The sequence below is a fragment of the Acinonyx jubatus genome, chromosome A3 (assembly GCF_027475565.1).
Source record: "Acinonyx jubatus isolate Ajub_Pintada_27869175 chromosome A3, VMU_Ajub_asm_v1.0, whole genome shotgun sequence".
Lineage (NCBI taxonomy): Eukaryota > Metazoa > Chordata > Mammalia > Carnivora > Felidae > Acinonyx > Acinonyx jubatus.
In genome coordinates this window covers 53,731,935-53,804,023 of record NC_069388.1, presented here as the reverse complement: position 1 = coordinate 53,804,023, position 72,089 = coordinate 53,731,935, and the positions used below count along the sequence as shown (strand labels likewise).

General features: G+C 46.0%; 1 long non-coding RNA gene across 3 annotated transcripts; it reads left to right on the top strand.

Moving 5' to 3' along the window:
* Positions 1-21,923: 21,923 nt before the first annotated feature.
* LOC113602437 (uncharacterized) lies at positions 21,924-32,136 on the top strand. Of its 3 annotated transcripts, none has more exons than XR_008289239.1 (4): positions 21,924-22,092; positions 22,172-22,257; positions 28,054-28,617; positions 29,809-32,136. It is a non-coding gene; the product is annotated as an uncharacterized LOC113602437 (long non-coding RNA). The 3 variants fall into 3 exon arrangements; XR_008289240.1 differs by having other exon boundaries at positions 21,926-22,257; positions 29,809-30,008; positions 30,719-32,136; XR_008289238.1 differs by having other exon boundaries at positions 21,926-22,257.
* Positions 32,137-72,089: the final 39,953 nt, after the last annotated feature.

Below are 72,089 nucleotides of genomic sequence, written 5' to 3'. Positions count from 1 at the left end.
TTGGAGGGTGGGACGAGGCCTGGACTTGAAAGGTGTGCAGCTTTGCACCTCAGTTGTGTCACCTGGAGTGTGTCCATTCGCTTTTCAGTTTCTTCCTCTGAGATTCAGGTTGACAACACAGTGGCCACAAGGCTATTATGATGTTGAGATGAGATAACACAGGAAGTGTTTGACCCAGTGGCCGTCACATCAGTCCTTAAAACCTTGTCGAATCAAGATTCTATTAGAATTGTGCTTGTATCCATGTTTTAATGCAGCTGAAACTTGGAAACTTCTTGGTCCACTTTGCTTGGAAATAAGAGACGTTTTCACAGCTTAAGGGATCCTTCGAGCTAACATGTGAAACGTCTCTCAGATGTCATCTCCATACTCTTACAGTTGAAGGGAATTAGGGGAGACTGAAGAATCTGGGGGCTCAGAATTTAAAAAAAAAAAGAAAGAAAGAAAAGACAAGAATGCGGACTGCCCATGAAACAAGCAAATGGAAATAAAACCACAGAACTACTACAGAAAACACAGAAGACAGTCACCACCACCTGGGCTCCCACGCTCACCAGATAATAAATCCCTAGAAAGTATGATTCTGACCTAGGATGCACCAAAAAATGTAATGTCTTTAATTTGCCTACGTGGAATCTGGATTTCTTCTACACTCCCACTTACAGTTAGTGAGACTCAGTTATTTCAACATCAAATTGGCTCAAAGGTTAGTCTGGTCCAGTTTTAATCAGTCCATTTAGGAAGCGTTCACTCTCTTTGTAAAATTCCACCTCCTGTCAGATAGCCTCTCCTTTCCTCTTCTGCTTCTCTTACAGGGGTGGGAGGTGGCTTATGTAGCAACCTCATGACACTAGGAGAAGCCAAGGTGTTGGAATTCTTGGGTGCTCTGCCCTGCGTGGGGGATGTTATCTTGCACCTGGTTGCTGCATGCCCTGTGGGTATTCATTGTTTTGTCCACAGTGGTATAACCTGTCATCTGTTTTTCAGGTAAGACTTGGTGATATCTCTAGACTACTCAGTATTTCCTCAGCTCCTACTAGAGACCGTAGGACCTGAAGAACAACACAGGTGAGGTCTTGAATATTCTTATGACCTATTATATCCCAAAGTAGGTGCTGGAGAAGCTGGTGATCTGGACGTACTGATGAGGGAGGACAAAAGCGCCCCAATTAGACTAACCCCTAATATCACTGAATTACAGAGCTGGTTGCAAATCCATTATGGCATCAGGAGGGCTGTTTTCTCCAGCCAAAGGGCCAGTAAAGGATCAACCTAGCAAAGGAAAAGGATTTTAAAAAATGTACAATGCGAGCATCGATTTAAAAAGACAGGGGAAGCTGTATTAATATTAAATAATATAGATTTCAGAGCAAAGAAAATTATAAGGAACAGGGGGATAAAAGGATTGTGACAAAAGGTCAGTCCACCAAGAACATAATAGTCTTAGGTGTGCATGTGCCAAACAGTGGAGCTGCAAAATATGCGAAGCAAAATAGATAGAGTTGAAAATAAGAAATGGATAAATCCGTAATCAGAGTAGGAGACCAACACCTCTCTTTCAACAATTGAAAGAACAACTAGAGAGAAAACCATCCAGAATACATAAGAACCAAACAACTCCATCAACCAAGAGTATCTACTTGACATTTATAGGACACTCCACCCAATAACAGTAGAATACATTTTTAATTTTTTAATTTTTTTAATGTTTATTTATTTTCAAGAGAGACAGAGACAAGGAGCAAACAGGGGAGGGGCAGAGAGAGAGGGAGACACAGAATCTGAAGCAGGCTCCATGCTCTGAGCTGTCAGCACAGAGCCCGATGCAGACCTCGAACCCACGGACCACGAGATCATGACCTGAGCCAAAATTGGACACTTGGAATCAACTGAGCCACCCAGGCGCCCCTAGAATGCATTTTTTAAAACATCCACTGAAGGTATGCCAAGATAGATCATATCCTGGGCCATAAATAAATCTTAACAATTTAAGATAATTAAAATCATATAGAGTGTGGTCTCTGACCTCAGCGGAATCAAACTAGATCCCAATTACAAAAATAGAACAGAAAAATCTACCAAAATGTGGAAACTAAACATCATATTTCTTAATAACCCATGGGCCAAAGACTAAGTCTTGAGGGAAATAAAAATACATTGAACAGAATCAAAATGAAAATTCAACATGTCAACATAAGTGGGACACTGCTAACAGCGATGAGAGGGAAATTTATAGCACTGAATGTGCACATTAGAAAAGAGGAAAAGTCTCAAATGAATAAATAATAAGTTTCTACCTCAACAGACTAGAAAATGAAGAGCCAAACAAACCCAAAGCAAGGAGAAGGAAGGAAATAATACAATTAATGGCAGAAATCAACTAAACTGAAAACAGAAACAATAGAAAAAAATCAGTGAAACAAATAGCTGTTTTTTTTTTTTTTGAAAAGATCAATACACTGGAAAAACCTCTAACAACAATGACAAGGACAAAAAGAGAGAAGACATAAGTTACCAATATCAGGAATGAAATTGGGGATCACTACAGACCCTGCAGACATCAAAAGGATAATAAGGGAGCGTTACAACTCTACACACACACATTTATAACAACTTAGGTAGAATGGAAAGATTCCTCAAACACCCCAATTCACCCAATATGAGGCAATTTGAATAGCCCTGTAACTATGAAGGATATTGAGTTTGTAATTTAAACTCTTCCAAAATCTGTAGACCCAGATGGTCTCACTGGAGAATTCTACCAAATGTTAAACAAACAAACACAAATTCCGCACAATCTCTTCTAGGAAACACCAGAGGGAAAAAACACTTCCCAACTCATTTTATGAAACCAATCTTATTCTGATACCCAAACTGGAAAAAGACATTACAGAAGTGAGGGAGAGAAAGAGAGAGAGAGAGAAAAGAAGAAGGAGGAGGAGGAGGAGGAGGAGGGGGAGGAGGAAAAGAAGGCAACAGATAAAAACTTCAACAAAATACTAGTTTATAGAATTTATAATATATAAAAAGAATTATATATACCATGATCAAGTGGAATTTATTCCAAGGATGCAAGGCAGTGTTAACATTTGAAAATCAATTAATTTAATTCATCAAATTAACAGGCTGAAGAACAAAGGCTTTTGATACAAAAAAAGAATTCGACAAAATCCAACACCTATTCAGGATAAAAAATCCTTAGAAAACTAGAAATAAAGTGAAATTTCCTCAGCTTGATAAAGAATATCTAGCTGGTTGCCTGGGTGGCTCAGTCAGTTAAGTGTTCGACTTTGGTTCAGGTCATGATCTCTTGGTTTGTGGGTTTGAGCCCTGCATCCATCGAGCTCTGTGCTGAGAGCTCAGAGCCTGGAGCCTACTTTGGATGCTGTGTCTCCCTCTTTTTCTGGCTCCCCCCACCCTCCGCTCTGTCTCTCTCTCAAAAATAAATAAACATTAAAAAAGCTTTTTTTTAGGGGCACCTGGACGGCTCAGTCGGTTGGGTGTCCGAGTTTGGCTCAGGTCATGATCTCGAAGTCCGTGAGTTGGAGCCCTGCATCGGGCTCTGTGCTACCAGCTCAGAGCCTGGAATCTGCTTCGGATTCTGTCTCCTTTCTCTGCTCCTCCCTGCTCATACTCTGTCTCTGTCCCTCTCTCAAAAATAAATAAACATTAAAAAAAATTAAAAAAAATTTTTAAATAAAAAAAAGAATATCTATAAAAAACCTAGAGCTGATATTGTTAGTGGAGAAAGATTGTGTTTCCCCTAAGACCAAAAAGAAGGCAAGAATGCCCTCTCTCACCACTGCTATTTGAGATAATACCGGAACTTCTAAACAGTGCAACAAGACAAATAAAGGAAATAAAAAGCATACAGATCAAAAAGGAAGAAAAACATTATTCTTATTTGCAGATGACATGATTGTCTATATAGGAAATTCTAAGAAAACTTCAAGGAAACAAACAAATAAACAAAAAACTCCTAAAACTAGGAGTTTGGCAAGGTTTCAGTTTATATTAATATACAAATATCAGTTGTATTTCTTTATCCTAGCAATAAACCTGTGAAAACCAAAATAAAAAATAATGACAGTACCAAATGCCTGCGAGGATGTGGAAAAACTGGATCTTTCATACATTAAGAGTGTAATGTAAAATGGCAGAGCCACTCTAGAAGCTTCTTTAGGCCGAAAGTATTACATTTAATTTGAACTACACACATGACATTCTTTATGAATATTTTAAGCCTTTTAAAATTAGTTAAGCCAAAGTTTAGTGCTTAAATGCCTAGATATGGAAATAAAGTTTAGTAGTAGATAATTGCATAATTTATTTTCAGTGGGAATTTAACTCAAATCATCCAGATATTTGACAAATATTTATGGAACTTCTTCTGTGTTTAGGCAATTCTAGGTCCTGAAATTAAATGGTGAACAAATATATCCTAAGGCTTTTCACAAAGGCGACATTTGGGACAGCTGAGCCTAGCCTTGGAATAAGCATTAATCTATAACCACTCAAATATCTTGAATTTGTACATTTATATCTATTTATATTTAACATATTTATATCTATTTATATTTATATCTATTTATATTTAACATATTTGAAATTTAAACTGAGAGATGTTTTTAAAAAATTAATTCATTTAAGATGACCTGTTCCATGTTCATATTACATAAATATTTTTACAAAAACTAAATATATTTTTCAAAACAAAAGTATTTAGTTGGAAGAATGGCATTGTTCTCCACTTTTTGCAATGTCTGGCTTAACAGAAGACAGATTCTCATATCTGATTTTACATTTTGTCTGTTGTGATATGTTGTTTGGTTGAAGGGAATAAAGAAAATCTGGGCTCACCTGGGTATTTAGTTGGAAAAGACAGAAGTATTTTATCAGCCTTTCACATAATTGTGGATAATATGCTCTGATTCTACATGAAAACTTGACCAGTGTCAGTGTGTTAAGATTAGCTGCAGTCTGGAAGCGGGAACCATATTAATGAGCTTTTTGTTTATTACAGTAAAACCCATTGGTCTCTCTTGCACTTTGAATAGATCTTTTAGTCATGCATGATTTCTAACTTCAAGTATTGGCCATTTAGAAAACTACCAGTTCATGAGTCTAAAAATAATATCAAAAAATGATAATCACGCCATATAAATTTTATTTATTTATTTATTTATTTATTTATTTATTTATTTATTTTAGAGATAAAGAATGGGGGAGAATTCAGAGGGCAGAGAGGAGAGAGAGAGAGAGGGGGAGAGAGAATCCCAAGCAGGCTCCACACTCAGCATGGAGCCTGATGTAAGGCTCAATCCCACAACCCTGGAATCATGACCTGAGCTGAAATCAAGGGTAGGACTCTCAACCAACTGAGCCACCTAGGTGCCCTGATAATCACACCATATAAAAATCACATTTGCTAATATCGCCTCTGAGCTCATCAGAAAAGTTCTTAATTGCAGGCTGCCAAGCTCGTGGTCATGGGTACAAGCTTTGTAACAGTCCAGTTTTTGCTTGAAATTTAAATTTTTATTATTGGCAACAAATGCTGTCAATAGTATTCCTTGAATTGACATGTTCATTCCATGCATTTTCAAGAAAATGCGAAAGGCTCAGTGTGAACCATAGTTTGTTGGATATTCTTTCAGGTAAACTTGGTGTTTCTGAAAAAGTGGTTAGTTCAGCTTGTAACTCACACAATCTCACAAATGCTGTTTCCTTGGGACAACTGTCTTGCTTTGACAGGCAGCAGGAGTGACTGTTGTGCAATTCCCATTCAATCACAGAGTGTCAAAAAGAAGCATGTTCAGGGACATCTGCGTGATCAGTTGGTTAAGTGTCTGACTCTTGATCTCAGCTCTGGTCTTGATCCCAGGGTTTATTGTCTTTAAATTTTTAACATTTATTTATTTTTTATTTAGTTATCTTTTTCATTGTTTATGTTTTTTTAAAAAATAAAATTTATTGTCAAATTGGTTTCCATACAACACGCAGTGCTCATCCCAACATGTGACCTCCTCCGTGCCCATCAACATTTATTTATTTTCGAGCGAGACAGAGTGCAAGCAGGGGAGGGGCAAAGAAAGAGGGAAACAAAGAATCTGAAGCAGGCTCCAGGCTCTGAGCTGTCCGCACAGAGACTGACTCAGGGCTCAAACTCATGAACCGTGAAATCATGACCTGAACCAAAGTTGGATGCTTAATCGACTGAGCCACCAGGTGCCCAGGTGCCCCAGGGTTTATTTCTTTAAATACATAAATAAGTAAATAAATAAAATTTTAAAAAAGAAGCATGTTCAAGAACTCATATTCTATAGTTAATAATTTTTACTGAGTTAATGGGGACACTTTCAAGTGAACCTGTGCTTTCCTGCGAGTGCAAACGGAACAAGTGACTACAAGTGAAGAATAGAATAAGCTCTGGTATAGATGAACACAGCTGCTTTAATTTGTGCTAAGGCACCAGCAGTTTTAACTCCCTGCTTCTTTGCAATCCCATTTTAATATTATTACAAAAACTGCTTTGACCTCGAAGACTCCTCGAAAGAGTCATGGGGATCCTCACGGACCTGCAAACCACACTTTGATAACATGTTCTGGGGCAAAAGAGGAGCAGTGGATTGGGTAGATGTTAGGACATTTCCATCTTCATCTGGGCTATTCTTTCAAACCTGAATCAATTCACTGGAAAGCATAGAGTGAAGGCCTATGTGGCCAGTTGAGACACAGAAGAATGAGCGTCTGTACCTTCACAGAACTTACATGTTTAGGGAGGGAATCAAGGCCATATAAAGAATGAGCAAATTGCAAAGACCCCAAGTTCCTGCCCTCTCCTTCAAAGCGTATTGCTTATAGCCAGCATCACACAATGTACCGACTTACTTTCTTGCCTTATCGTCTTTGCTGATGCTACACGTGTCAAACATGGTCCTGTTAATGAGACCTTTTCTGATCCTGGCTCAGATTTCAAGGTCTGTTGGGGATCTCTGAAACTGCAGTGCCATGGTTTGAATCCTTTAGTACCGACTGACCTCAGCAACAGAGCCAACAAGCTCAAGTTCAGACAGTTACAAGCCTTGTCCGTGATCTGGAGGAAAACCTACCATGTTCCCATGAGCATTACCAGCCTGAAATAAGATACCAGAACTCTCAGACATCAGCTTTATTTTTATTAACATAAAATAACAGAGTGTGCTTTTTCCTATGACTCTGATTTATTTTTGTTTGAGGCTAGGGATTATACCAACCTGCGTGTTTTTACCACAGTATAAATCGGTACAGTGTAAGCTAGTGGGTAAAAACGCAAGCTTGTCATCAGACTAGTTTGAGATCTGATTTAAGCTTCGTCTCACACCAGTTGTGAGCATTTGGACAAATTACCTAATCTTCTTGAGTCTCAGTTTTATTCATTGGTAAATGGGGATAATGATACTTGACCCCTAAATTTGTTATGATATAATTTGTTAAGTGATATAATTCATGTAATATCGGGGAGCCTGGGTGGCTCCGTCGGTTGGGTGACCGACTTCGGCTCAGGTCATGATCTCACGGTTTGTGGGTTCGAGCCCCGCGTCAGGCTCTGTGCTGACAGCTCGGAGCCTGGAGCCTGCTTCTGATTCTGTGTCTCCCTCTCTCTCTGCCCTCCCCTACTCATGCTCTGTTTCTCTCTGTCTCAGAAATAAATAAACATTTAAAAAATTAAAAAAAAATAATTCATTTAATATCATCACACACACCACTTCATGAGAGAGATTTTTCTGGCCCAGGTAGGAATTACTTTTAATCAATTATTATGATGGATGTAGCTCTCTACTCACCTTCTTCAGGTTTTGGACTTACACATGGACTTCAGTAATTAATATGTTCTCAACTCACTATTTGATGAATACCTGCCATGTACTCAGCTCTGTGCCAGGCATTTTGGGAAATCAAACAAATTAAACAGAGCTGTGATCTTAAAGAACAAGTATCTACCACAGGAGATAGAATGTATAGAGATGCCATGAAACCATTTATAGACTATTAAAAGTTGAAGAAGAGCTTAGAGGGCACCTATTACAACCTTCTTGCCAATGAAGAAAGTAATTGATTATGGAAGACAAATGAATAATAGACTGACACCAAGCTGGATTGATATCACCAGCAGAGTGCCAATAATAGCTAATATAACACTGGTTGAATCCTTATTATAAGTTGGGCATTGTGCTTAGTTTCTTTGCATGAATTATTTACTTAATCCTTGTAGTAGTATCACTACTTTTCCAGAAGGAGAAACTGAAGCTCTGAGAAGTGAATACACATTGAGAACACGTATCGTAAAACAGAACAGCACTAGATAATATTGTCTGCTATTCAATGTTTTCTAAGATCATCTCATACTGGACATTAGTCTACCTACTCTTATGGGTTCATGCTCCTTTCCTACTCATCCTTGCTTCCTTCACTTATATTTTAAATACAATCCAATCAGAGATTTTGTTTTGCTGCCCCATTGGCTTTTTCACATGCCTCCATGTTTCTCTTAACTGACCTTTCTCATGATCTTAAGCTTTAATGTTGTGGTGGTGTCTTTGGTATTGTACCTGTTTCAAGTGCAAAAGTTACGTCCATTCATTGATCACATTGTGACTCTTGGTGCACATGTGCAACCCTGAGAATGATGCCCGTTCCTCTTCCCAACATTTTCTCCCGAGGATTGCCTCACCTTCGTGTAACAGAGCATTTGTCACCTCCTTTTCTCCACAGAATAACATCTTAGAGTTTCCTGTAGGCATTTCTTTTCCTGTTCAAATTCCAGTTTGAATTTCAGTTGACAGGTCCGTAGGTCTCTTGACCAAAGCACTGGTACTAGAGAGGAAGAGGTCAGCAATGAAAAGAAAAGCACAAATGCACGGATACTTCGTATGAAAAATGCATCAGCAAAATCCTAGATAATTTTCATTGCTTGGGGGTTGGATAAAACCATCCTAGAGCATAGAAACTGAACAAATTAAGAATTTCAGGTAATGAGAATGTGACGTATGTGCTAATAAAAGCCATGCCCACCAATCTCTTGCCAGTGTGTTGGAACAAGAGTCTTCTCTTCTCTGAGAGGCTGTTTTCTTGCTGAGTTCATTTTGCCATTTAGTCTCTAATAAGTATCTTTGAGACAATTCTGATATTTAAAAAAAAAAACCCGCTTTGTTTCTTATCATACAGAGGAAGTAGAACGTCTACGTTTTTGCTTTCTCATAAGATCGGCAAAGGAAGGGTCTTAAAGAACCAACAAAGAATGTTTTTCTTGTTTTGCAAGTTATGCAGGAACACTTCTATGATAGTCGAGGTACTTATGTTAGCATCTGAAATCGTGATGCCAGTTCAGCAATGACTGCAATCCAGTGGGAATAGCGTGGAGTGTTGACCTTGGAGAAGAGCCAGAGTGAGGCACGGGTGGAAGAAAAGTACACCCAAATCCTTTGTACCTTCCCATGTGAATGTGGCAATGACGTGGCTTTGGGAACATTAAAGTAATTTATTGATATTGATGCTGGCTGTAGATATTGAAGAACAAAGTGAGAAAAACCCCCAAAGTTTGATTTAGTTTAATAAAAGTAAGGTTAATTTTACCTATATACACTCTTTACTTCTTATGTATCTACTTCAGGCAGAAGAGTAACAATCAGCACTAGACACATGACCCGCTAATGCTTTTGTAATCTCATTTGACTACATTAGGAGGATGACCGCATGTTCTAGGTTTTCCAAGAGCGATTCAGTTCCAAATGTTTGGTCCGTTTGTCTCAAACAATAATTAAAACCTCTCATTGAAGAAGTTCTATAATTGGAGAAGTTCTCGAAGTAGTCCACAAAATCCAACACTAACCCCTAATATCACTGAATTACAGAGCTGGCTGCAAATCCATTATGGCGTCAGGAGGGCGAAGGCCGGTGTGAAGAAAGATAGTTTTCGTGCAAGACTGACCCTAAATGACATTGGAAACAGGGACCGTTTGGGTGTGTTCTCAGCATTTGAAGCCAGAGCTGTGGGTACCTTGCCCAGATCCCCTTTACTGGTCAGAGTACCCAACCCACACTGCTGTGAGCACTGGCTGCAGAAGGCTCACAGCTGCCCCCTTCTCCTGACAATTGCCCTTGGTCATTGGGAGCTGTCTGTCCCTGAAACACCTGGGAGATTTTGCCCTCCCTCAGGGTGGCCTTCCGCCAGTGACTGATTGATATGGAGTCCAAAGTCTGGGCTTCTTGCCACAGGGGCAACAACTCTGTGATGCCATTCATACTCCAGAGAGTTCCATGGGATCAGTCAGAGGGTAGATGTCAGCTGAACCTGCAACTTACTGATCCCTCTCCTGCTTATCTTTTTCTTTATCTTACATCTTTTTTTTTTTTCTTTTCATGCCTATTTCTGGGTATTTTTTCCCCTTGGCCTCTCTTCTAATTTATTATTCTCTCCTCAGCTGTATCCAATTTGGCTGTTAAATTCAGTCATTAAGTTCTAGCTATTGATTTTGGTTATTGTTGTGTTTTTTATTCTAGGATTTACCTTCATTCTCTTTTAATAGTTTCCATTTTTTCTGCTCAAATTCTCAATCCTGTTTTCATCCACAAGTACTAGGTTAGGTTATTTATTTACTTATTTATTTAGTAAAATTGTGTTAAAGTTCATGCCTGATAATGCTCAAATCTGGAGCCCCTATAGGCCTATTTCCATTATCTGCTGTTCCCCTTGGTTTCTGTTGTTTCTCATATACCTGGTAATTTTTTGCTTGTGTGCCAGATATTTGATTTGTAAAATTGTAAAAATAAGCCAAAGCCCAGGATGGTGCTACCTTTTTCCAGAGATTTTGTATTACCTTCTGTCAGGCATTTAAAAATCTGGGATGCTTGTCCAATTTGAGGGTCTGAGATGGGTTGGAGTTATCTGATACCCTACAAGGGCCCGTCTACATTTGTTTCACCTTTATTCATAGGTTATAACCTAGAGTGAGGAGAATTCACCAGCAGCAATAACCCTCTTGCTGTCCTGCCAAGCCCCAGACTCCAACGACTATCCTCTTAACTTTGATGAGAGGCTGTTAAAATACCCATTCAGTTTCTCAGCTATCCCGTTAGGGATGGGTCAACAATATTAGGAAAACAGCAACTCCCAGACCCACCCTCTTGAGTTTCTTTTATTCCTGTCTTTCTGGCCCACAATTCTTTATCGTCTCGTTAGCTTCCCAATGCCTACAAATAGATGGTTTTTAATATTTTGTCCCCCAAAACTCCCCGGTAGGGAGAACGAGGTTGTGGTTCTGTTGACATATTCCAGAATCTCATTGTTGTAATATCTTCTCCAGAGCCATGGCTGGTTTGACTCAGTCATCTTTGATTGAACCGCTGTGTCTGACTCTTTGCCCGTATGTGAGCGCGGCATGCAAAATTAGGTCTACACACAAGAGACTGTGAATCTGTGGGGATCGTGCCTGAACGAAATGAAAAGCTTTACAACTTACAACTTTCCCCCATTTCCTTAAGTTCTACATACATCTCATTTTATCACATGTGAATATGTAAAGTAACTTTTTATGCCAAGTAGTCTTTGTGGAGATTAGTCAGATAAAGATGAATGTCTTTATTTTAAATCAGTCACTATTAATTTATACAAATATTTTTGGGCCTTATAAAAAATAAGCCAATTTAGCATGGTAATTTTGCACACTTTGGACTCTGCTAAATATAAGAGCTTTAATTGTTAGCATACTTCCCGCTTTGTGGATGATGTAAGGGAAAGTTGGTTGTTGGCCTTCTTTAGGATTTATCTACCCACCTAATGAGTCCCATTAAACCACAAAAATATAAACACCAAAAACCCATTTTCCAACTGTTGTTCTCATAATCCCAGCACCCCATATCTTACATAAATAACTGGTGAAGGACATATCAGAACTTCTTCAAGACAGGTCTCCCTGAGATGATGGCTTGATCTTCCAAAGGCAGCCCTCTGCTCTTACCGCCCCTGTGGCTCAGGCAGACCTCGCCAACAGTGCCCAAAGCCTAGCAATGAAGTTCAGCTGACTTTTACTGGTTTTCCTTTACGAAGCTGGCTGCCAGCCTACATCTGGCTTCAGAATGAAGCCACTCCAGGTCCGCACACACTATTAAATCCAGAATCAAATCTCCCAGCGGCATCCATTGTGCCCGCTCCCGGGGCTCTGACTGTTGTCAGGTAGGAAATATACAAACAAATTGCCCTTCAGGGTGTCTTATTTCCAGGGATTATTTTTAGTTGAAATCAGCACCTCCCCCAATTTTTTACATCTCCAAGGCACTGATTTATCTTCTGTCGCTCTTTCCTGCCTCTCTTCGTTGCCACTTTTCAGGATTCACTGCCAAAGCAGCTGGTTTTCCATTCTCACTCATTTCTCAAGTGCAAGGAAGAGAGCAAATATTAGGTTTCAGCTGGTTCCAAAGGAGGCCTCCAGGGGTCAGTTCAAAGCCATGCTTCCTGTCTGTTGAAATGACCTACCAGTGGTAGAAGCTATATTTTCTAGTTTTATCACCATATCACTCCTTAGGCACCAGGTCAGTGCCTTTCTCTTGGTGCCATTTGTTCATGAAACATGTGCTCCATTAAGAAGACTGGCACTGCATTTGTCTCTTGATCTCCACTAGGCATCCGGGAAGGACATGTTTTCTCTCATTTTCCCCATGTCCCTGGGGTCCCGGGGCCACCCAGGAAACACAGTGCTTGGCTCATTGGCTGTGTAGCTATTCTCTTTGTAGCAGCTACTGGGAATATAGCAGTTGATGTTTATATGATGATTTTGTATATATTTGGTATATATTACTCTGTAGATATAGCTTTATTAGAGTCTGACAAGTTCTGTGAAGTATGGGAATAAAAGCTTTTATAGATATGGGATCAGAGCCTTGGGTTTAGTAATATATTAGTAATTAATGAATTAGTAACTGGGCTTGAGTCTAAGTATCTCAGGTCCTTTCTTCAATTTCTTTCTAACCATTTATTTTCCTAGCAAAAGCTTTAAGGTGTGTGCCCTTTGGTCACCAAATGCTTTCAGAGGCCTCGGTTGTACTTTGCAAGCTGTCATTCGGAGCGAAGCGTACGTGTTGACACATGCATACCCAGGGTGACATTGGCAATCAGCCCAGGCCTGCGCCCAAACGCTTCTGCTCTTTCCCTGGCAGCAAATGGCAGTTTCCATCCAGGCCCACATGCTCCTGTATGCCCCAGGGCAGGAACGGTGGCTGGGGCCAACAGAGTCCACAGCCCTGAATGTGCTAAAGGACAAAAGCCACGTTCCTTCGTAAGGGAGCCAAGACTTGCGTGAACCAACCCCAGCCTTATCTCCAAAGTCACCACCTGCCATCTCCAGTCCCCATTTCCCTGCTCTGAAACACGCCTGTAAACACCTGCCATGTTCCTTTGTACCCCTGTTGTTGCACGTGTCGCCCCGCGGCCCATCATATGATCTGCTCACAGTCCTTCCTTCCCTCCCTTGCCACCATCACCGGAGGAGTAGTGGACGCCCTCCCGACCAATGTTAGATCTGGCCATAAGCCTCGCTCCCTCCAAGGGAGTGGGGATAGATTTTGGTGTGCCCATTCTTCTTACCCCTCTTGTGCTTTTCCTACCCGTCATGAGAAGAACATGCTGAGTAATGCTGGTCACCACACCAGGAGATATGGGGAGCACAGCTGAATCTAGTCCACAGCCAGGACCAGGTCCAGCTGATCTGAGCAAAGCCGCAGCCGTCCTATAGACTGGGAAGTGAGAAATGAATGTTTGCTATCGTAAGCCACTGTGCTTGGGGTCATTTATGACTAGATTTATTGCATATTAAATATTAATTACTTATTTATTACTCTCCTCCCCACTTCCTATATGTGCATGTATGCGCGCGCACACACACACACACACACACACACACTCAGGAAATTGTTTTCCCACCTGCGAAAGCTCCTACTCATTCTCCAAGACTCAATTCAAGGGGAGACCTACCTCAGGCAGAGTCTGTGTCTACACCTCCTGGTGCCCTGAGCAGACCTCCATTTGAGCACTTCCCACCTCACGCTCCCTGTCTCTCTGAGAGGAACAGCCTGGGGCCAAAAGGAGAATTTGAACCAGAATTTTATGGGGATGAGGTGTGTGTGTGTCACCAGTAGCCAATCTTGTTGAGTTGAAGGAGCCGGGTCAGGCTGAGGAAGGGACAGAGCAGCTCCCCGGGAGGCTTGAAGTCAGTGGCCATCTGCTGAGGGAGAGGGGGTCAGGACACTTGTGCTGAGAAACATGGTCCTCCAGAAAAGTTTAACAGCCCCTTTGTTTCTATACGAAGGTGCCCCACAGCCAGACTCGCCCAGCTGGCCTCTCCTGGTTTAAGGCATTCAAGGTGACCATCATTGAAATTCGATAAGAGAAAGTAGGACAACTCCGACCATCTCAGGGAGATTTATTAATCCACATTGGTGAGTTGTCACCTTAGCCGGAATCAGACTATCCAGTGAACAAGGCCCTGGTGGATTGGCGATAGGAGGGTGCATCTGGAGGGGGCAAAATGGGACTGTGGGGGGCCCAACGGGGCCTTTCACAAATCCAGGGGAGGACGAGAGCCCTTGGATCAATTGCTCTGCAGATGAGGCACCTCGACAGAAACTGTGGACAAAGAATTCTGCGAAGAAACTTGGCTGCGAGAGAGAGGGCCGGTACAGCCAGACCTTGGTTCCGCGTGTCCTGTTGTGGCAATCGGACACAAACAAGTTTCAAGTTTGTGAAAGCCCCCTTGCTTTGTTAACTTGGATTTCTAGATAGTAACGCAGCAACGCAGTTTCGAACAGAGAAGTCTCCTGTTTGGGGACCTGAGATCTGACTTTGTGTCCATGTGTTTTCCTCTCTGAGCACTTTAGCTGTCCTTTGAAGGCGCAGGCCCTGGAGCCCTGGTCTCTCTACTACAAAGCTGGCAGCTGCCCACAGACTTGGCCGGCCGGGGACCGGGAGCGTGTGGGACGTGTGCCTGGGGCTCGCAGCCAGGTTTTGGGGCCCTGGCCATGCTGCCTTCTATAACTGATCCCTGCCCTCTGTGGAATGCCGTGTGGGCTTGAGACAGTCCCCGGGGAATCACTGCTGGCTGCTTGCAGCCAGTGTGGGCAGGCCCAGCGGGACGGCCACGCAGGCCCGGGCGCCCGACCGGACTGGCACCACTGGCTGCATGCTGGCTCCAGACAGGTCCCTCCCATCCTTCAGGGCCCCTCTCTCCCAAGCAGAGACTTTCTGCAATGGTGGGCTCTCAGGGGGCCTCCCCACCATAGGCTGTACCGACCTCCTGGCTGGTCTGTAGGCACCTTGCCTCCCCCCAGACCCCTCTTCCTCCTCCCAGCATGCCCCATTTACACGCAGCCTCTCTGGGGCAGCTCTGCCTCACCCCCCCTCCCCCCCCAGACAAGGCTGTTGCCCCTTCCAGGGGCTACAGTGGATCGTATCCAGTATCCAGGGTCTTATGCTTTGAGCCGTCAGAGGAAATTCAGCTCCACCGGTAATCATTGCTCCTTCCTTGTACAATGGGGCTAAAAGTACTTCGTTCATAACGATTTTATAAAAGTTAAATGAGTTAACACAGGTACCATACTTAGAATAATGCTTGGCTCACAGCAAGGCCTAATGAAGGTTGTCTGCTCTTAATACTCCACTCTCGGTCGATGTTAAACTAATATATGAAAATCGAAGGAAAAGGAGCCCACGTTGGCCTTGTGTCTCACGCAGATGTTTGGTTTCCTTCCTTCCATAGCTGCGCCGAGCGGCCGTTCAAAATTCACTGAATGCAGATAAAGCACTGGTTTAAACATCACAGAACAAAAATTAGCATGCTAAGTCACACAACATTACTTGTGGAAGATTCAGGCGCTCAAACCCCACACGTACCCGTTAAACTGTAGTTTGTCTTTAAATAAAAATCTTTACTGGGGCGCCTGGGTGACTCATTCGGTTGAGTGTCTGACTTCAGCTCAGGTCATGGTCTCTCAGTTTGTGGGTTCGAGCCCTGCATCAGGCCCTGTCCTGAACTGTTGCTTAGAGCCTGGAACCCGCTTCAGATTCCGTGTCTCCTCTCTCTGCCCCTCCCCGCTCGCACTCTGTCTCACTCTGTCTCTCAAAAATAAATAAATGTAATAAAAAAAATTTTTTTTTTAATCTTTACTTATTGACTGACAATAAAGAACCGGCATTGGAAAAAATAGCAAGTTTGATGCCGGTCTGATAGCAAGTCAGAGAAAACGGTCCCTTGAGTATTCCTTGGGTTTGTTTTAACCAAATTAGTTTCCCTTTTGGTGAGATCAGAGCTGCACTTAAAAAAAATTTTCTTTTAATGTTTTATTTTATTTTTTGAAAGACAGAGGCAGAGCACAAGCAAGGGAGAGGCAGAGAGAGAGGGAGACACAGATTCTGAAGCAGGCTCCAGGCTCTGAGCTGTCAGCACAGGGCTTGAACCCACGAACGCAAGATCATGACCTAAGCCAAAGTCAGACACTCAACCGACTGAGCCACCCAGATGCCCCAAGCTGTACTTTTTTTTCAGTCACGTAGGGACACATTCTGACATTGTTGATTTTATATTGTCTGGGTTTCAGAGCTCTCAAGGGCTGTGGTCCTACACAGAGGGAAAGAACGGACCAGAAGGGCATTAACATTGAGCTCTGATCCCATGCCAGCCACAGTGCTCTGGGTTTAAACGATCTCATTTGGAATGTGGGAGAAATGAGAAGAACTGTTAGAGGGGTGGCATGAAATTTCAGTATTTCAGCAGTCTGCAATGCAACAAACCGTGACTCCTTTGTCTCAGCCACCCCTTCGGGGGGCTCATTCACGCCTCAGCCAGTCACAACACAGCCCAGTGTTTATGGGAGAACAAGAGGGTGAAATTGATCTCCATGCCCCAAGCAGTTTATTATACTTGAGAGCAATGCTAGGGCGTGGTCACAGGTAGTGCAAGTGGCAACATAAGACACAGGAACTAAGACACTTCATGGTCACAAAGTTTTGTTATAATTTCACTTTTGAAATCTAAGGATAAATTCTGAGGTTTGTATGTTAGTGTATCCTACATGGATATTTGTGTCTGCCGAATAGCCATTCACTACCAGAACTAAAGAGAAGGTTCTATTTTATTATAGTGGGCATATTGAATGTTTCTTATACTAGCTGTTAAAGAGGAATTTCTTTCTTAGTATTTTAGTTTTTGCTCTTCAACTTTAATAGGGAAAAAGTAGGGGCGCCTAGGCTCGATGGTTAAGCATTCAACTTCGGCTCAGGTCATGATCTCACGGTTTGTGGATTCGAGCCCCATTTCAGGCTCTGTGCTGACATCTTAGAGCCTGGAACCTGCTTCGGATTCTGTCCGCCTCTCTCCACCCCTCTCCTGCTCACCCTCTGTCTCTCTCTCTCAAAAATGAATAAACGTTTTAAAAAAATTAATAGGGAAAAAGTAAAATGATGACAATAAATAGCACACAAAAGGAATAAGTGTACAAATTAGTTCATTTTAATTACTAAGAGTAGCAGATACACACACACACACACACACACACACACACACTCTTGGGGAACTGTATACTTGAGGTTCTATTAAACCATTGGAATGTTTGGCCAATTATATAATTGTGCTTAAAAAATTTTAAATTGCATGAGAAATTGTGTCAATTTGATAGTAACTACAGGTGGTATTCAAACACAATTTTTTGACAGAATAGGTACAATTAGCCAAATCACATAGAACACCTAAAATTCCACCTCTCCAGGGAAAGGCTTAGGGTAAAGTGATGCTAGTGTGCAATGCCCTTGCTGAAAAGGTGTTACCCAAATTCTATCAACCTGATGTAGATCTGCTGCTAATAGGCTGTATATTATACAAAATGGGCAGCCAGGTATTTTGTAAAGTCAGCTTTAAACAAACAAACAAACAAACACACACCCGGGGCGCCTGGGTGGCTCAGTGGTTAAACATCCGACTTAAGCTCAGGTCGTGATCTCGTGGTCCGCGAGTTCGAGCCTGGCGTCCGCCTCCCTGCTGACAGCTCAGAGCCTGGAGCCTGTTTCAGATTCTGTGTCTCCCTCTTTCTCTGCCCCTCCCCCATTCATGCTCTGTCTCTCTCTGTCTCAAAAAGAAATAAAAGTTAAAAAAAATAATAATAAAAGAAAAAAAACAACCCGCAAAGGTGGTTGCCTGGCTGGCTCAGCCGGTAGAGCATGGGACCCCTGATCTCTGGGTGGTGAGTTCAAGCCCTGCCTTGAGTGTAGAGCCTACTAAAAATAATAAATAAATAACATGAATAAAGCCACAGGAAAATCAACTCTGCCCTCTGGTGTACAAACAGGTCATTGCAACTTCTTTTTCCTTCCAGCAAAAAATAACACCCAATTGGGTTATTCTTCATTTACGAAGGATCATCAGGAGCTGGTGGTATTCTAGTTGCATGGTTTCACAAGATAACTGAAGCCTCTTACAGATTTTTTGAAAATTATCGATGGGAACGTTCCTAAAAGAATTATTCATTTAGTGCCTGCGGTGAACCCATTTGCCTCTTCCTTCGGTGACTCAGCTGGCTCATTATGAACGTTAATTACCTCACTGTCTGCAATTCGAAGATAACGTCAGGGTTCAGTGCGCTTTGGCCCTACTCTAAGTGGGCCCATGGATAGTACTGCCCTCATTTGCAGCACGCTGTTTGAATTCCTACTCTGTGCATGTGCTGCTCTGCTCTGGAAGCTGGCCAGGCACCTGGAGCGGGCTGACCAGCATCCTGGGCGCAGACACCTGAAGCCACGGGGCACAGCAGGCCTGGACTGGAAACAGGTGGTCTCCAGATGTAGAAAGAAACCTGAAAAGTAGAGCAGAAAGTCCACAGGTCAGAACTGCAGGGAATCATCAGGGACCAGACACCACAGGAATAAAAGCAGAGAGAAGGTTGAAGGGAGATAGGAACTCTATCATAGCTGGAAGTACTGTAGCCCAGAAGAAAGTCTCCCTCTTTCTCGACAGTGGCTCCAGGTCACGTTTACTGGGCTCGGTCCAAATCCTCTCCCCTCCTTCGTCACCGCCACCACAGGGGCTCTCGAACTTCGTAGAAAGGATAACCAGCCAGGAGCAGCTTACAGATACACGCTCCCTGGCCAACCTTTCCTGGGATGGTGCGTCAGCAGGTCTGAGATGGGGCCTCTGAGTCTTCCTGGTTGTTTTTTTTTAAGTGTTTGTTTATTTTGAGAGAGAGGGAGAGTGCGCGCGCGCACACACACACACACACACACACACACACACACACGGAGTGGGGGAGGGGCAGAGAGAGAGAGGGAGACAGAGAATCCCAAGCAGGCTCCGTGCTCACAGCACGGGGCTGGACTCAAGGCTTGACCTCACAATCTGTGAGACCATGACCTGAACAGAGATCAAGAGTTGCTCTCTTTAACCAACCGAGCCACCCAGGTGCCCTGAATCTTCCTATGTTTAATAAAACCCACAGATGACCTTGATCCAGATAGTACAGAGGCCCCAAGCCGAGAAACAAAATCACTTCCTAAAATCCTACGCTCAAGGTTGTACCGAATTCTGCAAGACAGCGTGTTTTTGCCCATCTTAGCCATCCAGTCTGTAAACTTAATTTAATTTTTAAACCGTTTGAAGTTTCTTTAAAATTTTACCATTGTATGGCATCTGACAGTGCAGAATGGTTTTTCCTAACATTTTTTTCCCACTAGAAGTACATGTTTCATATAAAGAGGAAGAGAAATCAGTAGCTCTTTCCTCCTAAATTGCTTGTGAATCATTGATAGACAGGATAGATCTCAAAGCAAATCACATTTAGAGTTTTTGATTCTTCAGCTGAAGTTTTGCTGTAATTCTTTAAAATCGGTGGCTGCCAGTAGGGTGACCACACATTCCATTTTTACCCAGGGAGATCGTAGTTTACCCCTGTTGTCCTGGTATCCTGTGTAATTAAAGCCCCATTCGCTCTCAGATAAATAGCAGCTTGGATGATAGATAATATGTTTACCTAGAATTAGTTGAATGGTATCAGCTCGCAACAAATGAACAAAGGGAAAAAAGGCAAACCAAAAAACAGACTCTTAACTCTAGAGAACAACCAGATGGTCACCAGAGGGGTTGTGGAGTGGTGGTGGGGTGGGTGAAATCAGTGATGGGGATTAAGACTGCCCTTATCTTGATGAGCACTGAATAATGTATGCAGCTGTTCAATCACTATATCCTATACCTGAAACTATTATAACACTGTATCTTAACGACCCTGGAATTTACAAAAATAGTACCAACTCACAAGCAAATAGCATTCTATTCTATTCTTGAGATTTGATGAAACCTGCACTTTTCTTTTTTTTTTTAATTTTTAAAAAATGTTTATTTATTTTTGAGAGAGAGAAAGAGCATGCAAACAGGGGAGGGGCAGAGAGAGGGGGGAGACACAGAATCCGAAGCAGGTTCCAGGCTCCGAGCTGTCAGCACAGAGCTCGATGCGGGGCTCGAACCCATGAACCGTGAGATCATGACCCGAGGTGAAGTCAAACGCTTAACCAACTAAGCCACCCAGGCTCCCCAAACCTTCACTTTTCTTGTCAAAAAATGCTCTTTTTTATTTAAAATTTTTAAATGTTTTCATTTATTTTTGAGAGGGAGAAAGACAGAGTATAAGTGGGGGAAGGGCAGAGATAGAGGGAGACACAGTACCCATAGAAGGGTACAGGCTCTGAGCTGTCAACACAGAGCCTGACGCGGGGTTTGAACTTGCGAACGGCAAGATCATGACCTGAGCCGAAGTGGGACCCTTTACCGACTGAGCCACCCAGGCGGCCCCAAAAATGCTCTGTTCTATTTAAATGGAACATCTTTTTTTTTTTTTTTTTTTTTTTAACGTTTTATTTATTTTTGAGACAGAGAGAGACAGAGCATGAATGGGGGAGGGGCAGAGAGAGAGGGAGACACAGAATCGGAAGCAGGCTCCGGGCTCTGAGCCATCAGCCCAGAGCCCGACTTGGGGCTCGAACTCACAGACCGCGAGATCGTGACGTGAGCTGAAGTTGGACGCCCAACCGACTGAGCCACCCAGTCGCCCCTAAATGGAACATCTTAAAAATTGGGTAGGTTTTGTAAAAAAAAAAAAAAATCGATGCTTCTCTCTATGTGACTTTGGAAATAGCACTCTAAATTGCAAATTTTTGGAAAATTCCACTTTGGGCAGTTGTTACAGACAACCCACCCACTAGAACCCTCTGATTCTAGAAATAGAAAAGTTTGAAAGCAATACTTGGGCATTGAGGAGGGCACTTGCTGGGATGAGCACTGGGTGTTGCATGTAAGTGATGAACCATGGGAATCTACCCCCCAAACCAGGAGCACACTGTATACACTGTATGTTAGCCAATTTGACAATAAATTATATTAAAAATAAAAAATAATAAATCTAAAAAATAAGAAAATAAAAAAAGGAAAGCAATGCTTAACTACCAGGCAGCAAGAACTTGAGAAGCCACTACTCCAGGTGAAAGACACGGACAGAAATGCGAGATTGCCATTGGGCTCTGCTTTCTCCCCTCAACACACCTGTCTGCCCACTCCCAGGGGCGGCTGGGAACCACGTGGAGCCGGTGGGTGTGTCTGAACACAGGGAAGATGAGAGTCAGCTCAGGATCCACCCAGGGGGGAAGCCAAATACACACTCCCGGGGCTCCGTGCGACACCCTTGAACGTTTACACCCTGGGAAACACCATGATCCTGAACTAGATCCGAGCTTTAGAGAACCCCAGATTCGAATCAACTTAATCCCAGAGAGATAAAGTCATGTTCACTTACCCCAACTGCCTGCCAGAAGCAAAGGGAAGTTCTAGTTCAGTTTCGATGAGGTCATCCTGGAGTAGGCGGGGCCCTTAATCCAACGTGACTGGTTTCCTTTATAAAAAGAACTTTGGACTCAGTCAGGCACATGGGAGGACACCACGTGAGTGTGAAGGCAGAGATCAGGGTGATATCTACCAGCCAAGGCACGCCAAAAGCTTCCCAGCAAACCAGCAGGAGCTGGGGCACAGGCAGGTACAGATTCTCCCTCCCAGCCTCAGGAGGAACCAGCCCCCCCTACACCGTGATCTCAGACTTCCAGCTTCTCCAACAGGGAGATGATGCATTCCCGTTGTTGAAGGCCCCTAGCTTGCGTTTCTTCTTTCCAGCAGCCCTAACTAAGGAGTGGAGACGAGAAAGGTAAGGGCAAAAGCTATTAGCTCTTCTCGTCCCTTGCTCTGTGCACATCGCTGCAGGCTGGCATTAAAAACACGAGACAGCTTGTCAGGGCGGGCAAGGGCAAGGGGAGGTCTGTTGGGCTGAAAGCAGCAGTGTGACCTGTGGGATGGCCACGTGTTCCCGCCTCTCCCTCTCCTGGCCGCACATTCGTCTCCGGGAGGCGTTCTTCAGACTTCCAAAAAACCGGCCCAGAGGCATTTACCATAACTAGTGAGGTTTAGGTTTGGTAAGGGAGCATCTGGGTTAAGGAAATGGAGAGGCACCGAGGGAAGCCGCCGCAGCCCCCAGGGGGAAGGAGGGGACGGGGGGGGGGGGGGGGGGGGGTATCACACCGTGGGAACCGCAGGTCAGTCCGAGGGCTTGGCCCTCCTGATCGCCTCCACCTCCTGCCGTTCCGGGTGCTAGTGATCAATGGCTTGCCTCTCAGCTCCAAATTCACCCCTTTGGTGCCTACCCTGGGGCCGTGGGAAGAATCCCATTAAGCATCTCTCCTTGTGCTAAGCATGACATCAGTTTTCTCCCTATGGACTCTGGAGGGACAGCCCAGAGGAAGGGACTTCTCTTACTGGCCCCAGTGGCTGCGCTCATGGTCAGGGACAAGCCTGCAGGAACATCGGTGACGCTGTGTGCTGTCCACATGCCCAGAATGCCACCTTGCAGCCCCACCTGGCCTGCTGATCCCTTCCTTGTAGCTCCTGCAACACGATGCTGGGGGCTCTGACCCCCCACCCACAGCAGCACCTTCATGCCTGCAAGCCTGTGACTCTGCCCATAGGCTGTGATTCCCTGCTTGCCCAGGAACTGTGGACCAACTCCTACCTGGGCAACCCTGTCAACTGCCCTGCCGTCCATACCTTCCCCATGGAGGTTCGTACCCCACCTGGGGTGGGGACCCCCATTCCAAGTTCGTCCTTCCTTGGGCACTCTCCTACAGCCCTGGGGAACCAATGAGAAAATTTTCTACACCTTATATTTACTTTCCAAAATCATAGCTTAACAATCCCTACAGGGGCGCCTGGGTGGCTTGGTCGGTTAAGTGTCCGACTTCGGCTCAGGTCATGATCTCATAGTCTGTAAGTTCGAGCCCCGTGTTGGGCTCTGTGCTGGCAGCTCAGAGCCTGGAGCCTGTTTCAGATTCTGTGTCTCTCTCTCTCTCTGCTCCTCCCCTGGTCATGCTCTGTCTCTCTCTGTCTCAAAAATAAATAAACGTTAAAAAAAAAAAAAATTAAAAAAAAAAAAAAACAATCCTTACAGTTACACATCCCCAGTTTTAAGTACCATGTGGTCGGTCCTGTGTCCTGAGTGGCTCCAGGCTGATACACCCTGGAAAGCAGGTTTGGCCATATGCATATCTTTGCATGAAAGAACCAACACTCCAAGAAATCCACAGATCCGAGAAAGGCCACTCAGCTCTGGTCACTCTGCAATCCGAGACTCCCCTCAACTGCAGGTCTACCCCGCAGAGGGCCCTATGAGCCCTGTGGGGTTCAGAGCGCCTCACTGGGGTCCAAGTATGTGTATGTTACTCCCAGGGGGTGGCATCCTTTTCTATTGATTTGCATAATTAAATTGTATAATAGACGTGGGTTCCTCAAGAGCATGACTGGGCCCTGGGACACTAACACTGGCCCTTCAGGCAGAGCCGGAAGGAGAAGTGAGCTGGGTAACCCCGCAATCGTTTGTGTATTCATTCAAACACATTTATTCAGTAAAATTTCCTTGTTTCTCTCCCCAAGTCAGTCGCAGAAGAGAAGCTTCGGAGGAGAGAATAAGGCACTTCTAACTCCTCACGGGAACACCATGGCCACGCTCCTAGCTTCGCTCAGCCTGTTGGGTTTGGGGATTATCTGTCTGCTCGGCTGCTGTAATAAGAACACCACAGTCTGAGAGCTTAACCAACGAGCACTGGTTCGTCGTGGGTCACAGTCCTGGAGGCTGCATGGTCCGAGATCGGGGAGCTGGCTGATCCAGTGTCCGGGGAGACCCGCCGCCCGATTGCTGACAGGTTCCCACAGCTGGGAGAGAAAGCATTTCTCTTGGGTCTCTTCTTAGGAGAACACTAATCCTATTCGTGGGGGCTCCCCCTCATGACATAATCACCTCTCAAAGTCCCCGCCTCCTAATACTGTTACCTCCCACATGAATTTGGGAGGTGGATACATTCAGTCCAAAACAGGAGCGATGGCTAATTTTATGTGTAGCTTGCCGAGGCGGTGGGGTCCCGTTGTTTGGTCAAACACTGATCTAGGTCTTGCTGTGGAGGTGTTTTGCAGATGTGGTTAACATCGACAATCAGTTGACTTTGAGTAAAGCAGATTACCCTCTATAACGGCGGGGGGGGGGGGGGCTCATGTAATCAGGGAAGGCCTTGAGGGCAAAAACTGAGGAGTGTTTTGGAGAGGGAATTCTGCCCCCAGACTGTAACAGAAATACTGAGTATGTTTCTAGCATGTTTCTAGCCTGCTGGCTTGCTCTCCAGATATCAGACTCGCCAGTCCCTGCAATTGCATGAGCCACTTTCCTTAAAATGAATCTCTTTTTCTATGTTTCCTGTAGACTCTGTTTCTTGGGAGACCCCTGACTAATACAGTAGACAATGAGCATCTAGGAGATGGTCAGCCAGCCTGGGGGAGGGACCGAGGACATTTCTAGCAATGGAAGTGGTTTCATTATTAAAACCATGGGCCTGACCAAATCTGGAGGAAGCTTCCAGGTCAATTCATCTGGAAAGCTTCTGAAGGATGAAGAGGAAACTGCGTCCGATGACAGGAGACAGAGGGGGCTCTTGGCAGTTTTGTGCTTCCCTGTAGAGAAACTCGACATGCCCAGAGTAGCCCATCTTGAGGGGGCTCTAAGCTGGAGAGACTCTAGGGTTTTGAGGGGATTGGGCGACGCTTGGTGAGCCCAGGGACTATAGTGCCATCTTGTCACTGGCCAGGGGTAGGCAGAAGGCTGTCAGCACAGAGCCTGACGCGGGGCTCAAACTCACAGACTGCCAGTTCCTGACCTGAGCTGACGTCGGGGGCTTAACCATCCGAGCCACCCAGCCGCCCCTATATATTCTGATTTAAAACAACATTAACGATAATGTCATCCTAGGAAATAAGCTTAACAGAAAATGAGCCAATGCAGAGGTTTGCCTATTGATCTAATGAGCTGGTAATGACCCTCAACAATGACCCCTAGGATATGCTGTGCTTTCCAGTATAATAACGCTTAATTATGTAGACTGAATGAGTGGAACGATTCTCAAGCTCTTCCTGTTTTCATGCTAGTCAATGTCACTTTCATGCAATGATCAAGTCTAGTTCTGATGACATTCTCCCTTCTCCTTGAGTAGCAGTTAATGCAGGGTCTACTGCACCTTGGCCCCGATGGCCTCAGTTAATATTTGATTATTGAATGAATGGATAAGTTGATCAATAAACTAATCCAGATGTCAGGGCTCTAGCTTCAGCTGGAAGAGAGCAGAAGGGGCAGTCTTTGAAGTTGGCCACGTGTCAGCAGGCTGGCAAGGGTCCAGGTAATTGTCCTGGCTTGGCCCCGTGGAGATTGTTCCAATGACACGCTTCCACAGCGTGATGAGAACTGAGGTGGAGGAGCAGTCATGTCTTAATGCACACCTGGAAACCCCGGGTTGGGAGTAGGAACAGCCAGCAGAGCCAAGTAGCGTGTGCCTTCACTTCTGGAGCTCTGCTGTGTCACTGTTGCTTTTGGTTTGTTTGCTTTGATTCTCTTGCAACTGCATCCCTGCCTCGGGACCAGGGAAGACATTTGTCAGAGCGGGCTGGGTGTTGCTAAATGTCCTCCCCAGCATATGCGGCCGCCAAGCCTCGGAAGGGTTTCTGTCAAGAAACTTCTCAGCCTCCATGGCAGAAAGAAAGTAAGTAAAAAGAGTCCTTTCCAGGCACCTGAGTGTCTCTGTCAGTTAAGCATCTGACTCTTGATTTTGGCTCAGGTCATAATCTCGTGGTTCATGAGTTCGAGCCCCACATCGGGCTCCGCACTGATGGTGTGGAGCCTGCTTGGGATTCTCTCTCTCTCCCTCTCTCTCTGCCTCTCCCCCCGTCACTCTCTTTCTCTTAAAACAAATAAGCTTAAAAAACGTTCTCAATAATAATAAAAAAGAGTCCTTGGGATGTAGAAATCACCTAAAACAAAATTTATGAGAGCCAGAGGACATTGTTAGAATTTCCTCTGTGGCTGAATACTTAGGGAAGAAGAGCCATCTAGTCACATGCCATTCTTGGTGGTGGGATGTGCCTCAGGCTGCATCATTGATTTCCCACCTCACCATCCACACGGGTGTGCAGGCTGGAAACCTCCCCTCATCATCACATCCCACCCAACACCAGTTCCTTTCTAACTCCGAAGTATCTGTTGGTCCACGTTCTCTTCTCCATCCATCTGAAGAGTTTGGAGCTTAGCCATTCAGTGGCCAAGCACTAGCCCTGTGACTCAAGTTTCGTGACTTTGAAACAGGGCTGAAATCGTTTCTGCCCTTCCTACTTCACTGATACATGATGAGGCCCTACCAAGACACTTTGAAAAGCATGATGGAAAACAGGGACAGAATTACATACTATAAGTGTACCATCAGGTAAGAAATTTTCCTTTACCGTGACATGACTTGCTTCCAGGTTATTCTATGTCACTTAAAGCTGTTGGAAGCACAGACCTGTAAACTCTGCCCTTGAAATCTTAGCTCATTCAGTCATCACGCCCACAAATGAGCCAGATGCAATCACAGTTGACACATGAGAAGGTGTGCCCCTGGAGGTCGGGTAACCCAGCACCCAGCTGGGAAGCCTGGCTTCAGGGATCCAAGATGGCGTGACCCAGAAGTCTTCTGTTCCTGTGTGGTCAGCATGGGAAGGGGGTCCTGAGGAAGTGCCTTGAGCAGAGCTGGGCAGGGAGTAGACACTTGGTACCTATTGTTTGTTATAACTTCTAAACAATATGGATACATATGGGTGTAGTTGACCAGTAGAGAAATACACCTCATCTCAGATGCGTTCAGAAGCCTCTGGCGATTCAAGACATCCAACTAAATGGAGCCCCCTTGAGAGCAATGGGAGGGCTGCAGCTGGGACCACAGAGCCCCCCTTGCATTTTATAAGGTGGCAGTCTTTTCTCCTCAGCTGCTAGGAAAGTCACTGAAGCTAGTGCTTGATCAGCAAGACACTGCTTGCTGGGGACATTGAAGATTCTCACTTCGCTTAGCATCTCAGTTGTGCTCTTTTAGCCACACATATTACACTTCCTCTTCTATGTAAGTTTTCACTGCTAAATGAGACAGTAACTCCTCATGAGTTGGGACATTTTATTTTTAGTATGTCTGAGGTGAGACACTACTTAAATGTCAGACTAATTTTTTAGTCTGATTATACTAATTATATTATTTAATTATATTATACTATATTATAATATACTATATATTATATACTATATATAATATACTATATATAGTATATACTATATATTATATAGTATATTATAATATACTATTATATAGTATGGTAATATATAGTAATAATATATATTATACTATTATATAGTATATATATAGTATATAGTATAGTATATATATAGTATATATAGTATATAGTATAGTATATATATAGTATATATGGTATATATATAGTATATATGTATATATATAGTATATATAGTATTATAATATATAATATTATATTATACTTTATATAATATTGTATTATATTAATTATATTAATTTTTTTATGATCTCTTTTAAAGCTTCTTTTATTGAGCACCTGAGAACATTCTTGATAGGCCCCTCTCCGCCTTCATCCTGGAAGAAACACGCATGTCTTTCAGCGAATGGACGGTGGCACCAGACAGAACGGAGTCGGAATCCTGCCTTGGTGACTGCTTCTGCGCGATGAGCATTTGAGCCGCCCAGGTGACCTCACGGAGCTCTGTCTTGGGACGCCCAGTGTCTGCTTCATAGCCTGACCAGGAGGGTGAGGATCGTCTATGTGAATCACCGGATAGCACTGCCCCTGCATCAGAATGCACTTGACATGATACAACCATTCCCTTTCCTTGGCTCTCTGCCTCTTCCTATTTTGCGTTTCTTGTTATTCCTGCGGTCTCCCCAGGTAGGAACTAATCACATGTTGAGGGCATCCTGAGACTGTTGTCCTGAACTCCCCCCATCTCATGAAACACTCGGAGTATGTTTCTCCCTCCTTTTTTTTCATGCTTCAGTTGGGTTTCTGGCAGACTCACAGCAGTCTTCAGCCAGGAGGCCGATTCCCCGCGTTGACGTGGGCGCCATCTCCTGGTCATCTAAGGAAGGTACACACACATTTTATCGGGGCTTTCTAAACCACGAGGGAATGTTAAATTCAAGCAGTGTTACTACACCCGTTAAAGAGAAATAGGCAGAGTAGCAACTCAAATAGTTCTCAAGTCTTTTGTATCTTGGCATCTTTTTTTTTTTTTTAAGTTTATTTATTTTGAGAGAGAGAGATAGAGCACAAGCAGAGAGAAGGAGAGGCAGAGTCCCAAGCAGGCTTCCCGCCATCAGGGCCGAGCCCTGAGCGGGGCTGGAGCTCACCAATTGTGAGATCATGACCTGGGCGGAGATCAAGAGTCGGACACTTAATTGACAGAGTCACCCAGGTGCCCCTCTTGGCATCTTCGTTTAAACTTATGGCAATACCATGGAGGAGAGATAAAATTTTATAATTTTTTCCTCTATCTAGCAAAATGACTTTTATCCGAAGAGTCGAGCTTTTTTTTTTATTAAAAAATTTTTTTCATGTTTATTTATTTTTGAGAGACAAAGAGAGACAGAGCATGAGCAGGGGAGGGGCAGAGAGAGAGGGAGACACAGAATCCTCAGCAGGCTCCAGGCTCTGAGCACAGAGCCTGACATGGGGCTCGAACCCAGGAACCGTGAGATCATGACCTGAACTGAAGTCAGATGCTCAACAGACTGAGCCACCCAGGCGCCCTGAGCTTTAAAAAAAAAAACAAAAAAAAAAAGTGGTTAAAATGTTGCAGAAAAGAGCAAATGATGATTCAATTGGGAGTCTGAAATTACTATGAATGTTCTGGATCAGATGAGCACATTAGTGATGTTGAATGAGGTTTATTTCTCAATCCTCGCCCCCCCCCCCCCCCCCGCAAGCAAAGTCAAACCATTCATAGATGTTGGTGGGCTTTCTTGTCAGTGATGATGTTGCCTAAACAATGCATTTCTTCATGAACCAGGTGGTATGTGTGAGGGAAACGCATGCACCGGGCACCCTCTTGGATGCCACCGCCTTCTCTCTTGAGGACAAACTTGGGCCCAGCCCTTCCAACAAAGCAACATGTAGATGCTTGGGAACCACGGAGCAGACCTTTTTCCCTGCAAAGCACCATGGAGAATCCTTTCCAAGAGGAAGGGACGTCTGCGGTGAGAGCAGACAAACAGGGCAAGGGTACATGCAGAGAGGAACTGCCTCTGACCGGCCCCACTTGTCTTGCCTTCTCTCTTAGTTTCCGTTCTAGACATTGAAAGCAAGAGTCAACAGATGCCTGCCCGGCTGGCCACCTCCTCTGTAGACAAAGCTGTATTCACACACGACAGCCACAGCTCTCTGTCTGCATGTGGTGTCCTGCGATGCCGTCCCAAGTGACATCATCACACTCCGCGATTGTTTTGGCACGGGACGGGAAGCCGGGTACCGCCCCTGGAGGTAGAAGCCCCTCTCCTGCTGCCAGGGTGGAGGCGGTCTTGGGAACCACATGGCCAAGAAGTATGGGCCTGGGGCCGCTGGTGAAATCAGGCGGTCAGGAGCGGGTGGGACACAGGCGGGGGCGTTGAGAAATTCCCTATGATCTTATCTACATGCAGCACACTGTGTGCACCTCTCCCCTCCGCCCACCCCCGGGCCTTGCTCTCCGCAGCTTGTTAGAGCTGCACTGTGCAGCTGTATTTGTCTCTTCGACCGTGGCCAAGTTGAGGTTATTTGGGTACCTGAGTCCCTTCTTCTTCAATGTCCCTTGAAGTCAGCAGGCCACATGGCACCGCGGTGCGCGCACAGCTTCCTGATACAGAGAACAGGAAGACGTTTGCTCCTTTATATGCAAATAATAAGGGCCTACCATCGCCTCACTCATTAGCAGAAAGCTACTGATGGAGAAGTATTGCCATCCGAGCCTCAAACGTTTGGTAAAATGTTCTCAACGTTTAGCTGTTTTATTCTTTGTCGCTCCTCCAGCCACTTAACTTCATTCAGTTTGATGTAAATGTACGTTCCAGCAATAAGTCATCTTAGTTCTTACACCGTGAACTAGAAGGGACAAAGCAAGGCTTTCTACGGGCATCTGCAACTGCATTTTTGCTTATGTGTTTGTTAAATGGCTGAGGCCAGTTTTTGATTATGCTTACTTTTTTTTTTCCTAGGATAAAATCCTTACCTCCGAGACCGTGCCCCCTCCGGCTATAGATCAGCGCATCCACACCCTGGTGTCAGTTCTTATCTATTCACATGGAAACTTTGCTTTGCTTCTCCAGCCGGGGGCCTGTCTTCTGAGCTCCAGAACCATCCAAACATTAGACTGCCTACTCAGCGTCACCTCTGGAATTTTGCAAACTCAACATACTTAAAACCATTTTCATGCTTTTTTTCCCTTCCTTTCGTGCCCCCCGCCAGCCCCCTTCTCATGCCTTACACACTAAACCTGTGTTCCGTATTTCACCAGGAAGTGGCACAAGCCAAGAAACCGAGTAGGCTTCCCCACGCTGTCTTACAGCCACATGTTCTTTTTATTATTATTATTATTAAATATAATTTATTGTCAAACTGGTTGTCATACAACACCCAGTGCTCATCCCAACAGGTGCCCTCCTCGATGCCCATCACCCACTTTCCCCTCTCCCCCACCCCCCATCAACCCTCAGTTTGTTCTCGGTATTTAAGAGTCTCTTATGGTCTGCCTCCTTCCCTGTCTGTAACTTTTTATTTCCCCCCTTCCCCTCCCCCATACAGCCACGTGTGTTCAATTCGTGTACGATTCCCTGTTCATTTTATTTTTTATTTTTTAAGTTTATTTATTTATTTTGAGAGAGAGACAGCATGACTGGGGCGAGGGCCAGAGAGAGAGGGAGAGAGAGAGAATCCCAAGCAGGCTCCGCACTGTCAGCGCAGAGTCCCACGTGGGAGTCGAACCCACCAACCATGACATCACAATCTGAACCAAAATCAAGAGTTGGACACTTAACTGACTGAGCCACCCAGGTGCCCCATATCCATTGATTTTAATTCCCAGTTGACTTTTTTCCTCTCCATCTTCATGACCATCACCCTAGTCCTATCATTTCCTGTTTTCTAAATATTATTTTATTTTATTTACTTTTTTATTTTTTAGAGAGAGAGAGAGTGATAGAAGGAAGGGCAGAGGGGGAGACAGAGAGAGAAGGGGGGGGATAGAGAGAGAGAGAGAGAGAGAATCCCAAGTAGGCTTCATGCCCAGCACAGAGCCCCATGTGGGGCTTGATCTCACAACTCTGGGATCATGACCAGAGTCAAATAATCTATAATTACTCAGTTGGTACTCAATCAACTGAGCCACCCAGGTGCCCCTTAGATATAATTTAAATTTTAGCACATATTTTAATTGGTAATACAAAGATATAAAACCCCAAATCAGAACGTATAGAACAGTATGCACTGAAAAATCTCCTTCCTGCCAGTCCCCTAGCCAACCTGTTACTGTCCCCCATGCAACTCATGCTACCCAGTCCCTGCGTGTCCTTTGACACAGTGTAAAATATCCAATTACTCTACTATGCGTCTTGGTTTCTTTTAATTAAAGAATTTATCTTAGTGCTCATTCCACAAAGAGTTTCTTTATTCTTTAAACAGTTTTCTGTCATCCTATTCAAAAACAAACTGTAATTTAACTAGACTGTTATTGGTAGGCTTTCAGGTCATTGTCAATTTTCCCATATCTATAAAGTAAATTCCTAGAAGTGAAGTTACTAGATTAACTAAGAGCAAAGCCACCATTATTTCTCCTGGAAACAAGAGCTTCCTAGCTGGTGTTCCCTCATCTACTCCTGACCTCCTGTGATCTTTGCTATACTCTACAGCCAGAGTAATCATTTTTTCCATAGGGGTGTCCATTGTTCCAGGATCACTTTTGAAAAAAACTCTTTTCCCTCATTCAATTGCCTTACACTGTTGTCTAAAACCCATTAGCTGTACCTCTATCTGTATTGATCTCTCTACAAATCTCGATTTCAGCCTCTGAACTCTATTTTGATACATTGACCTATGCGTCTGTCCATACATATATTTCACAGTCTTTTTTTTTTTTTTAATTTTTTTTAACGTTTATTTCTTTTTGAGACAGAGAGAGACAGAGCATGAACAGGGGAGGGGCAGAGAGAGAGGGAGACACAGAATCAGAAACAGGCTCCAGGCTCTGAGCCATCAGCCCAGAGCCCGACGCGGGGCTCGAACTCACGGACCGCGAGATCGTGACCTGAGCCGAAGTCGGCTGCTCAACCGACTGAGCCACCCAGGCGCCCCTTCACAGTCTTGATTACTAAAGCTCTTGCAAGTATTTTGTATTTCAATATAGTTTTAGAATTAGCTTGTCAATTTCTATTTAAAAAAAAAAAAAAAACCCTGCTGGGGATGCTCATTGGGACCAGCGTGGGATCAATATAGATCGATTTGATAATTTGGGGAAAAATCAACTTGGTGAGAATTATATCTTGATAATATGGAGTTCTCCAGCCTATGACATAATAGATCTCTGTTTTTAAGTAGGTCTTCTTCTTCTTCTTCTTCTTCTTCTTCTTCTTCTTTAATGTTTATTCATTTTTTAGAGACAGAGAGAGACAGAGCATGAGCGGGGAAGGGGCAGAGAGCGAGGGAGACACAGAATCCGAAGCAGGCTCCAGGCTCTGAGCTGACAGCACAGAGCCCGATGCGGGACTCAAACTCACGGACTGTGAGATCATGACCTGAGCCGAAGTCCGACACTGAAGCAGCTGAGCCACCCAGGCGCCCCTTAAGTAGGTCTTCTTTAGCTTCTTGCATCGATATTTTGTATTTTGTAGGGCATTGAAACAGCGATACCCCAGCAGCAACTAATAAATCATTAATAACTAATACATACAGAAAGATTCCGAGAAATAGAAAATCAATTACCAGAATCCCACGGTAATAATTGCTTGCAGGCAAGATCCCCAGTGAATGCTACATTAGTGCACCAAATTTTAAGGAGAAGCAGGATTTGGCATAGCTGTTAAGTACGGCTCCCCAAACATTTCTAAATAACTGTGGCTAATCGTAATTAATTACTATACTTCACAAATTCTTTGATACTCCTCCCTCCATTATGTGGATCTTAACTCTCGTCACCTTCAGTGTGGTCAGGACCTATTCGCGTGTAAATAAGAGTATGAAAAAAGAAATAGTAGTTTTACAGTGGGGAAACCTGGCACGCACCACCTTAGCCGCATGGTCAAGGTGTCACTGGTAACAAGATGTTTTGGCATCGCATATGCCCAATATTATGCCTTGGATCCTGGAACGGAAAAAGCGAGGAGGACAAAAACGGGGGAGTCCAGATGAAGTCGACCATTCAATATCAGGATTATGCCGACGTAAGTTTCTTAGATTTGAAACTTGTACCATGATTAGTCAAGGTGTTAACACTGGGGAAAGCTAAGTGAAGGAGATACAGGCATTTTTCGTATTATCTTTGCAATTCTAGGTCTATAATTATTTCAAAACAGAAAGTTAAAAAATCAGGCAATAATTATGGAGCCGAGGGACATCCAGATGTTGGAGTGAACTGCATAGGGATTGGAAAATACCTATATTTGAAAGGTCATGAAATTAAATGACAAGGATGAAGATTGTAAATAGACATGTAGAAACCATAAAAAATAGAATCAAATAGAAATACTTGAACTAAAAGGGACAATAACTGAAATGAAAAACTTAATGGATATATTTAACAAAGGATCAAATTTGTATACAATGGTTCAGAAGAGAGAAAAAAGGATTTAAAAAAAATAGAAAAGAAATGAAAGATGTCAGACACAGTAAAAAAAAAACAAAACACCTTAGTGTATGTGAAATTATATAAAAACAGCCCCCTCCTCACTTCTCCATAGCACCCCTTTCTTATCCCACTCAGAGAGACTCTATATTTCGTCACTCTCAATTAGAGGAACAAATATGAATTTAAACATTTAATGATAACTAATATTAATACTATTAGTTAATATTAATTAATGACACCCAAATATTATTTAAGTATAGATAATACATGCATACAAACAGATAACGTTTCTTTAAAATGTGTTATATATGGGGGTGCCTGGCTGGCTCAGTTGGTAGAGCATGCGACTCCTGACCTCAGGGTCATGAGTTCGCACCCCCTGTGGGGTGTAGAGACTACTAAAACAAAAATAAATACACTTTAAAAAAAGCATTTAAAATGTGCTATATATCCTGGACAATTTTGCTGGGTGCTTAACCTATGAAAGTAAGAGCTAGCAATTACACAGCTCTTACCATGCACCAGGCCCTGAAGGCAAAGTGCCTTAACTCCAGCACAGCCTCAAGACTAGCCCCGTCTCCTCCGAAGCTCAGCAGGAGCCTGCGCAGTGAGATCTGGGTCAACCGGAAGTCATGGGCAGGAGGTTATTCTTAATGTTCTCACTTTTCAGAAGGAAGAATTTAAAGCCCTAACCCCTTCATTCACTGAAGGAAATGCCAGGAAGTGTTGGAGCTGAGGTCCCAGCCCCAGCAGCCTGCCCCCAAGCCTGGGCTCTCAGGTCCTTCTGCATGCCAGGTAGCCCTGCCTGACTTGAGGCCTGGAAGTGAGGAGCTGAGGCTGGTCTAAGTTCCTGGCCATCCCTGTTGATCTTAAAAGAAAGGATATAGCACATTCTCTAAGGTCTCCCTGTGGGCTTGGAACAGCCATAAAGAAGGCCGACAGGAGAGTCTAGACAACAGCTCACATCACGGAAGGAAATGAAAGTTTGGGGAACCACAGCAGCAAAGGGCAAGGTAAAGGGCCTAGACCATCGAGAACCATCCCTGGGGAGGAGAAGGAAATGAAGGAATTCATATTCCTTGGTGGAAAGACTTGAGGACTTGATAAGATCAAAGCCTTAGACAATGAGCACTGATAAAATAAAAAGGGGGGTTCAAAGCATGCTCAGGACTGGGCGTGCAATGTGCAGATTCTTTCACCTGCCACACGGAAGAACGTGCATTGGGTTTTCCTATTTTCCAGGCCACTCGTAACAAATTCTCCTTCAGCCCTTGCTACCTTCAGCCCGTTGATCTAATTTTCTCCTAACAACAGAAAGGCTCCTTCACTGTGAGATAGAAAACAGCACAACCTTCCTGCACACTGGATGCCTCATAGTGCCGATCTCTCAGAAGTCCTGGGACATTACGATGCCATGTTGTGCTCTCCTTAACGCATTGTTGAATCAAATGTGCTACAGTTACGAAGTCATTTGACTTTCTTGAGCTATACGCTGTAGAAGTGACGACAACTCTGACGGGCTCCGGCTTTTGGGCAGGTAAGATTTGACTGTCTGCGTTTTCTAGGCGAACCTGCCGGAGTGCAGAGAGGTCGATAACTTGCTGGTGTTTCAGAGCTGTTGATCGAGCCCAGACAGGCACTGCTCAGCTTGTCTTCCTACCTGAGGAAGGAAGACAGACCAGGGTGGTCCCGCTGGAAAGCTGGCAGTCAAGACCTTCAGAGTGGGTGGGAGATGCTAGGGCAGAAGCTTCCAAACTTTAAGTGTGCCCAAGAATTTCCAGGGGAGCTTGCTAAAGTACAGAACCTCACCCCCCCCCCCCCCCACCCAGGGGAGCTCCCTCCTAAAACTCTGATGCAATTATTCTAGAGAGGGCCCAGGTGATTTTGACAAGACTGGGGCCACAGTAAAGGCAGCCCAGAGGAGAACAAATGTCAGAGGTAGAGACCCATGGAGTTCTTGTGATGTCCTTTGAACCTCGGTAGCAGGAACGACAAATCTGTTCCTTAACATGTCTTTGATTTTCAACAGAAACAGTAGTGCTCTAGTGAGGCCTGTCTAAGCAGCTTCAAGAGCAGCTGGCATGGACAGAGAGGGAGCTGGAACAGGTTGAGAAAGAGCGTGTTGGATGCCCCTGGGGACCTGAAAGCTGGCAGCCTCTTGTGGGATCGCAGGGCACACCCTTTAGCCATGCCCGGAACCCTGGGGGCCCTCTGCAGGAAGGCAGTGAGTTCTTGGGTGCACAGAGAAGGAAAGAATAGGGAGTTTGAGTCATTCGTGCATCCACATAGCAATTGTGCATCCAGAGCTGGCAGGCATTCAGAAATTGGGCTGAACTTGGGCCCCCTGCCCCCACAGGACTCCCCTTCCTGTGCTGACTCCTAGTTATTCTAAAGCTTCAACTTTTAAAGGACCGAATACTCTCTTCTGATGAACGTCAACCCATTTTCTACCGCAAATAGGCTGTTGGGAGTGATCACTTGAACGAATTTTCATACGCGGGAGCTTAGAGCAGGCTGGTGACATAATTTGTGGGACCCGGTGCAAAATGAAAATATGGGGCCCCTTGTTCACATGGATGTCGATGGCACTAAAATATAAAGCTTTTTCTTTTCCCCTATGGTCCCTTTCCTCAACTTATCACGGCACTGTTTGCTATATAATGTCTATCCTCTTGGGGCATTCTGAGCATGCGATCCTCCCTGACTGCATTGGTTACCTGCCTGTGAAGACAGTCACCATGATTTGTGAAGTACAAGAAAAATAGAAAAGTAGAAACTCACTGCTTCCAGCCGATCAGACCAAAATTCGTGATGACCGTCAACCGCATAATTCGAATACAGTAAAATCAATGTTGGTTAGATGTCAGGGTGATGGTAACTCGTCGGGTCAATTATTTACCAATTCCTTTTATGATATAAAATTTGCTCAAGGCATTTTCTAAAATGAGACAAAGTAAGCAAAAAAATGTAAATATATCCCATTATTATTCCTTTCTTGTATAATTGCACTGTATAATCAGTGTCTTACAAAGCAAGATGATACAGCTTATTACAAAAAATGATAAGGGCTTTATCATTGCCTTTTCTCTGGTCTGAATTTTTAAAGCTTACTTTAAAAATTAAAACTTACTTTAAAACAGATTTCTATTGAATTGCTGAAAATGATGTCGCCTTCTAAAGGAAAACATGAACACGCTTGAGCAGCAGAACACAAATGACAAAAATGTAAATGGCAGGTTTTTAGAGGGTCATCTTGGTTCTAGGAAAAAATAAGAACTTTTTTATGAGGCAAAATCATTTCTGTTAATGAAGGCAAAAAAAAAAAAAATCCTTACCCATTGACATTTATCGGGCCGCAGGAAAATTCTCATTTCCCCCTGTTAAACGCCATTGACAGAACATTAACAAAAGGAGAAAAGCATGTCTGTGAGGATTACATGGGAATTTCCACCAGCTATTATCGAGAATTGCCCTGATCAACTGCAAAAACTGCTTTCAAAGGAGAACAAAATACCTTTCAGGGATTTAGCTAACCACACCAGAATTTGGAATGCCCTATCTTTGTTGAGGTGAACTGAGGGCTTTTTCTTTCTAACCAGAACAAGCAATTCACATCAAGGACCACTCAGGAAAATATATATTGAGGAGCTGGGTTTGTCACGTGTCTAAAAGGCGACGGTGTTTTAGCTTCCTGCCAAAGCTGTGCTTTTGTCAAACACGGCTAGAAAGGGGTGCGCGCCACTCTTTTTCCTATCTGTTGTTTTCTCTCCCACTTTGCTCCACACTTGTCACACAGCACTTTAATGTGCCTGTGGCTTACAGCCGAAATATACCAGGAAGGTGGTTTTTAATGCTCTGGATCCTGGGAAATCTTGGTTAAAACCCAGATGAAATAGGAAGGTGGGGAAAGGTGTCCTCAGGCTTAGCACAGCCCTGCACTGTCATCCAATAAACTTGCTCAGGTAAGATACCCATGTCTGTCCACCTGGCCTCTAGCCGGTCCAACTGCTGCTGCTGGGAAGTCCTTCCCCCTGTGTTCGTCCCAGGCAGGTGGAAGCCGCTCTTCTGGTCATGGGTGGGGTCCTGAGGGAGAGGATCCAGGGATTCATTTGTGCTGGTCCTTTGTGAGTATCTTCAGTCAGAATGAATACAGTTTTGTCCTGTAAAATTAGGTTTCATTCTGCAAGGCAGTAAGGATTTCAAAAGACATAGCTGGTGTGTCTGTTAGAATAGTCGCATGCAGAGGCACCTGGGTGGCTCAGTCGGCCGAGCAGCCAACTCTTGATTTCAGCTCACGTTATGATCCCAGGGTCATGGGATCGAGCCCCACGTTGGACTCTGTGCTAGGCATGGAGCCTGCTTAAGCTTCTCTCTCCACCTCTCTCAACCCCTCACCCCAGCTCATGTGCTCGTTCTCTCTTTCTCTCTCTCTCTCCGAAATAAACTTAAAAAGAAAAAGAAAAATCACACCTATAGTTTAGAGTGGTATTGAGAGAAACATAAATATTTTTACATCTTAATCTCACTAAGATTTCTTCCTTTTTAAATTTATTTTTTATCTTTTTATGTATTTTTAAAATTTATTTTTGAGAGAGAGAGAGAGAGAGAGAGAGCAAGTGTGAGCAGGGCAGGGGCGGGGGAGGGGACAAAGGATCTGAAGCAGGCCCTGTGCTGATAGCAGAGAGCCTGATGCGGAGTTCGAACTCACAAACTGTGAGATCATCACCTGAGCTGAAGTTGGATGCTTAACCGACTGAGCCACTCAGGTGCCCCTGTCCCTTAAAAAAAAAAAATGTATATGGAACCGTAGGGAATAGACAACAAAACCAGGCAAGGATACCCTTATTTTAGGCTGTTACAGTACTATAAAGGAGATAATACCTGAAGGTAAATAAAAATGATAAAACAGTGGAAAAAGTCATAAAGCAGATAGTGTGAGGTATTGCTGGTATTTAGAAAAGAGAGAGGTTGTTTCTTTCTACGGTGATTCAGAAGGGCTTCACAGGGGAGCTAGAATTTAAGCTGGGTCTAAAAGATGGCAATGTCTGTAGGGTATTTTCTGACACCACATGCATGGTGTGTTTCCAAAATGGGAGAAGAGGCACAGAGCTTCCATACCCTCTCTAGTTATACCACCCTCCCAGCACCTCCACCTGTTCAAGCCAGAGGATTCTTGAACCCTGTTGTTTAGGGGGTTTTATGGAGGTTCCATTACGAAGGCACACTTGATTAGATCATTGGTTGTGACTGAAACTGTCCAGCCCTTGTCCCCTCCCTAGTGGTCAGGGGGTGGACCTAAAGTTTCCAATTGTCTGATCACAAGGTAGATTTCTTTGGCAGACCCTCCCTCCACGAGTCACTTGATTAACGCAAACTCAAGTCGGACTTGCTCTGAATAACAAGGAACTCTCCCCTCGCTCTTAGCACTCTGGAAATCCCAAGGGTTTCATGGCCCTCTATGCCAGGAACTGGGGACAAAGACCAAATAAGTATTTGCCACGATACTGTGGACTGATTTAGACACATCAACGTGGAAAAGTAAGAACAAGGCAGAACAAGAACAAGGCAAAAGAAGTTGAGAGGTATTTAAATCGTAAATAATTTAAATACCTGGCTAGAGGTGTGTCACCGAAGTTGTTGAGCCAGGAAGTGACTTGATGTTTCAATGGTTGGGAACATTATTCTGCAAGAGGGTGCAAGGTGGGTGAAAGTGGATAGGACGTGGAGGAGGAAGACCAGCTGGTGGCTGGAAGGGGGGAGGTGTATCAGAAATGTCTAGGTAAGAAACAGTGAAGCTCTGAACTAGTATAGAGGTGTTGGAAATGGAGAGGGCCAGGCAGTAGTTGGGTTTGGTCAACAAGAAAGGTGGCAACTTTAGAATCCCATCTGATGATGCAGATTTTTTTTTTTTTTTTTTTTTTTTGCTGGTGCAGGTTAGAGTCCTGCCCCATGCAGGGGCATGGTACAAGGGAAAGAGGCTTCCCAGGGGGAGTTTCCATCCACGTGCATTTGTTTTCCAAGCTCTTCGCAATTCCGCCTTTTCTAGCTATGTGGCATTTTACGGAATTACGAGTGATCGCTCTAGTTTTGCATCTTCATCAATCTATGGACAGGGCAGTTGACCTGATCTGCTGTTGGAGCTGGAAAGTTTGGAGATGTATGCAGTGCCAGTTGCTAAAGCCCCTCATCCGGGAACGTGTTAGGTATGCGTGACTTGGTACTTTGAAATGACGGAAGAGAGGAGCTCTTCAGACCAAAAGTTTCTTGCCTGGTTTTCCATGGAAGAAGACTCTGCACGTAAGTTTCCTGCCTCTACTTCAGGCTCTTACTGAGATCTGAGCTTCTGAAAATGACCGTAGAGGGGAGCAGATTTTGCCACCCCCAAATCTGTCTTTGGCATAAGGATTATTTTGAGCTAAAGGCAATCAAAACCCCGCAGATTCAGGAGAATCTCTTCATCACCCCCTCAACTGCCTAAATTTACACTGGAAAAGGGGCCTGTACTAGAAGGAGAGCTATTGCCACGGGACACCTTTTTTTCTAAGAAACTTATCTGCCTAACAGGGCAACCTTTGTTTTCTAAACATCTCCTCTGCCTTCCTGTGAGTGGCCTTTCTTCCCTTTGTATCTCTAGACCCCCCTACCCCTTTCCTTAGCATAAGATGTTATATAAACCTCAATTGCCTGGCTGCCTTTGGGTCTCATAGTTTATGGGGCTCCTGTATGTATGAAATGCATTTATTTTTGTCCTGTTAACCTGCATTATGTCAGCTTAATAATTAGTAGCCAGAGAACCTGGAAGGGAAGAAAGGAAACATTTTTCTTCCCTACAGACCTAATATTAGTGTTTCCCCAAATGTGTTCTAAAGATGGGAGATACTTTTCTGAGTCGAATACGCTTGAGCAATGCTGGGTTGGACAACATGGACAGGTTGTTTTGCTGCAGGACTTCTCCGCCTTCAGCACATCAGTGTGCTTTGTAAAGCTCTAAGGGTGCTACAGTATGTCACCCTTCCCAAATTTAGTTGGTTAAAGCCCACTTTTCATGCGTTATATCTTAGTCTAGTGTCCTTAGAAAGGACATATCCATGATGCTCATTGACCTAGGGGTCCCCAGGCTGGATGACCCGAGAGACCTATACACCTGGAACCAGTAAAACAAGCCACCTCCTGAGTTCAGGACTGAGGGGCTAAGACAGACCATCCTGTGTCTCTGGGCCTACAGCAGCCTGCACTATTTCCCTTCCCATGCATGGTGCTCTGTGTGGTTCAGTCCCCAGCCCTTGGCTGAGCATGCTCATTGCAATGGGACCCCAGGAAGGGGGAGGGTGCAGAGGGGAACTCGGCACTGTCTTAGAGTCCAGAGACCTGAATTAGCAGCACTGAGGTGCCTTTCACCGGCTTTCTGACCTTGGGCAAATTGCCTAATCTTTTTGAGTCCCCTGTGAAAGATGGAGGTAATAATCCACTGTATCATCTAATAGTTACTGATCATTTTCTGTATGCCAGGCAGCGTTCTAGGTACAGGGATACAGTATTTGCTCCATCCAGGGATGTTAAACACTATAACACTGAGGCTCTAGTTCAGGCTCCACGGTCCTGGTTATTATTATAAAGGAATCACGAACAAGTTCTTCACAATTTGCTCGCACGGCGACATTAATTGTTCAAGCCAGAAAACCAACAGTTTGGGGCGGAATGAAAGCCTGTGATGCCGGGCTCACAGAGTGAACACACCATCCGTTGATGTATTTTATCTCATTTCATCCACGCGACAGTGCCTCAAGCCCTCTCTGTTCTGTGCTGGGCAAACTAAGGCTCAGAAACACAGTATGACTTGCCCAAGGATGTAGGAAGTTTGAACGACATATTAATAAGCTTGATCTATTAAATCATGTTTATTTTTACTGACTATACCACCTATATCAGGAAACAGGAAGCAGATGGCGTACTCAAAATAGAGTAATTCGAAGAGATTTCTTTACACAGAGACTACTGATGGAGATGTGGATGAGCCTCGTATTGACTGGGAGCGGCCAAGCTGTTAGCTTCCTGAAGGAGGTGAGTGTGGCTGCCTGAAGCCAGCAGGAGGGCTGCACAGAGCAGCCGCCTGCAGAGAGGGGACACAGCCATGTCCAGGTGTCCCTGTGGGGAGGGACAACTCCCCTGCCATGGTCCTTTTACCGCCTTCTCTCACTCCATCCCAGTCCTACCAGACCATCCCAAGCGGAAGCCAGGGGTCACGGGCACCCTTGATATAGTTCAAGTAGGTCAGCCTTGGGCACAGGGCAGGATGGGGAAGGGTGGCAAGTGGATCTGAAGACTGAGGAGTTAAAATTAGCTCAGACCCAGATGGTGAAAACGTGCCTGGCATTGCATTAGTCTGGGATAAGAGATACGGACCAGCCAGCAGAGAAGCTGCCTGTGTTCCTTCCAAGAACATGCTGATGGAAGTTGTGACATGGCAGGGTGCTCTGTGCAGCGGCCTTGCTATCTCAGATCACAGACTGTCTCTCCGAAGCTTGAGCACTGAGAGGTGGCATCCCACTCTTGGACATACATCATTGACGCTCCCTCCATTTCCGCCCCAGGGCCAGAGTTTCAGATGAGGGTACTCTAGACACGAATTCCACATCATCTTTTGTGATTTCTAAAAAACACAGGACCCTGGATTCTACAGTCCAGGCCTGAGGCCAACCCACTGGCATTCAGCCCCTCTTTGCCCTGAGTTGATAAAAGCACCACTACGTGTAAATTTCACCTTGCCTCCACGGTCCCCCCAAATACTGGGCGACTTTACCTTCTCTCTTCTTGGTGATGCCCCCGGTTCCGGGTGCCTTTCCCTCCTGGCAAGGAGCCAACAGACCTGTCTTTATCAGATTCCATGTTTGCCCTGGGGCTTGGAGGTGGGCAAGTACGCACGAAGAAATCTGGCTCATCCTCCCTCCCACTACAGTGTAATGTGATGGCCAGTTTTCCCCATTTCTCTCAAGCTTTCAGGAAACAGCCTGGGTGCAATCCTTGCAGGTGAGCTGCTTTCACTGCGGAGTGTTCGGCGGGTTTCTCTTTTCTGTTAGAATTTTTTGTTTCTGTGAACTCAAGTTTGCGATTTTGTTCTTCCCCATCTTGCTTTGTATACTGTGAGGACTTTCAGGTTGATGTTGGGTTCTCCTGCCTCTCTGTATTCCAAGATGGACTTTTAGCCCTTCTAGAGCAGGAACTGGATGTGGAGAGATGGGGACAGGGCTGCACCAGGAACCCCTGGGGCATAGGAGGGCTTGATGCCTCACTGACCAGTTTGAGAGATTGCTTGGATTTTCTGGATGCCTCTGAGGGAGCTCTCCCTTGGTTTCCTGATTCAGAAATTGAACAGCAGCCCCCTCCGCACACTTTCCTCAGCAAAAACCTGATTGGAGGCACCGGTCCCTTGGGCTCAAACATTGCTACTCCAGATTGAGACCAGCCTGCACCAAAGGTCTTTGCCTCACAACTGAATTAGCAGGGGTCTCCCCACTCGTGAGGTCTAGGGGTCACTGGACCTCTAGGAGATTGCCGGTCCCTTCCCCTCCTGCTCCTCACTGTGTCAGGAAGAGCATTTGAACCCCACTTGGGGGGTCACTGTGGGGTTAAAGTTGGCGTTCTACAGTCTGCAGAGACCCCTTCTTCCCTCATTCCCCACCCACAGCCCAACTGGGGAGGATTGTGCCGCCATTATGATCCAAACCCAGCCTTCATGTTTCCTTATAAATTTGGCACAATCCTAACCCATAAATTCTCAAAGGGGGGGGACCCTCACATTCAGATCCACCCCATTCGGAAATAAGTAGCACCATATTAGGCATAGTTATTGTGCTATGAAGGTTCAAGCCCAGCTCATGGTACAAACTGGCAAAGTTCAGCCATCAGTTCGGGTATAATGGGGATAGAATGTCCCTCCGTGCCCCCTGACTCCCACCCCCAGAAGAGTTGTAGGGCCACACAGACCCTGAGAATGAGGGGTGGAGCTTCCTCGGAGTGGCCTGCATGTGTGGGATGGGAAGCTCCCCACACAGCTCTGTACATTTTCTGTTTGGAAGGAGAGTTCCCAATGTGCTCCATAAAGTTCTTTAATTCTCCCAGGCTGTAGGCGCCTGAGCAGAGAGCAGAGAATGACATTTGATTTTTATCCAGTTATTTATTTTTTTCACAAATTTTGGTAAGATTCACCTTACATAAAATGTACCGTCTTAGTGATTTTCAAGTGTGCCGTTCAAGTAAATACATTCACATTGTTGGGCAACCATCACCACCATGGATCTCCAGCACTTTCTCCTCTTCCCAGACTACAACTCATCCCCATTAAACACTAAGCCCCATTCTTTCCCTCACCCCAGCACCTGACACCCACTTCTTCTGCTTTCTGTGACTGCGAACTTGACTACCCTAGGAATCTCATGCAAAGTAGAATCACACAGCATTTGTCCTTTTGTGTCTGACCTGTTTTAGTTAGCATAATGTGCTCAAAATCCATGTTGTAGCAGGGGTCAGAATTTCCTTCCTTTTTAAGGCTGAATGCTATTCTGTGACATGTATATACCACAATTTGTTTATCTGTTATTCATCTAATAATGAATGGCAGGCATTGAGTCCAAGAGTTTCCACCTCTTGGCTGTTGTGAATAAGGCTGCATAAATGTGCATATTGAGTATCTCCCTGGCAGTTGGCTTTTTGATGCCTGCCGATCAAAGCACATCTCTTGGTATCTGTTGATCAGAATGGATCTGAATGGGGAGCTCATGAATCTGCAAACAGAAAGGAACTTACCCGGTAACACGGGAGCCACAGAGCAGTGAGTGGGAGAGGCCTTCAGGCCTCAACTCAATCAGGTCTGATGATACAAGTTTGTGGAGAGGTTTCAGCTGTATGGCTCTAGTGATAAGTAGACAAGTAAGCTCTTCTCCCATGGAGAACACAAAGTACACTCATTCTAGAGAGCTTGGCCAGAACTGAGGTCTGCAGGTGAAAGTGCTCTCGGGGCTCCTGGGTGGATCAGTCGGTTGAGTGTCTGACTTTGGCTCAGGTCATGATCTCGCAGTTTGTGGGTTCGAGCCCCGCATTGGGCTCTGCGCTGACAGCTCGGAGCCTGGAGCCTGCTTCGGATTCTGTGTCTCCCTCTCTCTCTGCCCCTCCCACACTTGTTCTCTGTCTTTCTCTCTCTCTCTCTCTCTCAGAAATAAATAAAAAAAATCTTTTTAGAAAGTGCTCTCAATCTGTCCAAGTGCCCTTTGCCAGAAAGTGGAATGAAGTGATCCTTGCTCTATTCTCATATCTGTCTCCTCACCAGGAATGTTGCAAGAAGTCCTGCATTGCTGGTAGAATCCTCTGATGCAATTTCTCAGGGGCTCAACCCTCATTCATGAGCCCTCAGCGACAGCCTGTACAATGTCCCATTGATTAGAACCAGTTTCTACCAGTCCCTAGATGTTTGGGCTGTCGAGAAGGCTTATGGTCTCCCTGCAAAGGACCCATTTTTCTCCCTTAGTGACTGTTCCCAGATCCCAGCCGTAGGGTGCTGCCAATCTGCGGTCCCCACCTCTACCAGCCTGGGGGAGCAGGGCAGGACTGGGGACCCTGGGCATACCACCCCCCCTGTGGGCCCTACTGGGCCTACACAGCCCAGTGGTAGGTGGTGAGCAATTTGATCTTAGTCTGGTGGGCGGAAACTCAGTGCCTCCATTGCCAATACCCCCATCTGATGAAGCGGCCATCAAGCCCTGTCCCCGTTGAAACCTGGTCCGTGACAAAGCTGTCTTAGGGGAAGAAGGCCATCTTTTCCTCACGCACACTGTGCAGGCCAAGCTTTCTGGGCTTGAGATGGGGACAGAAATACTGAATACCTGCTATGGTGGTGGTCTGGGGCCCATTGGTAATCACACACTTGTGCCTCTTATGGGCCGTCTGGAGCTTCTGTGGGGTGGGCACCCCGTGCAATAGTGGACAGCACAGTGTCAGTGGAAGCCAGGGACACAGAGGGCATGCTGTGCCGTGCCCAGCTCCAGGTTCTTGGGCAACGTCAACAATGCCCCAGCCCCTGAGGTGCAGAGAGAGAGACCAGAAAAAGGAAACCAACTGGAAGTCGAGGGTGTCCCTCCCATGTCCAGGCACAGGCCACAGGGAGGGTGCCACAGAGGATGGCCATAACCCATAACCCATTTTACAGATGTGGAAACAGAGGTCGCTTGACTCTCCCAAGATCACACGGCCAGTGAGAGGCAGAGCCCGAGCTGAAACCCTGGTGTGTCGGCTGCTGAAGTCCACCCTCTAGAAATACAGATGTCAAAGAAAGGGAGGGGCAGTGGAAGCAGCTCTTCTCGGTTGGCAGCGACCACCTCGCTAGGCTTCGGGGTGGAAAACACGTGGCAAAACATCAAGGGCAGCTACATCCCAGCGCCCTGCTAGCTGGAGGACGCCACCCCCCTTCACTCCGTGTCCCCTCGCCGGTACCTTGAGCTGCGCCGATTTGCCCACACTGCATCTCCGACTACACCTGCCTGAGTGGCGGGATGGCAGATGTCTTTCCGAGAGCGTGGCTGTCAGCACGAAGTCGTTCTGCTGAAAGTCAGTATTAGAACTCGTGTCTGCTCACCACGATAAACGATAATCATTCCCCGGATCGCCTGCATTGCTTCTTCCCGCATCGCAGCCCTGGGTAGCATCGTGATGGAAATCCGCAGCGTAGGAGTCATCTTATTTTCCCTGTCAGATAGCTCTGCCCTTATTTTGAGCAATTGAGGACGAAATGAAGCCAATTGTGAGAAAATGATCCGTCAAGAGAGACGGAAATGGGGCAGCTCCCGCCGCTGCGTGTGGCTCACAGGCGACACCCAGGAGTTCAGAAGCCCACCCCGGTTTAGCAGGGGTGGGGGGTCTTCCAGGCCTGTTATCTCAGAGGCAGGTCATGTAGCAGGAGGAGCGGAGAGATCAGGGGAAATCCTGGCTGCTCTGCTCAGTTGTATCACTTCGGGCTCCGTGTTGACCTTTCTGAATGTTGGCTCGCTCATCTGTAAGATCAGGAGCACGGTTCCTGCCTCTCAGGGTTGTTTGTGAACATTTAGGGGGATAGGGACTCCGTGGCCCCTGGGACAGCGCCTGGCATCTCGCGGCGTGCCTCGTGGCCCTGCCGCTGGATGTTCCCAGCCCTTTCCTGTGCTCAGATGCTATTTCCCCATCAGGTGCGTCCACTCCTTTATTCTGGCTGCCTGACAGCTGACGCTCCCTCTGGTGACAGACACAACATCTGAGAGTGCTCTGGAGGGATATAAAGGGAACTGGAATTCATTCAAGCATTTCTAGTGCTTCTGGGCTGGGAACTGACTTGAATTGTCTTTTTGATCCGGTCCCCACCCTGCTGGAGCCCAGCCGACAGGTGTTAGCCTGCTGGCTCAGAGGCCGGGCCCTGTAGGGAAGGCTCCTTTCTCCCTGCTACACAACCCTAGTCCCCATCACTTACCAGCCGATGTCAGGGAAGCAACCTCTGTCAGTGGCGAGCAAACACTACCTTCACAGGGTACCTATTGAGCATCATTCTTGCCCGGGCAGGTTTGGACTCAGTGGGTGCTCAGGCCATGAGAACAAGACAACAGGGCCATTGCTCATAAATGCAACAATTCCTTGCATGATGTCCTTATTGTCTAGACCTCAGGAAAGGCACCCGTGTGCCATACTGCTCACTGGGAGTCTTGTCCGAGGTTAGCCGTATCCATCAGGGCGCTGCCGTCTTAAAGGAACTGACGACCCTGTATCTGAACCCCTGCCTGGAAAACCAATTTGCTGAAGGCTTCTCGTTGTCTTAAGTGGTTTCTAAGAATATTTGTTACGTGGTCGTGAAAAATATAGAACACAAGGCATGCAGAAAGCAATTACCTGGTGCCTGGGTCCCTCTCCAGGACCATCTGATTTAATTGGTCTCTGTTGGCTTCAGCCCTGGGAGCTTTACATGCTCCCCAAGGTTTCTAAAGTGAAGGCCAAGCTCAGAACCAGTGCATTAGATGGACTTCAGCGGAAATCCCTAGTCATTGACAGGTTGTGCAATCTTGGTAGCCACTGACCTTCTCTGAGCATGAATTCCTCCTTTGTGAAAGAATGGCTATCGTGTTGATCCCGGAGCCTTGTCTTGAGGATAGAATAAGACAGGGGGCACCTGAGCAGCTCAGTCGGTTAAGCGGCCGCCTCTTGGTTTCGGCTCAGGTCACAATTTCACGGCTCGTGCGTTCAAGCCCCACATCGTGCTCTGACCGTGCGGAGCCTGCTTGGGATTCTCTCTTTTTCCCTCTCTCTCTGCCCCTCCCACACATGCACTCTCTCTCTCGAAATAAATAAATAACTAACTTAAAAAAATAAGCATAAGACAGGATATATGAAGTCACCTATCATAGCAGGTGTGCCTGCAGAACTAGGGTCTCCCCACAGGCACCTGGGTGAATGAGTAACAGGTCTTCAGGAAGATGTGTGCCCTCGGGAGAGTCCTCAGTATGTTGGAGTGGAGCCCCTAGGTGCGGCCATGTCCTGTGGCTTCCCCCCTCCCCTCCCGCCCACTGCTAACTGCCCCACCTCTGGAGCATGCCATGAATTCAGTACCACTCCACCACTGGCTGGTAAAAGAGGAGATATTTTGAAGAACCAAGTTTGTTATTTCCAAACACCTCAGGTACCTAGGTCTCTGGTTCTTCACCTCTTCGGGGTCACAGACCTTCCATATTCTGAGGATCTTCCCCCAAAGTGCACTTAGGTGCATCCAAAGCAGTTTGAATGGGTATCGAGCCACTGAGCCCATCACTGAGCCCGTGTTGAAAGCACCAGATCTGAGTGAACCCAATGCCGTGCTCACGTTTGGGAAAAGGAATCACAAAGCCGTGTTTCATTCCTGGTCAGATGCAAGGCGGTGGTGGAGTCGGGAAGAAAATCCAGGTTCCCTATCCTGTTTCGCTGGTACCGAAGACTCATTTTACCGCGTCCTTTGCAAAGGAGGAGACGCAAAAGGGTTTAGAGTCCATTGTACTTGATCTATACATGAATGAGAGGTACAAGAAAAATGTTTATTAGGAGGGTCCCCAACTCCAGTGAGGTGCCCTCCCAAAATGCCCCCAGAGGGTGCTCGGCTTGCCCCAGCACAGCAATGAACTCTCCGGGGGGCATTTGCCTGGTCGCTTGTCTGTCTCCCTCTGAGGGCCAGGGACACATCTGTCCTATTCATTATGGTGGCCCCGGCACCTGGCCTAGGTTAGGCAATCGATAAACATTGATGGAACGGATGAGTGAATCACTCTAAGAACAAACCCACTAGAACAGTTAAAATACGTAAGCATGATGAATTGAACTAAGCATTCAATGCGTCTCTGCACAAAACGCTTCGAATTTTTATTGCAAGTGTTTAAATATTCAGTTATGTTGCCCTCATTTGTGTCTTTTCTGTTTCCCACTGCCCCCCCCCCCCCCCGGGTCTTTTATCCCTTAGTATGAAGTGGGAGCCTGAGTATTCGATACTGCCAATAACAACCTGCCAATTCTGATCCCAGGGACTCAAGCAACAGTGTTAAAAGGCATCTGGAATATTTTAAAAACACTGTCCCCTCCCAGGGAGCATTAAATGCTATCATCAGGCTGGCACTAGGTACAGAAGAGTCTGCCTTTATGCTCTCTTGATGAGACGCTGTCATGAATATTAATTCTCTATCCTTAGAATAAACGACGCCCTGTGGGCTCTGTCCCCAACCACCGAGAGATGAATATGGAAACCAGCGACCGCAGTGGGGACGGGGCGTGCAGGCAGGGGAGAGGAGTCTTTGAGACAGAGTCGAGGAAACACCAGGCTCTGGGAGGTGATTTCACAGCTCGGAGATGAGAATCGTGGCAAGGGAAACTAAGAAACTAGAAGCAAAAGCAAAACAACCATTTGCAGAGAAGTCTTTGAGCTCTAAATACCTCTCTGCCACCTCAGCCTCTCACAGAATAGATTTCTGCCCCTTGGGGAAACTGTTTGCTGTGGACTGACCTACTTTTCACATGAAAGATACATGCACTGAAGTGTTCTTCTCCCTTAGCTGGATGGGTTTTTTTTTTTTTTTTTTTTTTTTTAAGCCCTTCTTTTTCTGACTTTGACATAGCTATACTGTGGGATAGGACTCATTAACTAAGAAGAATGCTCTATGCCGGGGCTGTTCTACAGAACTTTCTGTGCCATCCAGTACGAAAGCCACTGGCCGCGGGGGTCCCCTGAACACTTGAAATACGGCTGCTGGCATGACTGAGGAACTGAATGTTAAGTTTTGTTGAATTTTCATTAATTTCAGCTTACTCACTTGTAGCTAGGAGCCATAGACCAGACCAACACAGAGTGGATCAAGAGAGTTCCTAGTTACATTGTCAAAGTGGGAAAAAGAAAAAAAGCAAATTGCAGTGTTATACATTTGAGGCAATCCCCGTTTTGAAAATACACTCACCGCAAACAAAACACTACGCTTACATTTGTGCATATAGATGCTTTCAAATGCATCAAAAAAAAAAAATGGCTGGAATTATACCCAACGGACCCTGGAGTAATTACCTCTGGGGAGAAGGCACGAGAAGAGATCAATGAGGTCTGTTGCTTTATCAGCTTTGTTGGAATTTTTTAAAATGAAAATGTATTCATATGTGATCTACACGTATAATGCAATATGAAAAGAGAACACTTCAAAAATTGTTTCCTTGCCTGATACACCCGGGGTTATTTTCAGTCTGGTTACCGTGATGAATCCACCTGAGTCCGGTAGCTGAGACCAAAGAAGCCAGAGAACAGGTAGGTGAGTTGTCAGATGCTCTTTCTAGGGAGCCCAGAGATCCTTTGTAGCGGGTTGCGGGGAGGAATCCAAAATGCCTAAGTGCACGCACCCATCCATGGGTGGCGAGTACCATGGAATACTCTGTTCTCAACCTCAACCGTGTGGATATTTGAATCCAGATGCTGGACTCCATCCCAGAGATTAGAGGTCAGTCTGTCTGGAATGAGCACAGGGCAGTGGACTTTTTAGAAAGCGGCTTGGGTGATTTTTGTTGTGTGCCACAGTTGAGAATGTCTGGGCTGAGGACAGCCCTTAGAGGAATATGCAGGAAGCAGGAAGCAGCACAGGGGGGTCAGGGCCCCACGGGAGGAGCCGTGGCCCTTTGGCGAGGGGAAGGACACGAGGGTGCTTGCTCAGCTTGGCATCCTCATGCAAAGGAACATGGCATCTGAACTCTCGAAGGCCAGGGTTGGGTTCCAGTCTCTACATGGGTCATGCTTCCCCTACAATGGCTTGAAATCACTGATGGCATCTCCATACAGTGACTGGGGACCTCCAGCCCCCATCCTTGACTCCAGACTCAGGTTTCTAACTCCCTGCACATGGTTCCTGCCTGGACACCTCATCAACCCGCTTCAGAGCATGGCCACACTGGGACCTCTCCTCTTCCCCCAGGCTCCCCGATTCCAGAAAACAGCTGCACCACAGGCTCCAGCCAGAAGCTCGTGGGGGCCGACTGACTCCTCTCTTCCCCTCCTACCCCCTATCCAGTGCATCTTCAGCTCTTGCCAGCTCTACCTGCAGAAGGGGTCTCTGTCTAACCTCACCCTGCCTCCGCAGTGTCACTCTGGTCCAGGTCTCTGTGCCACCTATGAACATTCCACCAGCTCCCCTCTGATGCTCGTCCTCCAGCTTACACTTCCCGCCCCATGGAGGAGGCTCCAAACCACAGCAGGAAGGAACGTGTCTGCACAGCCCTCCCTGCCCAGCACTCCATGCCCAAAGCCTCCCCAGCAGCACCCCCCCACGCCCCTGTGAACAGCATCCTTATCCTTCTGTCCCTTTCAGACTCATCTCCCGCTAGCTGACCTCCTTCCTTCTCAGACCCAGTCACATGGGTGTCCCTGAACACTTGAAGATTCCCTGCCTTAGCGCATGTGCACTAGTCCCTCCCTTGCACCCCTCACCTGGGTCTCTTCTCCAATGTCCTCCTTGGGAGGCCTTTCCTGGCCTCTCAGATCTCAGTCAAGAAACCACCTCCCTCCCCTACCGGGGTCCCTCTCCAGTCCCTTACCTGGACTTACCTTTCTACGAGGTACTGAGAACAGCCCAGAATGACTGCTTGCTCTTGTTTGCGTCCTCCTCCGTCCTCCACTGGGAAGTAAGTGCCTGGAGGGCGGGGACTGCCTGGTTGCACACAGCTGTCCTGCCACGTCCTAGAACAGGGTCCCACGGACCGTGGCAGGGCAGGTGCTCGGTGTTCCTTGACCGAGTGAGTCTTCATTATCAGCCGCTGACTGCACATGGCTGTGTATTTGCTCATGTTTTCTTAAGCTATAAAATGCAAAATAATTTATACCGCAAAGTAGGCAAAATGTAAAATGTACCATTTTAACCAGTTTTAAGTGTATCGTTCAATGGCATTGACATTGACGTTGCTGCGCAACCATGACCACCATCCATCCCCAGAACTTGCCCATCTTTCCAAATGGAAACTATACCTGTAAAGCAAAAGCTCCTTCCTCCTCCTGCCCCCTGCCCCTGGCAACCACCATTCCATTTTCTGAATCTATGAGGTTGACTACGGTCCCGCGTATAAACGGAATCACATAATATTTCTCTTTCTGTCTCTGGCTGATTTCACCTAGTGTAACATCCTCAAATGTCAGCATTTCTTTCCTTTTAAAACTGAGTCATACCCCATCGTGTGTATGTACCACATTTTGTTTATCCATTCATTCATTGATGGACATTAAAGTTGTGGTCATTTAACTTTTTGGGGTGGGAGGAGGCAGAGGGAGGGGGAGAGAGAGAATCTTAAGCAGACTCCATACCCAGCGCACAGAGTGACATGGGGTTCCATCTCATGAACCCGTGAGATCATGACCTGAGCCGAAATTAAGAGTAGGATGCTTAACCGACCGAGCCACCCCGGGGCCCTCATTTACCTTTTTAATAGAACCTTGTAGCAAGAGTGCTTGCCAAATGTGAGGTGTGAGGAGCAAAAGTATGCCGTCTGATCCAGTATAATCGATGGTCCAGGAAGCCAGCAAAGCAGGAGATTCCCAGGACTCCCAGAGTAGTCCTTTGGGGCAGCAGTGGCTAGACCCGAGTGGCCTGGGGGGTGAGCATGCCCAAAATGATCTGTCTCAACATCAACATTACACTTAGTAATTACTCATGATAACTTCTTTTTTTTAAGGCTTTATTTATTTATTTTTGAGAGAGACAGAGATAGTGTAAATGGGGGAGGGGCAGAGAGAGAGAGGGAGAGAGGAGAGAGAGAGAATCCCAAGCAGGCTCCACGCTGCCAGCACAGAGCTCAATGCAAGGCTCAAACCCATGAAACTGTGAGGTCATGACCTGAGCTGAAACCAAGAATCAGACACTTAACTGACTGAGCCGCCCAGGCACCCCCCACTCACAATAACTTCTAGTTACTACCACAGAACTGTGAGAAGCTGGAGATTTCAAGGGACAGGGAAAATTCCTGGCCATTGTGTGCTTTGGTTTGGGGCTGAGGTGCTCCTGGTAGCCTTGAGAGGCCTTTTTGGCTGTACTTGTTGGCCCCCTGGCTTCCTCCTCACACCAGCCCTCTGGCCTGTCCAGATTCCCTGTGAGGCCGACTCCAACCAAAGAAGGGGGTTGGAGTTCCCCACCATTCCCTCTCCCCAGCTCACCTCCCCGTCCTGCCCATCAGAACCCAAGAGCCAATTGAAGGAACAAGTCCGCCATTTTTTTTTTTTCCTCTGAAAGTTGAAGCCCCAGGAAAGAAAGCAAAGTCTGGTCAAATTTGATTGTGTTGCAGATGAAGAAAGTCATAGCCGTGCCTCCAAGAATGAGCCGAGGGTGCAGGTAGGCATTTGAGGAGGCTGGGCTGATTGGGGTGGAGGAGCATGGTGGGAGATAGCAAGGGGAAGCTGGGGAAGGAGGGAGTCAGTTGATGAGGGAGCTGGAAAAGCCAGGAGGGGGAATGCGGGTTTTTCTAGAAGGAGGCCCATCTCAGGCAGGGGTTAGGAGTAAGGAAAGGCAAATGTTGTATCCAGCCTAGATTCCTTTTGAGCATCCCTTAAGTCATTCCAACCACATGCTCTTCTCCTCAAAACCAGGTCTGTGGGCCAGTGCTGGTGGCGAGGGATCTGTTTCCAGTCCACAGTGAGGGAAGCACGGGAGTGAAGAGGAAAGAGGGGACAAACTGGGAGCAGCTGATAGGCCAAGGCATCCAAGCACATGGCCTTAGCCAGTCAGAGGGTCTGAGATCAGGGGCTGTTTACCTGGTGCTGAGCCTGGCAGGGGGGTGGGTAGGGAAGGGTAAAGGGGTGGCGAGGCGAACACAGGCTGGGTTCTACCAAGCCCAGTGGGGGGCCCCGTCAATCCTGGAAGGGTGGATGATACCAGTCCTTCACCATGCATGGCTTGAGGACACTGTCCTAGAGCGCCAGCCCCTGGCCCAGCATGCCAGCCTCTCCTGCAGCCTCCACACACAGCCTGTTCTCAAGTTGGACACCCAGTGAGGTGGCTGGCCTGCTTTTAGGGGCAAATGTGCACACATCTCCCCTCCCTAAACACTCCCCGCTCCAATGGTGAGATACTTTCCTGTGAATGATGCTTGGGGACCTAGGCCGTCTGAGGAAACAGAAGAGCGAGGTCAACTTTCTCTCCCACTCAAGAGTGTGTTCTTTTGCAATGGAATGGTGGGCGAGGTGCCCCATTACTCTGTCCCTTTCATTTATTTACATTTTGCTTTTCTCCCTCTCTCTACCTACAGTTGAAATCTCACAAGTTAAGCGTCTGTGTGATTTTGCTCCATGGCAGGAGTTATGGAAGTAAAAACTGTGTGTCCACCACGAACCAGGCCCCGGGATCATAACTTTCCATGGATTTTGTCATCGACTCTTCACCTCAGCTCAAAGAGGAGGATGATATTATTGTATCAGTTTGCACTTGGGGCTATTGGCGAGAGTTGTTTTAACTCTTCCTATCCCTTGTGTTATGAGTTGAATTACTCACCTCCTGCCCCTGCAAATGCTATGGTGAAATCCTAACCCTCAGTACCTCAGAAAGTGACCTCATTTGGAAAGAGAGTCTTTATAGATGTAACACACTAAGAGGAGGTCATTAGGGTCAGCCTTGACCAATATGACTGGTGTCCTGACAGGAAGGGGACATTCAGACACAGATGCACACAGGGATGACCACGAAGGAACACAAGGGAAAGCCACGCTAAGACAGAGGATTGAACTGTTGCATGTACAAAGGAAGGAATGCACAAAAGTATGGCAGCCACCCACCAGAAACAAGAAAGAGGTAAAGAAGGATGCTTGCCTATAGGTTTTAGAAGGAATATGGCCCTGCCAACACCTGACACACTTGTAGTCTCCAGAACTGAGAAGACAATCATTTCTGTTGTTTGAAGCCACCCAGGTTTTGGTATGTTGTTACAGTAGCCGTAACAAATGATCATCTGGATCCAGCCAGGCCTGAAGCCACGGCTATTTTAGTCACACAAGCCCCAAACTCTTCTTTTCTTTCTCTTGAGCCGATATCCCCCACTTGTAACCAGAGAGTGACTGTGTCAAATGGTCCATGTTGTCACTGCAGCTTTGTGCTTGGTATCTGACCTGTTGGCCATCTTTTCTCACCTCTGCCTGTGAGACCAACCCCCCCCCACCCCCCATCCCCTGCCCCGGCGCCTTAGCATGGGGAGGGCTGCAGGAAGTTTGTGCTGCTGAGTCACGAAGTGAAATGACTGTTTAGGAATATTGCAAAAATAATAACCTCTTAGAACAGTTTGATGTCTTTTTGTTTACATGTTTCCCCAAGCAGGGTAATGAGGTTGGCGTCTCTGTGTGGCCCGTGGTTTACTCAGCACGACCAGGGAAGAAAGGCCCCTCTGGGCTTCAACACCTTTCAGAGGGAAATTCATGCTGTTCCTCTGGGCTAAGGCTTCACGTGAGTACAGTAAATGGCATGGGGGAGGTGATCAGAAGCCCTTTTGCCAATCAGTCTTTCCAGACCTCACTCCCAGAGTGGCAATTAGGTCTGCTACGAGAAGGAAACAAGTTATCTTAGTAGGTGGGTAACCTTTGATCCTACCGGAAAAAGAATTAGCTCATTGGGGACTACGCATTTTAAATTAAAAATTGGCATTTTTATAAAGAGTGTATAATTTTAATATTCTATTCTGTGCCCTCAATGCAATTGAAATGACACACCAAGCATGCACTCAATTTTGTTCTTAAAAGAAAAAAACCAATCTCGTGTCTCACCAGAATTCAGCATGTTTTTGAACCGACAATGTTAAGAGACAGCGTTTCTGAAATTTAAAGTAGAACTTGCAAGAGTGAGAAGCTTATTTAACTTCATTGAACTCTTACTGAGTATCTTCTAATGGATATGGACTGGACAGAGAATGGAAAACCAAATAATCTATGGCTCTTGCCCCTGAAAAGCTGTCAGTCCATGACAAGTATGATAAGGGCTTGAATTTTGGAAAGAAATTTTGGAATGCTTTGGGATGTAAGAAACAAACAAACTAACAAAAATCTGACTCAACTCACCTAAAAACTCACATGACTTAATGTAGTTTTGCTTCCAGTTTAAGCTGGATCCAGGGCCTCAAATGCTCCGACCAGGATTCAGTTTCTATCTTTTCTCTAATTATTTTTTTTTTAAGATGAAATTTATTGTCAAATTGGTTTCCATACAACACCCAGTGCTCATCCCAACACGTGCCCTCCTCAATGCCCATCACCCACCCTCCCCTCCCTCCCACCCCCCATCAACCCTCAGTTTGTTCTCAGTTTTTAAGAGTCTCTTTCCTCTATCTTTTCATGTCTTCCCCATTCTTAGCAGCTCCTCTCCCCTCCTCTTGCCCCAGCCCGTACTTTCAGCCCCTCTACCATTCTGCTCCCTGGGGATCAGGAAGAGGTACGAGAAGATGATGCATTGAAGTCTGAAGGCAGAATTTGCACTGGATTGACAATAAGCGAAGCACATTCCAGCAGAGAATATCTTGAAAGGCATGGTCTGGGAGCTTCACATAGTTTGGGGCTGCCGGAAGAGAGAGTTCATTTCAGGGAATATGAGTAACGCTGGGCGCCGAGGGGCCAATGATCTCTGCCCTGAGCCCATTGGAGGAGGCAGCAATTTATTCTGAATGTCCTGGGGAAGGATTCTAAGCTGGGTGTGCCATGATAAGATCTGCACTTTAAAAAGAAAACTGAAAAGACTGACTCAAACCAGTCTAAACAATCAGGAAGTTTATTGTCTTATGTAACTGAGTTCAGAGGGAGGGTGGGTCCAGGCTTGGCCTGATCGGCACTCAAAGAGGTCCTCAAGTACGTGATTCTTTTGTGTTTCTCTGCTCTGCCACCCTCAGTGTGAGCTTTAACCCGAGTCTGGCTCCGCTCGGGGTCACAGAATGGCTGCCTGTGGCCAGCAGGGCCATATTCAGTGTCCTGTGTGCATCCAATAGTGGGGGTCAGGGGAAGGGGGGACAGTGAGGGGAAGAGCGGGGAGAGACAGGGAGACAGGGATAAGAGAAGTCAGAGAGGGAAGGGGAGGGGATGGGAGGAGAGAGAGGGAGAAAGGAGGCTAGAGGAGGAGACGGAGGGGGCAGAGGGGGAGAGAGGGTGCGAAATAGGGAGAGAAATTATCTGCAGACTCTTAACTTCTTCCCAAATGGATTGACCAGGAATTGAGCACTGAGTATGGACACTGGGAAACCAACCATCCACATAGCATGTCCCCAGTCCTTTAACTCACACCCAGGAGTCCACTGTGTTTTGGAATTTAGAATTTTTGGATTTGGGGAACAGTGCCTGTGACTCTACACCCTTCCCTCCCCACCTGCCTCCGGGGACTCTGAGGGAGTGGCCCATACTCAAACAGCCTTACAGGAGACGCCTAGATCCTTGTGCCCCAGGGATAATCCCCTAAACACCGTTTAGGACAGCTTTGCGGCCGGTGAGTCACAAGCTTGTGGTGTGCCTCCTTTCTGGGTGTAGGAGTGTAGGAAGGAGGGTAGGGTACCCGGCGGGCTCAGAGAGGCTGCTTCTGAAGCCATTTCTTGGTGATGCAGGATGAGGGGAAGGGGGGCGGTGGCCGTGGGAATGGAGAGCTCAGTGGACGCGGGATATTCAAGGGAGATGATGATAAGGCAAACGTGAAGACCAGATTACCTGGAAAAATAGCAGAGTCCTTCTTCTGCCACTAGAGGTCGTGAAGAATTGAGACTACGTTCATAGATGGCTGAAGTGTTTGCAGGTCATTTGTGTGGAATCATCCTCAGGACAAAGAGCCGGAACTTCTGTTTGTGGCTATGTCTCAGATACGAAACCGTAAGCTGTATATTTCCCTCAACATCCGTGGAAGTGTATTTACGTTGTGTCTCATAAATGCATATGTGCAGTCTTAAGAACTTAAGTGTTGAGATACATTAGCATCCTGCACTCAGGTGGGCCTTGCCTGGGAAGGCCCCTCTAGGGCTCCCCCTTCGCCATGGTCTGTGGGTACAGGGGAGCGGTACCTCCCGTTGCCAACAGGGCAAGCGAGAAGAGGTAAAAGACAGAGGTAAAAGACAGGGCAGGTAAAAGAGGTAAAAGACAGGCATTTTATTTAGATGAAAGTGTGGGATTCGGGTCACAATTAGTGGCACCAGAGGATTCCCTGAGGTCCCTTCTTTAGCCCGCCATAAAGAATTCCTTACTTGCCAGCGCAGAATGGAGACAGAGGGCCAGGGCCCTATGGTCTAGGGCCGAGGGCTGGGTGTGGGGTGGGGTGGGACAAGAGGAAGCAATGGAAACCATGTGAGGTGTGGAGGAAGTGCATCAGCCAGGACAGGAGGTTTTAATTGCCATTACTTGAACCACGCGTGTGTAGTCCCTGTCAGAATGTTCCAGAAACACTTGAGCCGGGGGTCAGTTTTGGTTGCCGGACCATGGTTCTCACCACGGTGAGGACAGTGACAAGGGACCACCACCAGGGAGGGAGCATCAAAGTCAGAAGGGTGCAGGTCCTCAGTCCAGTCTGAAGACTTTCTGAGGTATGTGGAGGGGGGAAACAGAGCCTAATAGAGTGGGGCGGCCTTCCGGAGGCCAGAGAGCCCTGTGGGGGCAGAACTGGCACGAGATCTGGTTCCCTGGCAGGAGGCCCAGGCTCTCACCCCTGTTTGACCCGGAAGGCAGGGCTGCAAGCCTGGTTAGTTGGAAGGACGAGCCAGAAGCAAGTGCTTCTTGCCGTTTCCACCCACATCCGAGCTGGCCTTGGCCCCTTCCAGGGTTCTGGGGCCTCCTGCCCTGATTTAAAACTCCTCTTCCCAGGGTTTCCACAGATCCTGACTTAATACCCTTCTGTTTTTTTTTTTTTAAGATTTTTTTTTAATCTGTTTTTATTTTTGAGAGAGACAGAGATAGAGCGCAAGCGGGGGAGGGGCAGAGAGAGAGGGAGACACAGAATCCGAAGCAGGCTCCAGGCTCCGAGCTGTCAGCACAGAGCCCGACTTGGGGCTCGAACTCACGGACTGAGAGATCATGACCTGAGCCGAAGCCGGATGCTTAACCGACTGAGCCACCCAGGCGCCCCAACACCCTTCTGTTTATGGCCTCAGGCTGCTTTCTCTTTGGCTGGTCTGGAGACCCGGCTCCACACAGACACCTCACCCCAACTGCAGACACAGGTGAGAGTGACCTCCATCCTCCACCGCATGCCCGCCTGGGTCCCGGGGTGAACGTGGGCCTCCTACCACACGTGCCAGCAGCCCTCAGGGGCCACCTGTCCGGGTTCCTGTTATGTGCTGCTGACAGATGTAGGCCACGTTCCTCTCTGCCCCAGCTCGGGTGGACTGTCTCCCGCCACGCCCCTCATCCCATATGGTGGTGGCTCTCGGGGTCATGGTGGGAGCTAATGTACTCACCCCGATGAGCCCCAGATTTTCCCTTTTACAGTGAGAATCACCCCAGCCCACAAAAACAGGCAGTTTGAAAAGCGCACACGTGACTGTGATCTAGCCAAGAGAATTAAACTGGAAAAAACCTGTTCATGTAGAAGGAGCATGGTGAGGTCCACTGGTAATAAACTAATAAAACATTCTGTAAATATTCCAGACCACGAGGTGGTCTGCGGCCGCTCACAGGAAGCTACGGGACCGGTAGATTTAATACACGGTCCCATAACGCCCAGAACACATTTTCTGGGTGGGAAGGAGCCCACAGAAAGATGGGGTGACGCTGTGCCCTCAGACAAATGCTCATCAGTCAGGGATGGCAGGCCCATTCGAGGCAAGATGTGATCATCGTAAACCCTTTATTATCATCTAACAAGAGGGTACGGATAAATTAGTTTGGGTATCAAAGTCATTTTTCGGTTGTTGCTGCATTCAGCATTTTACTAACCAGTATATTTAAAAGCTCTGCATGTGTAGTGACGTGTAGTGAATAGAACGGTTTCGATGCTGGGATTTATCCGCCAATGTGGGAGGAAGAAAAGAAATGTGGGTTAGAAAAAAAAAAATCCCCTAAGATCCATGTCAGGATTGGTTTTTTTTTTTTTTTCCTCCCCTGTACTATTTTTTTTTTTTTTTTTTTTTTTTTGCAGTAAAATATTGTTCATCCCTCACTCTGATCTGGAGCTACAGAGCTAGGGAGGATTTTCAAGGTAATTTGGAGCCGAGGACAGAAAAAGAAAAGACACTCTATCAGTCACTTGGATCTCCGGACAGTCATTTTTTATCCCATGCATTGTTGAATCTGCTTGTCCCTCTTGAAGCCTTTGGATGATTCCTGCAGACACGGTTCCCTATTCTGGTCTGCAAGTGGTGACTTTGTGTCTGCATACGGCATTTCGCCCTCTTGCCTGGGATCCTGCCGCCTCCAGCAGAGAGAACTTCGGACCCTGTCTGCGAAGAGCAGCCCCCTCCGTGTGCGAGGTCCATGCCAGTCACGTACACAGCACGCCCCACTCAGGTTATTTTCACTTTGGGGCAAAGCTTGCCTCTATGAGACCCCAGAAACACTTCTTCCTGGGCCCCTTCCCTTCTTTCTCTGACCCTTCCTTCTCTAGAGCACAGTCAAGCGGACAAGCCCAGTTTGCATCCGTGAGAGGGGTTGCAAATGTCGACCAACTTTGCTAGCACGATTTCAGCGTGTTCCTTTAGTAAAAGGCCTGGTCTCCTTTAGAGGTGAGGGTGCCGAGGGCGAACCTTATGGAAAATGCAGAAAACAGCACCCTGTCCCCCCCCCACCCCGACGTGGCGGCAGGGAAGCCACAGAGAGTGGACAGGTGAAGTCTGTCTCCTGTGCTCCATCGCTGCCTAGGTTTCAGCATCCCCCGGTGCAAACACAAGGACCCACATGTGCACACAAGGACCCTGCAGCCGGAAAGCTGACCACAGCGTGGGCTGGTGTTTCCCAAAAAGCAGCACCCCTGGAGGGTTTGTTAAAGCCCAGGTGCCTGGTCCCCACCCCGTTTCGGATTCCATGCGTCTGGGACGTGGCTCAGGCACCTGCATTGCCAGCACACCACCCAGGGATGCTGGTGCTACAGATCCAGGGACCTCACCTGGAGAACCACTGAGACAACCAGTGATGCCAAAAGTCAGGTGAGCTAAGTGCCGGGATGTTTGACCTATACATTTGCACCTGCTCACCGCGGCTTCTCTCCCACTTGCCGGATCGTCTACCTGGATTCTCCTCTGTCGTGTACTCAAGGGTCTAAGGTTTACCCTACTTGCAAGCTAACCGGTTAGCCTATCACAGATTTGCAGGTGCTGGCAGAGGACGTGAGATGCCTGGGTCAGAGACAAAGGACAGATCAGAGCTTACAGCCAGCCAGAGCAGCAGCCTGAGTATCAGAGTTTACACCGGGTCCCCCAGCACCAACTCCCACAGAAGGGCCAGGTGACACACTGGCCCTGCGGTGGGCTGTGGTACAAGAAAGGCACCCCGTGCTTAGGGGGAACCTGAATCTTTTGTAATGGACAGTAAAGCTTACCTGACTTTTGCCCTGGAGGGAGACATTTCTTTATTCTACTGACGGTAAAGCACCTTTGCTCCAGGGGTAGACACCGCCCCGATATTTCAAGGCTGTTTGCTACACAAATGTTCTGAAAAATATAGTCTGGAATGAAGGCTTCATGCACCTCTTCTCTTGGGATGTGCAGAAACCTGAAAGACCCGTGGAGGATCGTCTCCAAACACGCTTGTCCTCCTTCTCGTTGGAAATTGCCAGAATGTAAGTGTAGTAGTCTCTCGGGGTTCCCATAACAAAATATCACGAGCTTGGTGGCTTAAAACAGCAGAATTTAATTTTCTTGCGCTTTTGGTGGCCAGAAGTCTGAAATTAAGGTGTTGGCAAGGCTGTGTTCCCTCTGAAGCTTGTAGGGAGGACCCTTCCTTGCCTCTTCGAACTTGTGAGAGCTCCAGGTGTTCCTAGGCTCGTAGATATAGCACTCGAGCCTCTGCTTCCGTTTCCACATGGTGTCCTCTCTGTGTTGTGTCTTCACACGGATTGTCTTCTTATGAGGACACCAGTCATATTGGATGAGGAGCCCACGCTACTCTAGTGTGACTTCATCTTCACTAACTACATCTCCAATGACTCTGCTCCCAAACAAAGTCATATTCGCAGGCACTGGGAGTTCGAACTTCAACATACCATTTTGTGAAGGGGACACAGTTCAACTTATAACACGTGACAAGTGGGACTTGAGGTTGCTAATCAAACTGACCCTAAAATAAGCAGATTACCTGACATAATCACAGACGTCCTTAGAAGCGGAAGAGGCAAGCAAAATAGTGCATCAGACTGATGAGATTCGGGAGGGACCAACCCGCCACTGCCAGCTCTGAAGATGGAGGGACTGTCAGCCAAAGAATGTGGGAAGCCTCTAGAAGCGGGAAGAGACCAGGAGTCAGTTGCTCCCTGGGAGCCCCCAGAAAGGAGCTCAGCCCTGCCGACACCTTGGTTTTTAACCCAGTGAGGACTTCTAACCTACAGAAATATCAGACAATAAACATGTGCTGTTTCCATGCACCAAGTTGGTGGCAATTTGTGAGAGCAGCATGGGAAATGCTAGAGCCATCAATCGCAATACAGTTGGGATACCACAAATTCATTGCCCCAGCTAGTTCCTTTATTGTCCTCTATGCCACAAATTTCATGTGAACGTTGCCGTTCCGAATCCCATGACTGTTGCGTGTATAACTATTTCTGAATCTCAGAAAGAAGGAATTTTGCTCGGAGCGCCAATTTCTCTCTCCACCCGTCTTTCTCCCTTATTTAGAGTCTTGACCATCACGGCACCACTCCCAGGTGACTGAAATCGCAACGCCGCTTTACATTGGGCTTTGCTTTGCTTTTTCAATTAAAATCTTTTGTTGGTAGAAGATAGGAGTGCTTGCTTGTTTAATGTGTGTGTATCGAGCCTGATGACTCCCTGTTTGTCTAACAGGAGCTCAGGAAATCAATCAATATTTGTGATGAAACAACACCTCCTCCCCCGTGTGCACAATGGCTCGGAAGGTTTGAGTTGTTTAGATTGCCGCTACTCGGGCCGCTTGTTTTCTACGTCCTTCGCGCTTTGGGGGAAGGGACCGGATCTTACTCACCTTTGCATTCTCTACAGCGTGGAGCTCATACATTTTAGACTCTTGCTAAATAATGCTAAATGATCGAAGATGGGGATGGTTGTTTTCTGGAGATGTTTTCTCGTGTGTTGGCAGCCTTCATTTCCTGTATCTCTTTATTGTTTTCTGTTCTTGTGGCATCCCTCCAGTGGCCACCTCATCTTTCTGTGACCAAGCTTCCTGAGACAGAACAGAGCACTCCAGGTATGGTCTCATTGGAGTCTCTGAGCCGTGAGGTAATGCTCGTCTTCATAATGCTACCTTGTTCTTGCCTGGCACCTTACAAACACATTCACTGCTGGTGAAGAGCGTGAGCGCACACACACACACACACACACTCACTCACTTCCAAGAGCGGAGCGCAAGTAGGTTATCCGCCCCTTCAGAAAACGGACAACTGCCAGCCAGGTCCCTCCACGTTTCGTCGAGGGATCCACTTGACGAAGGGAATAACATTTTGCCTTGAAATGTTAGAACGCCTGTCATCTCGGGTCTCAAAGTACCGGTGGAAACTTAAGTTTGCCTTTGTAACATCGCCATGGGAACAGCACCCTGGCTTTTGAAGGTGACCCATTACTTAGCTTCAGGGTGAGGTGGGAGGCTTTTGGGAAAAGTCCACCCGGAGGGGTGGGGCTTCTGAAAGAGGATCCAGAGTGACATCAGTGAAAGAGGGTTCGGGAACGTGGCCGCCAGGGAGGGCACAATTGAAGCGCAATCTGTTTGAAGGAGAATGTGATTTTTCTAAAAGAACCAGGCATTTACGGGCAAATATCAGATAATGAGAGTTTTCTGACCTCTGAGGAGGTTTGGAGTCAGTTGTAGCTCACCTCTTAACACTATCCAGAAATGTGTGGTCGAACGGCCTCCGGGTTCCAAAAAGAGAACGAGGGTTTGGATTTGCACAGAAGTTTCCACCCGAAAGTTGAGGTGTCTGAGTTCAGCCTGGCATGGAGGACACTAATCTGCGAAGGTGGGAATGTTGTGAAAAAATTCCTGACATAAATTATAGCAGAAAACCTGAATTTATGCCGTCTTTCATCGGGCTGCCTTCCTGCTGGCTAATGCTTCAAATATGCTCCCAGGGTCCTGATACATCTAAAAACACCAGTTTCAGGGCTTTCTTTCTTTTTTTTTTTTTTTGTCTTGCTAACACGTGCATATGCCCTTTAACTCACCAAAGTTTTTGAAGGAGGTGTTTATTAAGATAAAAGAAAGTTCACTGACAGGACACAGCAATATGCCCATCAATGCAGGCCAAATTCATCTACCATATGCTTGGGCAACATTCAGTACAAAAATGGTTCAGGCCAGACCAGTGAGTCCTTTGGTTTTGGATGTTCAAGGAACTGGCATCATGGCCAAATGAAAACATAATTTGCAGCCTCTTGTGAGCGTTACAGCCTGACGTGGTCATGAAGAACACCAAGAACATTAGGACTGGTTCAACGTAATGGATCGTACCAACGCCATACTGAACCATATTGGACCATGATGCCCAAGGAAAAATCAGTCATAGTGATCTTGTCTTTATTTAAAATTGTGATGTTTTGCTCATGGTGGACTTTGGGCATTAATTCTGATTTATTAAAAGGTTGCACTAAATACTATTTGCCTTGATGTCTGAGTTTTTTGGCGTCCCCTTAAATTTTGCTGCAAAGGCAAATGAGGCACCTTAGTCTTAGCTCCACCCCCTCCTGAAGCCCCACTGAGATAACTGTAATGAGTCTTTAAAAGTCACAAACCCACAAAGGCAAAGAGAATTAGAGAAGACCTTGGAAGGTCGAATCTGATGGAGAAATGGTACTTGACCTAGCAGACTGGAGAAAAGGACACCCCTCACTGGGAGTGGCAAATGCTGAGAAACAACCTTATTTCTATGACGAGACTCACTTCCTCCCACACACTAACTCTTCAAAGTTGGTGGAAGTAAGTGCTACTGAGACTATGATTAAAAGAGCCTTCTTTAAGGGGTGGCTAGATTCAGCAGCAACCTGGAGATTTACTTTCTGGAGAGAGTAAACTGAGGCTGTCTGATCTGGGAGCACCAGGTGCAGCTAAAATAAGGATAGCTTATTGGGATGCATAAGATGGGAGCATAAGAGGTAGTTTGCAAGTAAATGTTCAAAATTCCAGTCTCCTTCCCATTTTAGGGTGGGGACCCTGGAAGCCAGCTATATACCCTTCAGGCACAAGATTGGAAGTGTCCTTTCTGGGGAGCCTCACCAGCAGATGAGGACTGGCCCCAGGAGCTCCCAAGAACCTGGCCCAGCCTGATCATCCTGTAGTAAAGACCATGGGCCACAACCCCCAAAAGGCTTCCAGTCAGCCCTTAGTGGCTCCTTCTTACACACTGACCACCAAGGATCATCAGGCAAGATGCCCAGGGTGAAGTATATCCCAGCAATAACAAAGAGCAAAGCAACAGGAAAAAGTGCACCTTGTAGAAGCAAGAGACCATGCAGACAGAAGAAGAGAACAGAATAACCTCTGAGAGGTAAGAAAAGATACTGCATCCATAAAACAAGAATAGTATCTTATATAAAAGGAATACACAGGGTACAAAAGAAACCCGAGAAAATAAAAATATGATAGCTGAAATTTAAAACCCGGTAGGAAAGCTGAAAGGTAGTGTTGAAATCTTCCATAAAGTAGCATAAAAAGATTAAAAAAAATTAAAGACAGGGAAAAATAAGAAAATTAGGGAATCAATCCAGGTAACAAGAATCCAATTAGTAAATTATTGGAGTGGAAACAGGAGGAAGTGGGAAGGAAATTATTTAAGAAATAATAGAGGAACATTTCCTAATGGCAAAGGACGCTATTTTCTAGAACAAAAAAAGCCCACCATGTACCCTGTTCAAAGTATGAAAACGATGCATGCCAACCAAGCCACGTCACTGAAGAATTTCAGAATGCTGGGGACAAAGAGAAGACTCAAAGCACTGACAGTGACAAGCAAGTGGTTCACAGATAAAAAAAAAAATCAAGAATCAGAATGACATTATATTTAAAAAGACAATAAAAGGAACTATTTTGGAAAAAAAAAAACAGAAAGAATCAGAATGACGTTAATCAGAGTTCTTTGTATGAACCCATCAATCCCAGAAGCTAGAAGACAGGGATACGACGCTTTCCAAATTCCAGGAAGGACTTAATTCTATCCTAGAATTCTATCCCCGGCTGGAAAATCCACTAAGTGTGAGGGTAAGACAAAGACCTGTTAGGACGTGCAAGATGTCAAGAAATTCACCTCAGGAAGAAATTAGTCAGGAAGCTGCTACAGGATGTACTCTATAAAACCACAGAAGAGGAAGACTCAGAATATAAAAAACAAAGGATATGGCAGAGACATTTCTTCCGGAAAAATGACCTGATAGATGCCCTCACATGTTTGAGTATACACAAGGATAGTGTTTGGGTGTATAGTGGTAATAAATACACAGGGAGTTAAGTGCACACACACGCACACACGTGCACACACACACACACACCCCCCGTACAACGATAAGCTCTAGGGAAAACACTATTGCACAAGAAAGAAAAAGTAACAGTATAGTGTGACTCAGCTGCAAATAGCATTTGCAAGCATAATTATGTAAACACAAGACTGCTACAACCATGCTACATTGTAACTGCATTGATATTCAGAGGATGGAAAGTCAAGAAATGCATGTGGATGAAGTAGGGTGCAATGACTATGGGGTGAATGAGGACAGTCTTGTCATTTGTCCATAAAGGGAGGTTCACAGATAGGACCTAAAACGGAAGACTCCAGGAAGAGGAACAGGAGCATGTTATTCACAGATAGGAAAGGAAGCACCCAAGAAATGTGCTAAACTCTTGGCCAGTGGGTTGCCTCTGGGAGAGCGAAACATGCTAAGGAGGTTCTGCTGTTTTTCATAAAAAAGCCTTGTGGAACAATCTGACTTTAAGATATGTGCATATATAATTCTGATAGGAGAAAACCCCACAAATGAGGAAAGGAAGGAGAACTTTGATCTTTGAAGAGCAGTTCAGAGAGACACAGTGAGGACTGGGAAAGAGAGCAGGTGATTCAGATGTGAGCGATTTCACGGGTGCGGTGGCAGAGGATGGACCCATGATGTTAACCACACCTTCTTCTTCTGAGTCAGAGTACTCGACACCCACTCTGGGAACGAAGAGCTCTCCAATCGCCCTGCTGCTGTATTGCTGTGAAAACATGGAAAGTATCGGAGTATGTTTCCAGGGTAGGACGTATGGATGATAATTTGAATTAATGATTAAAGATTCCAGTGCAAGCCTGGGTAGCATGAGAATTAATTATAGATTTGATTAAAGAGATTCAGGTTCATTAAAAGTTAAGTGTTCTTATATTCCTCAGAATTGTTGATCTCTGTAAAATGAAGTCCGCGATTCTTGAGTGGGTCTTGCCCAAGGTCCCCGAGCTAAAGCTAAAACACATTAAGGACCCCCTTTCCCTGTCCTGCATGCCCCTGTCATAGGAGTCATGCCTCACACGCCGCTGGTGGATCTCTTTAATCCTTACCATTTTCCCCTCGGGCCTACTGCTCGCCCTGGATGCTTGAATTTGTAATTAAGCTGGAGTTGATGCTATCTCTGTAGTTACGTAGTTTCTAAGATCGAAATAGTTTTTCTGCTCCCATTTGGATGGTCTTTCTAACAAGGCCAGAGATAAAGCTCTCTGAAAAATGGAGGTACAGGGGCACCCGGGTGGCTCAGTTGGTCGAGTGTCCGACATCAGCTCAGTTCATGATCTCGAAGTTCGTGAGTTCGAGCCCCGTGTGGGGGTGGCAGCTGTCAGCTTGTCAGTGCAGAGCCTGCTTCGGATCCTCTGTTCCCCTCTCTCTGCCCCTCCCCAGCTTGTGCTGTCCCAGAAATAAATAAATATTTTTTAAAAATGGTAGTACAAAAGGGTGCTTACTTTGAGAAGAATTGAAATAGGTAAACGTCAATGGTGGTATTATCAGAAACAAGAGTTCTGGGACAAAGCCAAGTCTTATATTGTTCTGGGTATTTCCATTTGCCTACATTCCCTCATTTTCTGCTTTTCCCCGCCCTGTGTGATCCAGGACTCTAACTTGTATTGGTACCTTCTCTCGGCTTCTTGGTCCTTTGACTTCCGGTTAGGTGCTTGGGTTCAGCAGGGGAAGCCCAGTCTGGGCGGCTGCAGGCCTCAGCGGCTGCTGCATTTGCTCTGGCTCTGAGCTCTCTCTGGGCTCTACTGCAGGGCACCCTTCCTCTGTCCCTTCAGGTCCAAGGATGGTGACAGCTCCCATGGACACCAGGCACCATAGTTTTCATGGTTCCATGATGGTTTTCATGGTTCTGTGAAAGCCATCCACACTCTGAGTAGGTGGTTGATTAAACTCAATTCAACTAGACTTTCTCATGGTGCCATCTATTTTCTGCCAAGACCCTGACTGATCAGAGTGTGGTTTTCAGCCATGTCCTCTGTGTGTCTCCCAGTCTCCCGCAATAACTAACGAGTTCCCGAGGGCAACGGCTCTCACTCATTCATCTTTGTTTCCCCAATGTGTAATACATGGCCTGTTGTATTGTAGGCATTCAATACATGCTTGGCAAATGAAACAATGTACCCATTAGGGAATTCCTCTATTTGGGCTTTTTTTTAATGGAAAATTTAACAGTATTGGTTTTTCCAATCCATGAGCATGGAGTATCTTTCCGTTTGTGTCGGCTTCAATTTCTTATTTCAGTGTTCTACAGTTTTCAGAGTACAGGTCTTTTGCCTCCTTGGTTAAATCTACTCCTAGGCATTTTACTAGTTTTGGTGCAATTGTAAATGGGATCATTTTCTCAAATTCTCTCTCTGCTACTTTATTATAAGTATACAGAACGGCAACCGATTTCTGTATATTCATTTTGTATCCTGCAACTTCTCTGAATTCACATATCAGTTCCAGGAGTTTTTTGGTTGAGTCTTCAGGGTTTCCTATATATTGTACCATGTCATCTGCAAGTAATGCGAGTTTTACTTCCTTAATGTGATGTTCTATTTCAGAGAAAAGGTTGAGGTTATTTAACATATCTAGACCAGGAAACAAGAGTGGAGGTTGTGCGTTTAGGAAGGAAGCATTTACTGCTGTCCATGGTTTACAGCCATTAAATGTCTGGGCCAAGCCTCCCTGCCTAACCCTGCACAAATGTTAAGATAATAGGCCTATAAAACCTTCTTCACAAGCTGTTTCATTTGAAGGCATTGAATAAAGGTATAAAACAGAAACTCATATGCACAAAACATGCAATGGCTTTGGACACCATATCTACCATTTCAGATGCATTCAGCCACGAATAGAATATTCCATTTCGAGGGCCTAAAATATAAAGTTCATTATTATCTCACATAACAAAAATCTAGAGGCTCCAGGTCCTTCTCTGACACCTCATAAGGCTGGCTGTTGTCTTTTCTACCCCTTGCCCTTCCAAAGCCACAAGATGGCAGCCCCTTCCCAGGCACGATCTTCCCACGAGTCCAACAAAGGCAGACAAGGAAATTCTTTTCACTTGCTTTGTTTCCTTAGTGAGGCGTTTAGCAGGTGCACGCTCTTGTCCATTGGCCTTAGTGGGCTCTCAGACCCATGACCTAGCTGCAAGAGAGGCTGGGGAACGAATGTCTGGTGTTTCCAGCCACTGCAGTGGGAGGCAGTCCCTGCTAGCAAGAAATAAGAGGCAGAGGAGAAGCTGTTGGATAACCAACCAATAGTGTCAGCAGCGTAACTCGGAGAAGCAGAAAAGGAGAGATGCCAAAATTGTGGAGGGTTCTGTATACTTTATTTATTTATTTACTTAAATATTTTTTTAATGTTTATTCACTTTTTGAGAGACAGAGACAGAGTGTGAGCAGGGCAGGGGGAGAGAGAGAGGGAGACACAGAATATGAAGCAGGCTTCAGGCTCTGAGCTGTCAGCACAGAGCCCAATGCAGGGCTCAAACTCACGAACCATGAGATCATGACCTGAGCCGAAGTCAGATGCTTAACCGACTGAGCCACCCAGGTGCCCCCAGGGTTCTGTATACATTTAATTGAGAAGACTATTTTACACATAAATGATTTCCACTCTTTATGTAGGTTGACTTATTTGATTAGAGAAACTCAGGGGGCAGAAATAGTGATGTTGTAGGGGCGCCTGGGTGGCCCAGTCGGTTAAGCTTCCGACTTCGGCTTAGGTCGTGATCTGGCCATCTGTGAGTTCGAGCCCCACGTTGGGCTCTGTGCTGGCAGCTCCGAGCCTGGAGCCTGATTCAAATTCGATGCTGCCCCTCCCCTGCTTGCGCTCTGTTTCTGTCTCTGAAAATTGAATAAAAGTTAAAAAAAAAAAAAAGAAATGGTGATGATGTCAGTCTGTCTCTTCTGTGACATGAACCTGACATTAATGTTTATAAGGGCATTACTCAATCTGCACATGAAAGCTGTCACAAGTGCTGAGCACACACACCCCCCCTTGTACTGGATTCTCCTTATTCCCCGTTATATTTTCATGGTTCATTAAATTTACTTGCATTTTTTAATAATGACAGTAGAAATCCTGCTGTAGGTCTCCTTTTGCCATAGAATTGCCTGGGCAATAAAAGTTGTCTCGGGTTAAAGCTTACGGTAAAATAGATGAGGTGCTATTATTCTTTCTCAATGAAAGAAAAAAATAAACTTTTTTCATTGCTTGAAAGAGGACAGAACAAATATTTATCGAGTTCCCTCTGTATGCTATACATTTTTGCGTGTAACCTCATGGACCCTCAGAACAATTGTGTGTGTGTGTGTGTGTGTGTGTGTGTGTGTGTGTGTGTGTGTTTGTTGCTGTCCACTTTGTATAGTGCGGGCGCTGATGCTCAGAATAGCTTCCACCAGTCATAGGGGTAAAGCCCAGATTCAAGCCAGGTCGATCCATGATGCTTTAAGACCCCCATCCGCTCATTCCCCACGTAGTGTGGATGGTTCAATGACCATGTGGCCTTCCATAATGCAGTCCCTTATAAGACTGAGTCACAGGGTCAAGGGTCAGTGTATCAGCTTGCTAGGGCTGCCATAACAAAGTACCACAACCTGAGTGGCTTAAAACAACAGAAACTTGTTCTCTCAATTCTG